This window comes from Delphinus delphis, chromosome 18, assembly GCF_949987515.2.
Source record: "Delphinus delphis chromosome 18, mDelDel1.2, whole genome shotgun sequence".
In the NCBI taxonomy this organism is placed as follows: Eukaryota; Metazoa; Chordata; class Mammalia; order Artiodactyla; family Delphinidae; genus Delphinus; species Delphinus delphis.
In genome coordinates, this window is record NC_082700.1 from 64,330,420 (window position 1) to 64,402,508 (window position 72,089).

At 42.3% G+C, this 72,089-nt stretch overlaps 1 protein-coding gene across 3 annotated transcripts; it reads right to left on the reverse strand.

The window, feature by feature from the left end:
- Positions 1-256: 256 nt before the first annotated feature.
- On the reverse strand, positions 257-54,399 carry DZIP1 (DAZ interacting zinc finger protein 1). Of its 3 annotated transcripts, none has more exons than XM_059996257.1 (23): positions 54,214-54,399; positions 53,153-53,250; positions 52,581-52,690; positions 51,817-52,049; positions 51,150-51,704; positions 45,328-45,412; positions 42,374-42,498; positions 39,850-40,011; positions 36,239-36,376; positions 34,467-34,529; positions 26,610-26,750; positions 26,114-26,162; positions 24,569-24,625; positions 22,174-22,230; positions 16,568-16,627; positions 11,763-11,902; positions 8,478-8,640; positions 8,058-8,187; positions 7,311-7,364; positions 5,523-5,716; positions 4,240-4,370; positions 2,855-3,029; positions 257-1,316 (listed from the first exon to the last, which is right to left on the reverse strand). In XM_059996257.1, the coding sequence occupies exons 4-23, from the start codon at positions 51,817-51,819 to the stop codon at positions 1,240-1,242; spliced, it is 2,559 nt and encodes an 852-aa protein (XP_059852240.1). In that variant the 5' UTR covers positions 51,820-52,049; positions 52,581-52,690; positions 53,153-53,250; positions 54,214-54,399; the 3' UTR covers positions 257-1,239. The 3 variants fall into 3 exon arrangements, with proteins under 3 accessions (XP_059852240.1, XP_059852237.1, XP_059852239.1); XM_059996254.1 differs by having other exon boundaries at positions 42,374-42,501; XM_059996256.1 differs by lacking the exon at positions 53,153-53,250 and having other exon boundaries at positions 42,374-42,501.
- Between the last annotated feature and the right edge of the window lie 17,690 nt (positions 54,400-72,089).

Sequence of the window (72,089 nt, forward strand, 5' to 3'; positions counted from 1 at the left end):
TTTTAGAAACATATGTAAAGTGAGTACATTTGCATAAAATTGGCCTTTGTGGGAAGTTTTTAAAAGGGTGAGAGTGGCCCACATGTATAAAGGACTCTGGTGGGGCAGAAACAGATAAAACATTGTTTTAACTTTTAGGTCAGTGTGTTTGCACGGCACAGCTACCAAGGCAAGCTTAAATCCTCTGACGAGATAAGCCTAACTCAGAAACCAGCTCTAATAACCCAGCCACAGTCACAAGGATGTAATGGAGGGCTTTACTTGAAAGGTTGGCAAAATGAAGAAAGATCCAAAATCCAAAAAACCATTTAGTTAAAATGTAACTTTTTTTCGGAAGCAGAGTACAGATAGTACCACAAAGTATAAAAAATGCAGAGAACAGTTTATATGAACTTTTTGAATGTTGACAATGTCATTGATAAGAATAAAATTAAGTTAGTTTTGAGGTACTTTAGGATACGGGTTGGGCATTTAAGAAAAGTGAAAAAAACTACAGACACATATGAATTCAGTATTGACTCGATCTATTCTGTTTATAGATACATTAACTGACATTTAAACTGGCTACATTTTATTCATAAAATATCCAAGGTAAAGATGATGCCACAGAAATGGTATTTAAAGTTCTAAAATAAAACGACATGCTTACAACGGCTCAAAGCTGCATATGGTAAAAGTACTTCTGGAAAATGGAGTTATCTAACGTGGGCCTAGCTCTATTTTTATAACTCTAAACTTCTATATGAAAAATAAGCAATCTACTCTTAAGATTTCACTGATTCCACTAATTCAATTTTAAGGATACTAACAGAACTTTATAATAAAACACTTCCAACGTGACAACATACATAAGAAAGATATAAAAAAAGGTTCTAAGTCAAACCAAAACCTGCTATAAGAAGTTTAAAAAAAAATTCACTTAAAGATTAGTTAAAAAAAATACACTTAAACACTAGAGTACCGTTCTGAAGAAAAAACTTTTTATGACTTCAACGACACATTATTTTTAAGCAGCAGTCTTCAACACCTTCATGTGCTTCAAGATACTGCTGAGTTTGTTTTGTAATAACTGCATTAGGTGCCACTAAAGGGACGCTGGTTCTTGGAGAGTCAGCTTCCTTGTTATTGTAGGAGATACTGCCAAGCAGGAGCATCAGAGTCGTGTAGGCAGCACTGAAATACTGTGATTCTGCAATACTGCTGGCGTCTGGAAGGGCCTCCTGATGCGTGGGGTGACAGTTACACATCTGAAGAGTCGCTCCAATCCGTCACGGTTACTAAGCTGCTTTTCAATGTGCTGGATTCATCCTGAGGTCCTGTGGAGGGAGAGAGGGCGGGAGGGGAGGCCCCAGTGATGAAACAAGCACACTGTCCAGGCTGTAAAAAATCCTCCACTTCAGACAGTAATTCATCACTCGTGTCTGAGTCTGCTCGCAACCCCACCCCTGGCTCCTACAAACTGTGAAGGAGGCTGCGGACAGTCCCACCACGTCTCTGGGGTAGCCTCACGGGGCCCTCGTAGGGAAGCTTCCGCCCGGCCTCCCCCTGCCAGGATTCAGCACAGGGCCTGGAGGCTGGCAGTGGTAAAGAGAGGAGAATAAAATTAACAAGCCAAGGAGGGATTAAATGGTAAAACGGTACCCCAGGTTTTCTAGGGTAGATGAGCTTAAACATGAAGCTAGTTCAAAAGTGCCTTGAGCCACTGAAACAGGAGAGGGCTGAGAATTCCACTTGCATGTGACTCCAGAAATGTTTCTTTAAGGGGTGTAGGGCCATGACATTGGGGCGGAGGGAGGAAATGTACTCAGGGCATCCTCTTGGCCCTGTGTCCTCACAGAGTCGCCACAGCATAAACATGTCTTTTGCTTTTTCAAAGATTAGGATGGATCTTGAGACAAAGCACAGAAAACTTATGACGGTGACAGAACAGAAGGTCAGTGTTATGACTGACACGTTGGTGGAGAAAAGAGGTCAAGTGAAGGTAGAGGCAGCGATGGCTCATCTTACAAAGGGCGGTGGGGGTGGGGTGGGGATAGGCAGGAGACCCTGCTACAGACAGACAGAGCAAGTAGAGATGTGCATGTATTTGTTAAAATTACAGATGTGGGAACAAAAGTCCTGAAGAGGGGACATGAGAGGTGCAGGGAGTGGGGAAGGAGTCAAATCCTCCTCTGTCTTAGCAGAACTTCCACAGTTCATGTCTAAAGTCAGTGAGCCTAGAAATAGGGGTCTGAGCCCGTTACTCAGAGGCACGGCTCATGGGACGCACAGATGAAGAAAGGCTGAGAGGTGGCGTGGAGAAGAATTGCTCTGATAGAAAAAAATACAAATTATATTTTCTGATTTTAAAAATTAAATGGGTTGAGAGGTAAGTTACTGGACTTATTACCCATACTCTAGCCTGGATGGATAGGAACAATAGCAGTGGACGGTTTCACGTGTCATTCATCCCACTGGCTACAGTGCTACAAGAAGAATCTTCCTTGGAAGAAAATAAAAATATTTATGATGATGAATGTATGTAGGATGATGAATACAGGAAGACAGAAAAAGTGGCCTCATTTAGGTATATGATCAGAAATTTAAATTTCCTGAGGCATCTGCACGAAGAGACTATATGGGCGTTTTCAAAAATAGATATTTTAGAAATTTAAAGACTAAGGATTAGACCTAAAATTAAACTTTAGAAAATTAGTAAATATATACAAATTAGTAAGTTGTTCACATTCAGTCCTTGTTAAAATAATGTAAGGAAAGCAAGATCGTTGTTATGCCAACAGTGTTTCTGTCTGATAATATATTAGCATAGCTTAGATATTTATAGAGGCTTCTGCTAGACACCAAAGCAGCGAACCTTCTCCCTTTGGCCCTTTCTGGTTAGTTGCACCCCAGGCACTTGGCACTTGAGTAGCATTTGATTCATTCTTCACAGGTGGAGGTTCCTTCTGTTCTCTTCCAATTCTTTTCCCCAAAGATTTCTCTTCCTCTAAGGATGATATGTCCCAGTCATTATCGTCCACATCTGCACACTGAAAAAGATACGTGGAGAATAATGAATGTTTCCTAAAGAAACTGTGCGTGTTAGAGCCCCCTGACCGCTTTGTTGGCCAGACTGAGCCGCAGACACTGAAGGATGAGAAGCTGGGAGCCTCAAAGGATCCCCCAATCTGGTCATTTGGTCATCTCTGGAGGGGAAATGAAACGGATTTGGAAATCTGTGCTTTGAAAGCAGAGGGAATCACCTCTTTTTCTGTTCCTTGCTGTGGAAATGAACGTTTCCTACTCAGCAATCATGAATTTAGCAAATTCCAGGAACACTACGTCGTAGAAGTCAAGTCAGGATGCTCCCCAAGGAGCAGCTAGGCTGGCTCTGGGGCTCTTACCTCTGTGATACTAAGACATTTAACTGCAGGAGTCATCACATGCGGGCCCTGCAGAAACGGCCCTGACCTAAAGGAGCGCGTGTTTCTCGGGCGCCCCTTCTAAGGAAGACGCGGTGGCTCTCTCTTGACCTTTTGTGACTTTTTGTCATTCTTGGCTGTGTAACACAAATGGCACTACCGTACGAATGTAGTTTGACGAAATGCTCTGGATTCCACACATGAGCAGGGGAGGAATGAAATCTAATTCAAGGGAAAAATTAAGAAAAGAGCAACTACTACTGGCAGACCCCATCAAAACAGACGAGCCTGCCCAGGTCTCTGTCCACAGAAGCACTTCTGGTGCCTGGTGTGGGACCTTGGAGTGTGTCAGGGCCTCTCCTCCACTCGGGGAGGGGAGCTTGGCTTTGCCCTGTGCTTGGGTCATGGACCTGAAGCATCTCTCCACCGACTCTGGCTCCCAACCCTGAAAGTCCCTATTTCACTTCCAGGTCTCGCCACGGTGGCAGAAAGGTTCCTAGACTCAGATCTGAAGTCCCCAGTTTCTAATCAGTCACAAGTTTCTGTGAACAAACTACCTAATATCTGCAAACGTCAAATAATACACGTGACAGGATTGTGAAAACCTGTAGAACTTGATAAGCATAGGACATGATTACCAGTTATCCTTTCACTATCTTTGATCCTCTATGGAATAGGAAGAAATACGATACTGAAAACAAGACAATGTAAAAATCTCAACCTCTACTATACTAAATAATTATATTTGTTTTACATTTCACTGTAAAAAATACAATTATTAAGGTATATTCATTAAAAGATGAATTTGTGTATGCTTAGCGAGTAAAAGTGATCTCACCTTTAGATCTTCTTTTTGTGCCTTTTTGATGAACGCCTCAGCAACATTAAGCCCACCAACTGGCTTATTCACACTTCTGTGATTTGAAACTGTCTTTTCAACTTTTCCAGTTAATGTTTTAATGGAGGTTCCTATAGGACCCACAGAAAATAGGTGAAGTTAAAAAAAATTATATTTATCTTCAGTTCCAAAATAGCCTTACAAACAATTTGAGAGAGTCTAAGCTTTGCAAATACTTCCTTTAAGGAAATCATGCTCCTCTAGACTAGAAGAATAAAATTTTTAAATCAGAGAAGGATGGTCTCATTCAAGTACATGGTCAGAAACTTTAATTTCAGTGAGGCAGCCTGCATGAATGGGATATTCATATATTGTTTTCAAAACCAGTTGTCTTTAAATGATTAGTTATATTTTACATAATTATATAAATACATGGTATATACAAATTATATACAATAATTATATATGATATGTTTAAAATATATAATTTTTACATTGCACTAAACAGAATTTCTTTTTTTAAAAAAAATGACCCTTCAGCGTCACTTCTCCTTAGCAAATTATCAGCAGTTACCGACTTGGACCTTATGTTCTTTTAGGATTGCCTCATATCCAAAAGGCAGCACAGTGTATTAGAACAGTTATTCTCAAGGTCACCCAGTGTTAGGGGTTGAATCATGTCCCAAATGCATATGTTGAAGTCCTTACCCCCATTACCTCAGAATGTGACCTTATTTGGAAGTAGGACCTTTAAAGAGAGAATCAAGTTAAGGTGAGGTCATTAGGGTGGACCCTAATCCAATACGACTGGTGCCCTTACAAAAGCAGAAAATTTGGACATAGATGCACGCCCAGAGAAAGTCAGTGTGACCAGACACAGGGAGGAGATAGCCATCCACAAGCCAAGGACAGAAGCACAGACTAGATCCTCTCCTCACAGCCCTCAAAAAGAACCAACCTTGCCACCTTGATTTTGGCCTTCCAGCTCCTGTCAGTAAGTTTCTGTAGTTTAAGCCACAGAGTATGTGGTAGTTTGTTTCAGCAGCCCTTATATTTGTTACGAATACATCCAGGCATCCCCAACCCCTTCCTCTCCTTCCACTTGAATATCAATTACCTGCTAAGCCCTGTCCATTTTCTTTAGGCGGCAGCAGCTTTTGGATTAGCCCCATCCTTTCCTCGGGCACTTTCTCAGCTCAGACTCCCCAGTGCTTGGTGCTCCCAGATGAGAACCACTGTCCTAAACAGAATTTCCAGAGGGATTTTCAATAACAAAAGCTTACCTGTGGGCTTGGGAGAAATAGCAGAGTCCTCAATTTCACTTCCCTCGGTCCAGTCAGTGTCGCTTTTGACGGTGTTCCTTCCAAAGCTACTCTTGTTGCTTTTAGATGACAGCACAGGAAGTAAGTCTGGCGAGACACAGGCCTGGAGGAGGTCCCCATCGTCCAGCTCTTCCTCTGAACTGAAGGGAGGGGTCCTAAACAAATCAAAACCCAAACAGGGGACGCTGTTTCCCTAAGCTTCAGGATTTACCATGTGTCCCTTAAAGCAGTGGGAATCTTCTCCAGAGAGCGTAATAGACACCCATGTGGCCACAGAACAAGATGGCAGCCAGGGCCACAAAGGGCCGAAGAGTCATTTCAAATCCAGACCTGCCAGCCACATGGCGTATCTACCAAAACGTGCTGAAGTTAGGACATTACTCCTTGAAGCCCAAATCTGTATATTCTTAATATTGGTTTTCACACACCTAGGAAAAATATTTCACAGTGGAAAAAAATATTTTTGCAATAAGACTACGTCATCTTTTAAAATAGTGTCACTACTTACGGCTTACCTTTACACGGCACCCTACAAAGGACTTTTACATAAATACGTAATCTCATTCGTATCATCACGTGAATTATCACCCCATTTTAAAGTGAAACAGAAATTCAGAGTGGTATTCACTCATTTAAAAAATATTCATTGAGGGCTTCCCTGGTGGCTCAGTGGTTGAGAGTCCGCCTGCCGATGCAGGGGACATGGGTTCGTGCCCCGGTCCGGGAAGATCCCACATGCCACGGAGCGGCTGGGCCCGTGAGCCATGGCCGCTGAGCCTGCGCGTCCGGAGCCTGTGCTCCGCAACGGGAGGGGCCACAACAGTGAGAGGCCCACGTACCGCAAAAAAAAAAAAAAAAAAAAAAAAATTCATTGAGCACCTAAATTCCATACAACGTTCAGTTACACTACATCCCATGAAATAAGGCTCTTCCCATGAGATTATGTACATGAAAAGTACTTCTGAAGGGTGAATTATTATTTACACTGTCTTTAATATATTTATTCTGTCTCTAGTATATATACAAAATGCCTTAATGAAGAAATAAAGCATCGATATTGCCAGAACAAGTCAATGATGATGAATTCAATTATTATAAAATTAGTTTTACTCAATTAATAACAATAATATACCTACAATTTATTGAGTACCCACATGTGCCAAGTACTGAGGCTGAGCCCTTTTCATATGTTCTCATTTAATTTGTAGAACTATCCTGGGAAAAAGGTAGCATCATCCCATATTACAGATAAGAAAACAGAGCCTTTTTAACAGGCAAGCCACTGAATCAGTGTCCCACAGTTAAGGAATGACTGAGCTAGGGTTCTTAGTATCATAAGAGAGCCTAAGAGAGTAAGTTCTAGGGCCATTATCAACTTCCACAAGGAGCTAGAACACTAAAACATCATCCGGCTACACTATCATGGATCCAGACATTAAAAAGCAACATCACGCATTTATCGAACATTACTAGACACCGGGCAGGAGGTGGGCAGTTGGGGGAAAAAAATAACAGAAATGACTCAGGTGTGGTCCCCCTTGTTAATGGAGGCCACACAGGATAAGTACTGTTGACCCAGGTAATATCTGATAAAGGAACAAAGATGTAACAAAGGAATCACAGATTAAATATGATGTGTACTAATTATGGCTCTAGTGAACCACAATGAATATACTAATTTACAATGAAAGAAATGTTCAGTGAAAAGAATTTTTAAACATCACCACCCCCTGCTCCCTCAGTACTCACGCAACAGTTGAAGACTTTCTGGGAAAATGATCTTCTGTGATATTTTTCTTAACTCTAAAAGCAAGAGAAAAATATTTCTGGTGTAGGTGAATAATGTAATTTAAAACAGATTTCGTGGGCTATGGCTGCTGAGCCTGCACGTCCGGGGCCTGTGCTCCGCGGCGGGAGAGGCCACAACAGTGAGAGGCCCGCGTACCAAAAAAAAAAAAAATATATATATATATATTTCTAAGGAATTGGTGATTTTTGCTTTATTAAAGGGTGAGCAGCAGCAACTCTCCCTGAGACAACGAGAGATGGGTAAGCATTCCAAGTGTGATTCTCTGTTGGGTCAAACATTGCTGTGGGCTGAATGTTTGTGACCCCCTAAAATTCATATTTTGAAGCCCTAACCCTCAGTGTGATGGTATCTGGAGATGGGGTGATTAGGTTTCGATGAGGTCATGAGGATGGGGCCCACATGAAGAAATTAGTGTCCTTGTAAGAAGACGAAGAGAGACCAGGGCTCTCTTGCTTTCCCTGGCATGTAAGGACACAGTGAGAGGGTGGCCATCTGTGGGTCCTGGAAGAGAAACCTCACCAGAACCTGACTGTGCCAGCACCCTGATCTCAAACTTCCAGCCTCCAGAAGTGTGAGAGAATAAATTTCTGTTGTTTAAGCCACCCAGTCTACGGTAGTTTGTTATGGTGGCCCGAGCTGACTGAGATGAACGTTAATAAAAAAATTTTAGGCTTGAAAATACTCACTTTGGAACAGATGTCCTATCGGTAAAAACAGGTTTTTGTCTAACCAACTGTCTGCTTTTGAGAGGAAGATGTATTGCTTTGGCTATTTCTCCAGTTGAAAGGGTGTCCACTTGAGAAGCACTGTACCTGTCTGGAATAGTGTCATTCGTGAGTCTCTATGATGTGAAAAGCAGAATAAAATACTACAATACTGTCTATGCTGGCACTGAAACGAACAAGCCTGTCTCAAGGGTCTAGACTGCACACTACAGGGGGTTTTTAATGTAAAAAACACAATCTAAGACCCAACATTTCATGGTTCAAACAATAATAGAGTTGCCAATTAAGTTCCAAGGTTTGTGAACAATCGAAAATTATGAAACGGTTGTTCTATTTTGCTCCCATCTGCAGAAATGAAATGGCAGTTGGTAGCAGGCTTACCTGTGGACAGTAGTGTTCTCTCCTCAGTTTTACGGCTGACCTGATTTTCAAGGAATTCACGAATTTGCTGAATGTTAGGTATTTGTCTTTCTCGCTCATGTCTTGCTGATTCTACGGTTCTTAGCACTCTATTCAAGTGGTCACTTGGAATTCCGCGTATATCCTGAAGGAATAAAATGTTAAGTTAATCAATTATCCTGGGATGTTTTTCATTTCATGGACATTTGTCAGCATTAACCATGCCAACCTTTCGTCCTTACTGCTGCATGTAAGGTGAGGGATGCCCTGACATATAACACACGGTCCCGGTCCCAAAAGGAGCTCACAGGGCAGTGGGACACATAACGTGTGTGTATGATTGTATGTGACTGGCTAAGGTACGGGGCTGTAGGGGCCAGGACCAAATGCATGGAAGGCGTGTGTGTGACTGATTAACCAACAGTGCAAGGTGTGTGACAAGGACTGAATGAGTCCACAAGGGCTAGAAGAATTCAGGGAGAGGGGCTGTCAGAGGCCCCACTGGGCCAAGAAGCCTTAAGGGAGAGGTTGGGCTGTGCCTGAAGGATGGGTGGAGTGAAACAAGTAAAAAGAGGGAGTGTTCCAGATGGGTGGGATCACCTTGTGGGAAAGGCACGCAATGGGACAGAAACAGTCAAGGCATGTCTAGTGGTTAATGCTACAGAGGAATGGGTGAGGAGAGCAGAAAAGGAGACTGATGCCAAAATGAAAAGCTTAAAGGTTGGTTATTGCACAGATAAGCGAAAATCCTCAGAGGTTTTCAATTAGGAAAATGCCATAATTTAAGAGGTGATTTGACAAAATTCTTCTGGATTTGAAGGGTATCTAGACAGAAGAAAACCAGTTAAAGAGCTATTTATTCATTTATTCAATATCAGTGTCACACACATACTCTCATCTCCTCCCAACCATTCCCCTCAGTCTTCCCCATCCCAGGAAGTGGCTCCAACACCCACCCAGTAGCCCAGGGGACAGAAATCTCCATCATCAGATCAACTGCTACCTCCAAGAAGAAGTTTTCTCTGACCTCAGTTATTCATTCCCCTCTACTTTTCCTTCATTTCACATCCTACAATCGACTGTCATTATGGATCTACCATCTGTTTGTGTGAGCAGGTGTTCAATATGTCTTCCTGTACCCTGCAGCTGGATGGAAAGACCCAATACTGTAAAAATGTCAGTTCTTCCTAAATAATACAGAAAATTTAAGGCATTTCCAATCAGAATCCCCACAGGGGTTATTCTGGAACTTCAGCAGCTGTTTCTAAAGTTCACTGGAAAACAAAATATGGAAGAACTGCCAAGAAACTTTTGAAATAAGACTAATGAAAAAGGCATGACCTATAACAGATACTAAGGTACAGGACAAAGTTACTAAAATTAAACCAGTATGGTGTTAGCAAAGGAATAGAAAAAATAGTTGAAAGGGCAGAACCGCTGAAAGTCCAAAAATAAGTCCAAATGTACATAAAAATGTCCTATATGATAAAACTGCTATTTCGAACAAACGAGGAAAGGGTGGATTACTCAACGAAAGATATTGAGACAACTGATCCAACTGGAAATAAGGTTAGATCTCTAACTCATTGTTTCCAAACTTAATTGTTAAAGTCCAGATAGACAAAATAAGTAAACAAACAAAAACACTATGTAAGCATTAGGAAAAAAATATAGCGTGTTTTTATAATCTTAGGATAAAAGGAAACGTTCCAAATAAAATATATAACCCAAAAACCATATGCAGACTGGAACTGGAACTCACACACTGATAGGGAAAGTGTAAACTTTTACACTTTGGAAAATTATTTGGCTACACCTATTAAAACTAAACGTGTATACTCTTACACTCAGCAATTTCATTCCTAAATACACAGCCAAGAGAAAGGAATGCCTATGTCCACCAAAAGACATGCACAAGAATGTAATGGCCAAAAAGAGCCCAAAACTGAAAATCCAAATGTCCATCAACAGGAGAATAGAGAAAATGTTGTATATTCATACAATGGAATACTATACCACAAACTACGGCTAAATGAAACAGTAAGTATGAATCGTACAGGAAAAATCATAAGCAAATGAAGTGACGGAAAATAAAACACAGTGTAGGATGCCACTCCTATGACGTTCAAGAACAAAAAAAAACTAAGTCAGAATAGCCATTACCTCTCGCTGGGGAGCACGGAGTTATATTGACTAAGGAAAGCAAAAGAGAGTCTTCTAGGGTATTAGCAATGATGGATCTCTTTCTTGATCTGGGTGGTGGTTCAGATCATACACACAACCCCCCCCCCACGTACATACAAATCTGTATACGCACGTATATGTGTATATACACACATACATTCAGATACATACAAATGCACGCACATGTGTATATACATGTATACATACACAGATTTGTGCACACACACACACGTATACACAATATCCACACACGTGAAAATACACACAGACCTGCATACACACAGCCACACATAAACATACATGCATTGCATGTACGTTATGCACACATGTACATGTGCACATACCTGTGCACATTCCATGCACATACATACGTTTGCATACACATACATATATGCACATGTGATGTATACACACACAGGTATATAAATTCAGGTTGTTCAATTAAGTTTGTGTATTTCATGTATGCGATGAAAAATGTAAAAAGCAAAGAGTATATATAACATGATGTACAGAACGACTCAATCTGGCAACAACGTGAAATACAATTCATTCATCCATTCATTTAATGAGGGTAACTTAAGTGCTGATTTTGTAACAGGCAGTAATTCGGAGTTAACATCAGAATGTAAGCCGCCCTGCAACTGCCTGGATGCAAACCCTGGCTCCTTTGTCACGAACATGTGACCTGAAGCAAGTTACTTCACCTCTCTGTAAAATACAGATGATATTGTCACCTACCTAAGAGATTAGTTTCTATATTTAAATGAGTTACTATCTGGAAAGCTCTCTGAAAGGTGCCAGGCACCCAGTGAATGCCAGCTGAAGTGTTTAATGCATCATGTCACATTAGCCTCCGATCTCCACATGTGACAGAACTGACATGCCTTCTTCTCTTCTCTGATCCTTTCTTATTTAGAAAACAAAATAGGGAATTCCCTGTCAGTCCACTGGTTAGGACTCCGCGCTTTCACTGCCATGGCCCGGGTTCGATCCCTGATCGGGGAACTAAGATCCCGCAAGCCACGCGGTGCAGCCGAACAGACAAAACAAAACAGCAAATATTCCCAAAGTGGGTGAACTTACTGCACTAATCCCCAAGGTTTCCAGTTTCTCCACCAAACTCTGCTCCAAGACTGTTCTTATTTCCTTAGTGAGGGAAGGGTTATTCTTCAAAGTTTTCCTTAAATGTATCTTGTTATTTAATTTCTGTTCATTTTCCTTTCCTGAAATAAGTTTTTATAACGTATTAAAAAGGAATTAAACAAACACATTAAACCTCTAAGCAGAAAATGGCAAAACACAACTTCAAAACAGCAAGCAAGCATTTATAATGTTTTAAAGTTTTTGAATAGTTTAGTCATTCAGCACAATATATAATGCTTAAGTACTGTAGCTTTTAAAACTACCTTATGGGGATATATGTATATGTATAGCTGATACACTTTGTTATATAGCAGAAACTAATACACCACTGTAAAGCAAATATACTCCAATAAAGATGTTAAAAAAATAAATAAAAATAAAGTCAAGTAATGCTATATATATATATATATATATATATATATATATATATATATATATATATATATATATATATATTTTTTTTTTTTTTTTTTTTTGCGGTACGAGGGCCTCTCACTGTTGTGGCCTCTCCCGTTGCAGAGCACAGGCTCCGGACGCGCAGGCTCAGCGGCCATGGCTCACGGGCCCAGCCGCTCTGAGGCATGTGGGATCTTCCTGGACCGGCGCACGAACCCATGTCCCCTGCATTGGCAGGCGGACTCTCAACCACTGCGCCACCAGGGAAGCCCCAAGTAATGCTATTTAAAAAAAAAAAAAAAACTACCTTAAGTCTGCTTCAAAACTTCAGTATCTTTAAAGACTTTCTTGATCACTTAATCAAATTATAGCTAGAAAATAATGTGAGAAATAGGTCTCTAGAGAAACAAAGTCGAAAAAACTTATTTGGAAGTTTAATGTTTAATCCTAAAATTATTCTTACTACTTCCTCAAGAATTCATTACTCCTAAATTCAGTTAGAGTTTAGGTATCATTTAATGAAGAAAAAGCCCTATGTCTTTTAAATAATTAAGTTTTTATATAATAAATTTATATAATAAATTTAGTGGAGGTTAAGTTCACATAAAATTTCAAAATGTGAAGATTATTATGCCTCTCAAAATACTTACCAAAATGAAAACGAAATTAAAAAAAGTCTTAGGAAAAGTATATTTTCCTTAAAACAACCTATAATTAAAAACAAAGAAAAATAACAGGCCAGATTCTCCTAATGTTCCTTTCCTTATTCCTTTTATTCCCTACCAAAAAAACGTCTAGTTTAAGAGGGTTTGGAGAAAGGGGCATGATTACAACGACCTTGAAGAACTGAGTCCTTATGTCAAAGGAAACTGAAGCCTCAAGGAAACAGGCTCAGTGCTGGGTAGTTGAGACCCTTCGTGAACATCCAAAGGCAGATCTGGGAGAATGTGACAATGGTACTATTATCATTTGAAGTCTATTCTCCTAACAAAAGAACTTCGCCCAAAGGAGGGCGCACCAGATGCCATTGCCTAGGTCTGGGGCTGCAGGCGGGTCCTCACAGATACTCCATTGTTCCGTGGTCTTACCCACCTCAGCAGATGGAATTTTTAGGTTCTGATGGCATGTGGATTTGCAGAAGATCTTGAAAATATGCCCTTTGGTTAAGATGTTTTCTAAATACTAGTCAAGTCCAGTAGTAAAGAATCTTTCTGTTCGTTAATTAACAGTTTTGCTGAAGGCAAAACTGGTCAAATTACTATCTGTACATTAAACAGGAGGGAAAATCCTGTATGAGGATGCTTTTCTATACTTTGCTTTGGTGGCTTGCTAAATGAAAATTATGAAATTTTATGTGACTCTATATGCATAAAAATCGGATGTAATCTTAAACTTTATACTGTCAGCATTCATGCTGTTGTTTTCCCAATGTTTTTCCACTATTCTGAAACCACACACACACACACACAAACACTTCTGTCCCAGGAACTGAATCCATCAGAATCTAGAGGGCTTAGCTGCAGCCACAGCTGTCACTGGCTGTGGCTGCTGGTTGGCCATCAAGTCTGCAACTGTCTGGGGCTAAAAGTAAAAGGACGTACCAGGAGAGAACCTGGAAGTCATGGAGCTACCATGGAAATAGGTGCGCCTCCCACCCCAATTAGGCAAAGAAAATTCTTTGGGCAGCATCTCAGATATAAGGAATGACACAGAAGCACAGCCTGAAGAGAGGCTCTGGGACATGGGGCCACATGCAGGGGTCAAGTGATGCCCAGATGGATTGGCCAGTCTAGAAGAGTTGCAAGGCCTTTGATGGCAGTAACTGAATTCATTTGCTGACTGGTCTGGGTTCACCCTCAACCCCCGAAGACAAGTTCATTTTGATGTCCAAGTTCCCCCAAATGATGGAAGATTAAACATTTCCCTCTGCCCTCAAATTCCCTTTACCTGTTTGTGCTCGCTTTGGAAAGCCATTTGTGAATAATTAGAAAACCCTCGATAGGAAGAACTCTCACAAGGCTGGGGCTGGCCGACAGAAGCGAGAGAAAGAAGGTAGAGTGGATAGGAAAAAATAATAATAAAGTTTTCATGTAAAGGTGAAATGAATTACTTGAAAGACAATCAGAGCTGAAGATTTTAAATAAAGCACGTACTGCTCACCAAGATCAATAAGACAAAATATTCTAGAGATCGGCATTTCCTCCAATTAAAAATTTTAAAGCATGCCCAAGCAGATGGCCAGACTAACGCACACGTGTGATCAGTTACATCAGACTTACAACACACCATTTATGGTAAGCAAATAATTGTAGCACAAAGCAAGTAGTAAAAAAACAAAACAAATGCACAAAAAGCAAAACGAAGCAAAACACAACAGAATTTCTGAGTTGGAGGGGACTTGATCATCTAGTACTTAATCTCCTCATTATTCACAAGAGGACTCTAAAACCAGAGGTAAAGAGACTTCCCCAAAGGCGACCCAGACAGTCCTGCAAAGGCCGGACCAGTTTGCCTTCCTCCATCTCTCTGTTCTTTGCATTAAACTACGGAAAACAGAAAACCTGGACTTTAGTTCCAGCACTGTCACTAATTAAACTCGATGACCTGGAGTAAGCTCCTAATCCCCCCATATTTCAAGTTTCTGAAAAATAAAATAGCCCCTAAGATCCCTCCTGGCCCTCACATTCTAACATCTTACAGAACGGCAAGATCAAGTCTGTCTCGACACAACTGTCAGAAAGTAAGGATGAAGAAACAGTCGCATGTGAGTTACTTCTTGGTAAAAAGTTGTACTGTTTTTGCAAACCATTGCTAAGATTTATCTGCACAGGCCTTTGTCTGCAAACGTTAGCACAAGCTGAGGAATTTATTGATGGCAATCAATCTGCTGCCAGCATGCTGGCTCCACGGAGGCACCAGAAAGATGCGGTCGCTGGTTTCTGTGACAGTGCGCTGGGACTTGGCTGTTCTCAGCGGTCCTCAGCACTTTCTCGTCCCTCACCAGAGCTGTGTCTGAACGCGTGGAGGGTGGCAAAGATTATTTTCTTTCCCAACTCAGCTCCCTAAATGTGGCAACAGCCGATGATGGTGTTTGCTGTCAACGATCCCTAACTCATGCCTTACATGGTCTAGGTAGACTTCTAAAAGAAACAAAGGCAGATTATGCAGTGGGTGAAACCTGGAACTGAAATGGGGATGACGGACAAATCAGGATTCCTCTTGGAAACCAGCTGACTCGTTTTTAAAGGAGTGTGAACTATATGACTTGCGATTCCAGTTTCAAAATTTTGGACCCTATCTATGAACCTCCTGATACGTTTCATAGATTCTTCTGAGAATAAGGGATTTTGGGTTTCAGACATCAATAAATGATACTTATGTAGGAGAGAGAAAGCATGTTACATGCAAGTAAAATGAAAATACACATCACGTAGATGTTATAGATATGCCTGATGTAGTCCCTTCTCAATTTGTAGCCTTGTACAAACAAACAAAAAAACTGGAAACTGTCTAGAGAACACATAAGCAGTTATAATATCAAGAATTTACATACTAGAACATATAATTTCACTTCTCTTCCTAACAAAAATGACAAAACCAGAGCCCACGTAAATATTAACAATTTGTTTTCTCCTAAAGAAGCAAAATATGGTAAAGCATTATTATTACTAAGGAGAAAATTATGATAAACTGATTCCAACATAATTTAGGATAAATCTAGCATTAGAAAATATTCTTAATAATGTAAATATTCATAAGCTTCAAAGATTAGTTGGTAGAAAATAAGTTTTATTATTACTACCAAATAAGATGAGGAAGCAGTCATAATCTTAATTACCTCCCCAAACCTGTAACAGCTCCCAAATTCTGCCATTAAGATATTCTGCGTGTAAATATTCCACATTCAGGGCTTAGACATTATGCCTTCCTTGTTATTAAAAACAATTTTTGAAATGGGCACCTCACCTATTCATTTCATAGATTCAGGGCATGAGAAATAACTACTGTGATATGAATATTTTTGTATAACCTGGCACACAACTGTGTCGACTTGTCATCTGATCAAAAAATCTCTGCATTGACATAAAGGCTTAAAATCTTTTTTCAAGTTCACTGACACAGGAAATTTCTTATTCACATGTTAAGAAACAGTAAAGTGGGGGAAAAATATAACAGCACATTGGGGGAATAGGATGACAGAATACTACATGTGGATTGAAAATGTAATCCAAACCTAAATGTCTTCCCTCATTTTGATACACTACCATAAAAACCACGGAACCATACTTCCGAGGCTTGGGTTTTAGCAACTAAATGTGATTGATGCAGATATAACCCCTCTTTGTTACCTTTTTCTTCCTCTGAAAGTTCTTCTATTGGTTCCAGTATGTGCGATGAGAATGCCTGTTCTATTAATGAGGAAAAATAAGAATAGTACAAATAGGACGACAGCAAAGTAAAATTAGTTCCTTTCAAACAACTTTGAAAGATATCGTTCCACAGTATTTTAACCATGCCTAAAATAGCAAGAATTTACTGGGAAAAAAATATTAAGGCAGCCAGTTAAAGCTGGTCTCCTTTCCATAGTATCTTCCCTTGCTACATATTTTCTGTTAACTCCACTCTCAGGAAATTACATTTTAAATAATAAAGTTAAAATTTATTGCTCATCAACTTAGTGCCAGACATGATTTTTTTAAGGCACAAGAACACAACTGCAAAAGATCTCCTTCACTTATCCCTAAAAATATTTTCCTTGTATCTTGACCAGGTGGCTAGATAGAAAATTATTGAAAATATTCAATTTCCAAAGATAAAAAATTCCCAGGGCCTTGGGATTCCCACTTCTTGCCAGCCCCAGGGTCTTTAAGTGGAAGGACCAGAATGGTAAAAGGGCAAGGAGAGGTATCCTGGGGTCAGCAGCAGGACCAAGACCCATTCTTATACACCTTCGTGTCCCTAAACCACGTTTCAAGACCTAGTTCTGCTCCCAGAGAGTCACCAGGGTGAAGGTGAGGAGATGAGAAACGAAGATGGGCTTTTCCCAATCCCACCCCCAGAACAGTGGCCGGCGGAGATGAGGCCTCTGGGTGACTTCCCAGGGAAATGTCACTGTGCCCACACAAGGAAACCCGCAGGCAGCACAGATAAAGCAAACCCCATCCGATCAACAGAGGGAAAGCTCCTTCTTGGTTCTCCAGGGTTTAGCTGAAGGTGTAACTAACCACAGCAGTCAGGCATTAGGCACAGAATGAAATGCAACCAAAAGTCTGACTTAGGAGGTGCCTGGGCCCCTCATCTTCAGCCTGGAGACTGCCATGGGGCACCTGCCCAGAGAGCTCTCCACCTGCTCCCACAATACGGGGGTCATTTCATCCTGCCACCAGACCCCAGGGTGGGCGAGTGGGGAGGCTAATGATAGCAACAATTCCTGCGTGCTCACCGGGCTGCCAGGCACAGACCTAAGAGCTTTGCACGTATCACCTCGGATTTACTACCTCCTACTTTGAAGGTCTGGCTTCTGATTTACTAAAGGGTGTTTCTGATACTCTATTTTAGGCATATACAAATATACACATACACACACATATAATAGGAATATACAAATAAATACGTATTATATTTAGGTGTTTAAAAACAGGCTCTTACAGCTTGTTCAGCAATCTACTCAACATATCTGACATTGACTGTACGGGAGAAATGCATTTTAAACTACTTTCAGATGAACTTTCGGAACACAGCCTATAGTAAATAGGAGTCCACTTTAATTTTGAAATGTAAACATGGCCCCACAAAGGAGCATGTAATTCCATGTAACATGTAACACGTAACACAACTGTTGAACACCAAAAAGGTGCTTTCATATTTGTTATTCAGCATCAAGATTTTAAAGTTATACAAATAAAGAAAAAAAATGTGTACCTATGTGTGGCAAGGGATGTTAACTAGACTTATTTTTTTGCGGTACGCGGGCCTCTCACTGCCGTGGCCTCTCCCGTTGTGGAGCACAGGCTCCGGACGTGCAGGCTCAGCGGCCATGGCTCATGGGCCCAGCCGCTCCGCGGCATGTGGGATCTTCCCGGACCGGGGCGCGAACCCACGTGCCCTGCATCGGCAGGTGGACTCTCAACCACTGCGCCACCAGGGAAGCCCTAGACTTATTGTGGTGATCATTTTGCAACATATACAAATGTCAAATCATTATATCGTACACCTGAAATTAATATGTTATATGTCAACTATACCTCAATAAAAAATTTAAAAATTTAAAAAATAAAGTTATACAAACAGACTATTCTACTAGTTTGAACTGCTGAAAACAGGTTTTAGGAGGATTAAGCTAATCTCATTTTTTTAATTCACATGGTTTATATTTTATTGTACTTTATGAAAATGACAAGAATAAAGTTATGAGGAAAAGTTTTATAGAATTTTACAAAATCATCATATGCATTTTATTATCATTATATTACAGGGATAATCCTATGACTTATCTCTCTTGAGTCAGGATTAATTGTCAAAATCTGACATTTCCTGCAGCGATGCAGAGGGCAGAGGAGGGGCAGATTCCCGAACCTGGGCTCCTATAATAATAAAGGCTGAGGAAGTGAGGTTGACCAGACCCCAGTTCCCAAAGCAGACTGATGTCCCAAATTGGGAGGGAAGGCCTGCCATTCTCATGCTTTATAAGCCACAGGTCCAGCCTCCAGTTCCTGCCCCGAGCTGAGATCTCCAGGGTGAGAGCTGAAACTCTTGGGGGCTTGAGTTTCCCCTCCGAACTTGCCAAAGGCCGCCAGAAAAATCCTTATGTCGGTCTCCCACCATTACCTCCAGAAGAAAAACTCCCAGACTTTCACCAAGCCCTCTCTCCACTGGCTGACTCTGTTGGACCTCATCACCCCCACCCTAGAAGCTAACGGTTAGCCAGTGCTTGCTCAGTGGCTTTTGCTCCAAAGGCCTTGCTTCATTCTGTGCGTACTGCAGCCCACTGAAGTAGCCAAGACTCTTCTCCCCATTTGGCAGGTAAGGTAAACCTAGGCCCCTACAGTTTCATTAGTCAACCGTGAAACCAGACTGTCTGCTTCCAAACTCCAGACTCTTGGCCACGAAGCCCCAGTGCTTCCCTACGGGTGCTGCTGGGTTTGTCTTCTGGAATTTTCTGAATGACACCACCGTCCACCCAGTACCTGAGCTCATCATGTTCTGAGCCTTCTCTCACCTTTGGCCCCCAATCACTTGCACAGCCTTTCCACCAATCCCATGGAACAGCTGTTACATCCACTTCCTTCTGTTTCATCACCACAACCCGATTCTTAGGTGAGGAATCTCTTAGACTATTTCTAACATACCCAAGTGATCTCCCAGCTCAGGTCCTTTGAACGCATCGGTCAGGCTAAGCTTCCTGCAGCCCAGCTCTCCAATCCTGCCATGCTCAGCCTCAGAACATTCAGCCGCTACAAAATGCCACAAGGACGACCCAAACAGCTTCAGCCCAGCACTCAGTGGCTGCCGTGAACAACCTGAACCAGCCTGTCCCTCAGATCTCTCTTTTTTGTGTGTGGTGCGCGGGCCGCTCACTGTTGTGGCCTCTCCCGTTGTGGAGCACAGGCTCCGGACGCGCAGGCTCAGCGGCCATGGCTCACGGGCCCAGCTGCTCCACAGCATGTGGGATCTTCCCGGACCGGGGCACGAACCCGCGTCCCCTGCATCGGCAGGCGGACTCTCAACCACTGCGCCACCAGGGAAGCCCCTCAAATCTCTTGCATACTCTATGCTCAGCCAAACAATTTGTCTGCACCAATAGCTCACATCCAGTGCTTTCCTGCCACCTTTTGCTCCTACTTTTTGCTTTGTCTCAGCTGAAAGGAGCGTGCCCCCTCCCAGGGGCAACCTATGTCTTATACCTGACGGCCTCAATCCAGGAAGATTTCAAAGTGCCCACCCCAGCTCTAAAGCTCCTGGTCAGACCTGCTGAGGCCTCCGCTGCAGCTGCGTCTGGGATCAACACCCCTTTAACGCCCAACTCTGCTTCTCTCACAGGTGTTGTCTGAGAGCACTGCCCAGATAGCACCCGCAAACCTCCAGCCCGGCGTCTGCGTCCCAGGGAACCCAACCTCAGCCGGTGAGGAATCATGAGATTTTTCATGGTAAAGGACCTCATCAAGCTTTGAGATAGAACAAAGGGAAAGACAGAGAGGAAGTTGGGCTAATTAATGCTGTGCGATACGTGACCAACCCTCCCTGTGCCCCTGCCCCCAGCACCCGGGGAAGCTGCCACAGCTGGGGGTGGCCAGGCAGTGGGCCACCACCAAGCCTCCTCCTCTGCCCCTGCCCATTGAGATGCTCACAAATCAGCTTTGATCCCAATCCAAGGGCTGTGGGCCTCGTGCCAGGTCTGGCTGGCATTTAAAACGAGCATTTCAATCCCAACAGATGCCAGCAAGGGGGCATGGCTGATTCAGGCCAGGGTCCACACAGGACACAGTGCTCTAGGACTGACAGAATCAGCCCCAGAGAGCATTACATGCCTACTGTATGCGTCCTTTATCGGGGACCAAAAATATAAAACGAAGAAAATATGGCCCTCGTGTAATGCCAGATAGGAGGCTCACAAGAACAAGGTGGGAAACAAAAGAAACGAAAACACGTGTTGAGGGACAAAAAAGAAGTAGCCAGCAATGCCTTGTAAAAATCAACCCTACTACTGAACAGCACAGGGAACTCTATTCAATACTCTGTAATGGACCTATATGGGAACAGAATCTCAAAAAGAGTGGAAAAAAATCAACCTTAAAAAAGGAGGCAACAGAGAGACTTTAGACCTGACCTAAATAAAATGAATAGAGAATAATTGCCGGAGATAATTTTCTCATATCTTCAATATTAAAGAAATTTCTACAGGTCAAACATACATTTTATCTCTGTTACTGGTTCAAAGGAAAAAACCCTGCATGTTCTAAACACTTGTAAATAATAACATCCAATATGTGAAGAATTTATGCAGTACGTATTATAAACACATGCCAAAGGGAACCGATCCACCTGAAATGATCTTAGGAAAAAAAATAAGGGGCAATAAACACTTCATGAGTCAGTCAGTGAGTAAAAACGATAATTACAAAAGGCCATGATATATGGACCAAAATATTTATGAAGACAAAAGAGTCCAACTCGACTGACCATGGATTTAAGTCCTAACTAACAGGCTAAAAAGAAAAGTGGAATGAAGTAATCATTAGATTCCAGAAGCATTTGTAGGTAAGACAGGAAAAAGGTGGTCCCCCTCCCATCCTAATTCATTTAATATACAGCAGACCTTAGGAAAACAATATATGAAAAAGATACTATAAAAACTGTTAGCACCTTAGCTGTATAAAAATAAAACATGTCTATAAATATTCACCCTGTCTACTGGATCATGTTAGTAACAATTACCAGTCTGTGGCCTGGGCCAAGAACTGGATCCTGGCGGCAGTTCCATCCAGTGGTTCCTACTTTTTTCTTTTGGTTTCCATCACATGTCTTTTCTAGCTTTTTTCCAACCAATCACTGAAACTGTTTGTTTAAAAGAGGTGACTTGCTGCCACATTGAAAGTTATAAAAACAGTCACATATGCCCTGTGGCATGTGCTGGTTGGCTGGTCTAGTAGAAAGTCATCCTCTTACCCAATACCTATGACTTTCCCCCAAATATCATAAATGATCCAAGTACTACCCAGAGCTAAAATCTGTACCTGTGAGCCCAGCAGTAGATACGTTTTATACTTTACGACTGGTGGGTATGATCAGTTCACAGTAACATTACGTAGGAAGACTGCAGTTTCATTAACCGTTTTGCATTCACCAAAATGTTTTCTTTGCATAATTACCCCACACAGAAGCACTTTCAGTTAATAAGTTACCTAACTCAGGGTGGAAACTGTACATAAAACGCTGAGGCGTTGCTGAAACTTACCATGTGCCATTGTTAGACTTGACTTAGCATCCAAAGTCTGTGGGGCTGGGGCATTCACTGAAAAAGCATAAAAAGAAAAAGCTCACAGCGTTCTGTAATTATAGCGTCAGCACCTGAACATGATGACAACCAAATATTCGTCAAATTAGTCAAGATATATACAGACGATGAGGGACAAAAGACAAAGATATTACCGACTAACCTAAACCAATTTCTAAATAACAGCCTATTGAAATATAATTCACCCTCTTAAAGTATACAATTCAGTGGGTTTTAACATAGTCAAAGAGGCAAACTATTATACATAGGATGGATAAACAACAAGGTCGTACTGTATAGCACAGGGAACTAACTATATCCAATACCCTGTGATAATCCGTAATGGAAAAGAATATGAAAAATATTTATGTATAACTGAGTAACTTTGCTGTACAGCAGAAATTAAACACAACATTGTAAGTCAACTATACTTCAACTAAATTTAAAAAAATACAGTCACAGAGTTGTACAACCGTAACCACTACCTAATTCTTGAACATTCTCACCACATGTACACCTCCCAAAAATACCCGTATCTATTAGCCCCATCTCTCCCTCCCCCCGGCCCCTGGCAACCACTGATCTACTTTCTGTCTCTACGGATTTGCCTGTTCTGGTCCTTTCAGAGAAACGGAATCATACAATTAGATATGTGGTCCTCTGTAATCGGCTCCTTTAACTTAGCATCATGTTTTCAAGGTTCATCCATGTTGTAGCATGTGTCAGCATCAGCGTGTACTTTTATGGCCAAATAATGTTCCACTGTATGGACAGATAACGTTTTATTTATCTTTTCATTAGTTGATGGACATTTGGCTTGTTTCCACTTTTTAGCTGTTATGAATAATGCTGCTATGAATATTCATGTACAATAAACCAATTAAAAAGACTACCCCCCAAAAAAAAAAAAAAAAAAAAAAAAAAAAGACTACCCCAATCACTGGGCTGGAAGACACCGTGAGAAGGCATTAATTCAGCCACAGCCTCCAGAGAGGAGTATACCTGATTCAAGTAAGACTGAACACCCTGTACTTCAAACTATCTCAGAAAATTAGATTCCACAGCCTCTCTTCCAATATTTGACAATTCCTATCTGAGGTTCCTCTCTCAACTATTTATTTATTTATCTATTAGTTTACTGACTCTTTCCCTAGCTTATTAGAATAGATCTTTAATTCTAATCCTATTCTAAAAAATACTGGCCACAAACTTCAGCTGCCCTATAGGCATACAATTTTGTCTTTACAATGGCTAGTGTGAAAGTGTTCAACTCCTAACTATGGGTAAACTGCTAACAGTTCTGGAAATATGGCCTTCAAACCCATTTACAACTTGCTAATCTAGATCCAGGTTTGGTAAACTACAGCCTGTGGGACATACCAGCTCCTACCTGTTTTTGTAAATAAAGTTTTATTGGAACACATTATTGTTCCAATATTGTGCTAAGTATAATTAAAGTATAAACAATAATAATTATTGAGTGTCTTTTAAATTTCCATACTTCTCTGAAATGCTTCTGTTCTCCCCTCAGCTCTACTCCTGGAACTTAAACTACCCTCTCCTCCTGAGCACCTCTCAACCTCTTCAGCTTCCAGAAGCAACATCAAGAGGCCTCAAGAAGCAGCTGAGCAGTTAATACAATTAGCCCTTTCCGGTCAATTGTGCCAAATTCCCAAACACGCTCATCAATGTCCTTTCATCATCACAAGTCCTGGGCCCATATGAATGGTTGTTCAGTGCCCGGCCTCGGTGCAGGCCCTCTCCCCCGTTATTCAGATCCTGTACACATACTTTCTTGAATGGAAACAAAAATATTTCAACTATTTATTATTAAGAAAACAATCTGTCCATTTTGAACTGTACAGATTATGTCTTTTTGGATTCTGGCCAGATCCTGACAGCTCCGGAAGACAGCTGTGCTGAGCTGACTTCAAGTGAGTGACTGGTGGGACCATCGCGTCAAACCCTGCAGCACTGGGTCTCAGTGATGCCAAAATGTGGTGGCCACCACACACAGTCACGTGGTCACAGTGTTATGACCTTGGGAAATCCAAGAGTACAAACTGCAGCGATGCCGAAGAACTTTTAGTTGTTCCTTTATTAGGCGAATAAGGTTAACAGGTAAGGTAATGAGGTAATAGTAAGGTAACAGGTATGGCTAACCCAAATCACACGGATATTTACAGTATTGGGTTGTAGAACTAGGTCAAATCTGGGAACCAAAATAGATCATTATATAATCTCCAAACACACTGATGTTCAAAGACATGTCTCTAAAAATAGTAAGTAGAAGTGATGTATGGGTTTAGCACTTTAAAACTATCTTTAGAACCCTGAGCCTATTATAGAAACTTACTAGGTACAGTTGGGGTAGTCGGCTTAGATTCAAAAGTCTGCCAGGTTAAAGGATTCCCTGAAATAACACGAAAAAGTAAATTAATAACAAAAATCACAAGTTATGGGCTATATTTTGCTAGTGCATAGCCTAATATTTCCCCCCCAAAAAAGCAATGAAATTTACCAACATATAGCGAGTTACCAAAAAAAGATGTTTAACATACATCTTTTAAAGCTAACTTTTTTCTAAAATTATTTTTCAAATGTGTATGCTGTCTAAGTAATTATACAGTTATTCCTCACTACTTGAACTCTTACTATTCCAAGAGAAGTTATAGGGAACCACCACCCTTCCCAAACCTTTATCTCAAAACGAGGAAAACAAGTGTGCAGGTCAATGTACAGGCATACCTCATCTTATTGCACTTTATTGTATTTCGAAGATGCTGCATTTTTAACCAATTGAAGGTTTGTGGCAACCCTGCGTTGTCAGGTGATGGTTAGCATTTTTAGCAATACAGTATTTTTTAATTAAGGTATGTGCATTTTTTTAGACATAATGCTATTGTATGCTTAATAGACTACAGAATAGTATAAACGTAACTTTTATTATGCACTGGGAAACCAAAAAAATTTGTGTGACTCACTTAATTGTGATTATTGGCTTAACTGCAGTGGTCTGGAACTGAACCTGCAATATTTCCGAGATATGCCCGTATCTCCCATGGCCCCCAGAAACAGGGAGGAAACCCAGCTCATAACACCCATTATCAATACCCAGTTGGCATCCCTCAAGTAAACAAAGATGCCTGAATAACCTGAGATGTACAGGAACCAAGACTGGGATCACTCGGAAGAAAACCGGGCAAAAGGCAAGCTTTACACTGTATTGGGAGACCCTGCACTTCTGGCTCCCAGCCCCCCTTCTAGACTAGCTCTTGAATGACACGGAGATGGACGGCTATCACTGCTACCATCAGTAGGTTGTATATCCCCCCACTATACTTAGAACAAACCCTTAACCCCAGCCTACCACAATGCAGAATCGTGCAGCAAGCCACTATAGCACTTTAGGATAATTAAGAGCTTAATATTAATAACGATAGCCAACACTCATGAATGTTTAACAGGTGCTCTTTATACATGTTCTCCCATGTCATCCTTGTAACAAGCCTATGATGTAATTACTACTGATATTCCAGCTTTAGAGCTGAGGAAACCGGGGCAGAGACTCACAAAGCTACATAGTGCCAGAGACGGGAGTTGAACCCGGTCTGCCCCCAGACTCTGTACTTATAATCATAAGGCGTCTTACTGCACATCCATCCAGAGGTACACTTACTAAGCATGTATTATGTGCACGACGATATTCTGATAAAAAGGATACGAGACCATTCTACGACCGTTTAGGTATTTAAAATTCTTCAACTCTCTGGGTTGCGGTTAGCACAGCTTAGCACATCTTAGCACTCATGAACCATCGCGGCCCAACATTCTTCTGAAGTCCAGCACACGGTTAGGGAGGCCAGCCTTGCCTCCAGCGCTGGGATCCTGGTCCACTTACCTCTGGGTTCACTGACACTGTTTAATGGTTTACTGGTAAACTCTTTAATCTGCAAAGAAGAACGGTCTTTCAGTGATCCATGTTTGAACTAGACGGGGACATACTGGATAATGGACAGACACTGTACTCAGTAAATGAACCTTTTCACTAAATCCTCCAAACACACAGGACATGTGGACTTTAATGACATGGAGGCAAATGTTTTATAAAAGCAGCATTTGGATTCAGCTGCTTCTTTTGGTAAGGAATTACCAAAAGAAATTTTAGCTACCTTCACATTTATTCTGAATTCTAACTGAATAAATCTGATTGCTCTATGGTATTTTAAAATACCTTTAAAAATTATTTTATTTACTTATACAAGCAACCACAGGGAAAAAAATATTCTATCTTCTTTATCTTATCCATCTTACAAGTGCTCTAAAATAAAAACACATGTTCTTAGATAAACTGCACTGTTTACATAAAAATGTTGCCAATATATACTCCAAAATACCTGTTGTCTCTGAGTGATGATCAGCTCCTTCTGCTCCTGGAGCCTCTGCCCTAGCTCTTCTATCCTTTTCTTGTAGAATACATTACTTGCATTTAGATCATCTATCATTGAGGTTCGAAGTTTCTCTATATGTGACAGGAGCTGGAAAAACCAATGAAGAAAGGCATTCATCTGCAAACTGCACGTAAATTTCTTCTTTTCACAGTTTGTATATACATGCCGTACCTTCTTGCTGACCTATGTTATCTACACACTGAATAACCCTCTGATCATCGTGTATGAAGGCCCCGGCCATACAAGGGGCTTCATCTCTGTTCCCAGGGAGCTCATGGCCCAAGAAAGCCAACACTGATGATGTGAACAGCGGAGCAAACCTGAGCTGTTACATGAAATCACACAGGGATGAGCAAGGATAAGGATCAAGGCTTCTCCCTCAGAGCAGCTCCAACCCCAAGCAGTACTGTTCTCACACATCCACATGCATCATCCCAGCTGGAAAGTGCACTCCCTGGGCCGGAGAGCCCACCTGAATTATTTTATATGCCCAGCAACTAGCACGGTCTCTGGATCTTAGCAGGTTCTCAATAAATATTTACTGAGAAATGGGAGGTGGAGGGCGTTGGGGGTAGAGGAAAAGAGGAAGGGAGGGAGGGGGAGGGAGAGGGGGAAGGGAGGGAGGGAGGGAACAGAAGGAAGAGAAGCAGAGAACAGATCCAAAGATGCACAGATTCATCTTTTGAGACTTAACCTCAGGGAAGATCAAATACTGGACAAGAATTCAAGAAGAATTTGTTTTCAATAATTTAAGGAAACATTCTTAAAACAACTTCGGAAGTTGCTTAAACAGAAGAGAAAATACCCTTGGTAAATGGCACTAAGGACATTCCAAGCCTACGGACTGAAAACAGAGACAGGGATGTGCAGGTCAAATAAAGGGGGGTAACTGTGTCTGAGAGAAGCACAGAGAGTGCCTGGAGCAGCATTTCCTAACTGGAGAGGTTTTTTTTAACAGACACTCAACACGTGTAGAGGCTGCGTTAAGCATTTCATCTTGTTGAATCCACACCACAGCCTCATGGATCCAAGTTTTGACCTCGTTGTTCAGATGGGGAAACTCAAGTCTAGAGAGGTAAGTAGCTGACCCAAACGCAGACAACTTGAGCGGGAAGAGCCCAGACTTGAACTTTCCTGTCTTCAAAGTCAACGCTTTCAAACTTAGTCTATGTCATGAAACGCATTAATGAATTGTACTTGCGGGCTTCCCTGGTGGTGCAGTGGTTGAGAATCCACCTGCCAATGCAGGGGACACGGGCTGGACCCCTGGTCTGGGAAGATCCCACATGCCATGGAGCAACTAAGCCCATGTGCCAAAACTACTGAGCTTGTGCTCTAGAGCCGGCGAGCCACAACTACTGAAGCCCGTGCGCCTAGACCCCGTGCTCCGCAACAAGAGAAGCCACTGCAGTGAGAAGCCCAGGCACCACATTGAAGAGTAGCCCCCACTCAGCGCAACTAGAGAAAGCCCGCACGCAGTAACCAAGACCCAACACAGCCAAAAATAAATAAATTTAAATAAATTAAAAAAAAAAAGGGCTTCCCTGGTGGCGCAGTGGTTGAGAGTCCGCCTGCTGATGCATGGGACACAGGTTCGTGCCCCGGTCCGGGAGGATCCCACGTGCCGCGGAGCGGCTGGGCCCGTGAGCCATGGCCGCTGAGCCTGCGCGTCCGGAGCCTGTGCTCCGCAACGGGAGAGGCCACAGCAGTGAGAGGCCCACGTGCCGCAAATAAAAAAAAAAAGAGAGAGAAAGAAAGAAATCACCAAATCAAAATGTAACAAAAATGTACCTATCAGAATGGCCAAAATCCAGAGCTTGCCCATATCAAATGCTGACAAGGATGCGGAGCAGCAAGAACTCTCATCCGTTGCTGGTGGGAATGCAGAGCGCTACGGCCACGTGGAAGGCAGTCTGGCAGTTTCTTACAAAACTAAACATATTTTTACCAAACGATCCAGCAACTGTACTCCTTGGCATTTACCCAAAGGAGCCAAAAACCTATGTCCACACGAAAACTGCACACGGATGTCTATAGCAGCTTTATTCATAATTGCCAAAACCTGGAAGCAACCATGGTGTCCTTCAGTAGGTGAAGAGATACATAAGCTGTGGTCCATACAAACAATGGAATGTTATTCAACATTATAAAGAAATGAGCTACCGAACCATGAAAAGACTTGGAGGAACCTTAAAGGCATACTGTTGAGTGAAAGAAGCCAATCTGAGAAGGCTACATACTGTATGATTCCAACTATATGACATTCTGAAAAAGGCAAAATTATGGAGACAGTAAAAAGAATCAGGGGTTGAGGGGAGGGAGGGAGGGATGAACAGGCAGAGCACAGAGGATTTTTAGGTCAGTGTCCTGTATGAGACCATAATGATGGCTGCATGTCACTATACATTTGTCAAAATCCATAGAATGTACAACTCAAGAGGGAACCCTAATGTAAACTGTGGACTTTGGGGGATAATGACATGTCAGTGTAGGTTCCTCGATTGTAACCAGTGTACCACTCCGGTGCAGAGTGTTGATAAGGGCGAAGGCTGTGCATACAGGGTGGGCAGGGGGTATCTGGGAACGCTGTGTATTTTCTCCTCAACGTTGCTGTGAACGTAAAATTACTCTAAAAATAATCCACTTACATTGAACAGAAAAACCATAAAATAACAACAAAAAGTTAAAGCTCTCAATCCATACACTGCAGGGTCTTCCCTCTGAAGCGCTCTGTGCTCACATGAGGCCGGACAAACAATAGGTTGAACCAAGTCAAAAGGGTTTCCTGAGTAAGGACTAAAAAGAACCCTACATATCCCAGCGGATGCTAAGAATCTCTCCCACTGTCAGGAACCTTCCCCACATTTTTACAGACTACTGGAAGAGTACCCCCAAAAGCAGTTTGGGAAATCTGGAGTTGGAAAACAGAAGGAAAAGCCAATAAAAATGTACAGGGCTCTGGGCGGAGGCTGAGAATCAGCAATATGGGGACTCACTGCAGGGCCCAAGCAGAAAGGGTACGTAAGAAAAACTACGGGATGGCATCATTTTGATACTGGAATTGAGAATTGACCAGAAAATGTGATAGTCTAAGAAAGAGATAGCCAGAAACTATTTCAAAAGGCCTGTGGCCCTGGAGCTCATTTCTTGTGACCTTCTACCATTTCAAGTTTTCCACTTTTTCTCTACCAGCCACATTACTCCATCCTCCTCTCCTTCCACTGCGTGACCATTCTACAACCTCCCAAGCTCTAAGAGTCTTCTGTTGGGTGGAAAAGGGCATGCCATCATTTATCTGTGGTTCCCTTTGAACTCCTACCAATGTTATTTAAAAACAAAACCAAAAAAAGACTGCCAAGAATCTAGGTAAAGCAATAAAAAGTTGGCAAACGCAACTTCCCTTAAACAGAGAAATACAATATGTGCATTGTAGGAACAGGAGGCACCAATCATGTGGAATAATTAATAGTTTGGTCTCAGGCACAGATTACTAAACCTTATTGAACCTGCCTCTCTGTTAGGGTTTAAGAGAAATGAAGGAAGAAGCACGCAGCTTCTGAACAAGCAAAACCAACAGACAAGGGAGCAGCGTAGCCTGGCGGTGGCACAAACCTCCACGCTCCCAGCACGTGGGGTGAGGGGCCTCACTCACAAGCAGGTCAGGCCTCTCCTTCCTCCAAACCACTGGCAGTCGGTCTTCCTCTCTATGACCACCCACAGTGGCCAAGTGTAAACCTCTACAACTTATACTGTACACTGTATTCCAGCCAGAAGGCGACTTACGTTCCCACAAGAGGCTTAAAGGAACGAGGACTAAAATCACCCCCAATTAAGAAGAAGGCCTGAATTCTGTCCCTAAACCCCAATGCTCTAAGAACACCCTGAAGAATAAAAATAGAACTTCAAACTGTAAGAGCCGTGGTTCAAACCATGGATCCAAAGCACAATCGTCGGGGGTTTGCTGGTGTTCTTACTGTTGTTTCCAAACTCTGCATGTCCCAGACTTACCTACTGAAGCAGGCCTTCAGCGGGGAGAGCTGGACACCTGTATTTTGGAAGAGCCTCGGGTCATTCTGAAGGATGTCCCTGGTTAGGAACTACTGCCTTACAGCATCTCGAAGGAAAGATTCAACATTCTTAGAGAAAAGCAACTCCTCTAAGTTGTCACTGGCCGTTCCCCTCCTCACCTGGCTAAGTGCCTGAAGCATGAAAGGTGAGTAAGGCAGCGAGGCAGAGGTTAAGAGGACCTGCTTCAAATATCACGTCACACCGACACACAGCTCTTTCCACCCTGGTCTTCTGATCTGTACAGTCAGCATCTCCCCATCCACACACAAAAAGCCTGTGTGATCCCCTTGGTGGCCACCTATCGACCTTCTGCATTCCTTCAGCAAATATTTAACAAGCACCAACCACGTTTTAGACACGTTATCGGATGCTGAGAATACAACGGAGGAGTAAACAGAGCCCTTCCCTCCCAGGGCTAGTGATCTGGTTGAAGAGACAGACAATAAACAAGTAAACAAAGTATTTAAAACAGTGCTGAGAGCCACACTTGTGAAGCGCTGAGGATAATAACGGGAGGGGACCACCTCCCTGGATGGAGTGGTCTTGGGGTGACTTCAGGTCTCTTGAAGGGGGAGAATGAAGGCAGGAGAGATGCTCTCCTACTGGCCTTGAAGACGTCACAGCCAGCCTGTGAACGGCGGAGACGGGGGTCTCCCCCCCATGGCTAACCGTAAGGAACTGCACATCGCCAATCATCTGAACGGGCTTGGGAGGGGCCCCGGAGCCCCAGATGAGACCACACGCAGCTGACACCTTGAATGCAGCTTGTGAGACCCCGAGCAGACAACCCAGCCAAGCCGTGCCTGGACTCCTATCCCATGGAAACTGGGAGATAATAAATCTGTGGTAATTTGCTACACAACAGAGAAAACCAAATCAGAGGGGAAGGAGACAGCCACATAAAGAACAAGCGGAAACAGTATGGAGGGTCCTTAAAAAACTAAAAATAGAATTACCGTATGATCCAGCAATCCCACTACCGGGCATATACCCTGAGAAAACCATAATTCAAAAAGACACATGCACCCCAATGTTCATTGCAGCACTATTTACAATAGCCAGGTCATGGAAGCAACCTAAATGCCCATCAACAGATGAATGGATAAAGAAGATGTGGTACATATATACAATGGAATATTACTCAGCCATAAAAAGGAACGAAATTGGGTCATTTGTAGACACGTGGATGCATCTAGAGACTGTCATACAGAGTAAAGTAAGTCAGAAAGAGAAAAACAAATACTGTATATTAACGCATATATGTGGAACCTAGAAAAATGGTACAGATGAACCGGTTTGCAGGGCAGAAATAGAGACACAGATGTAAAGAATAAACATATGGATACCAAGGGGGGAAAGAGGCAGGGGTGGTGGTGGTGTGATGAATTGGGTGATTGGGATTGACATGTATACACTGATGTGTATAAAATTGATGATTAATAAGAATCTGCTGTATAAAAAAAATTAAATTAAATTAAAAAAAATTAAATTAAATTAAAAAAAATTAAATTAAAAAAAAAAAAGTGGAAGGACCTCCCAGCAGCGAAAACAAATGTAAAAGGAGAAAAAGGCCACACGTTCTACAAATTACCAGAAGGCCACCGTAGCTAAAGAGAGTCGGTTCAGAGAGAGGTTCAGGATGAGGCCACGGTGGTGGCCGACAGCCAGATTATTTCGGCTGCTCTGCAGAGAGCAGATTACACGAGCAAAAGGCTGGAATTGGGAAGCCAGTTACTGGGCCCTTTTGGAAATGGTGGGAGCTCAGTGGAGGATGGAAGGAACAGAAATGTCCAGAAGAACATGGATATGAGATACTCGGCAGGACCTGCCGATAGCCTGGAACTGGGGGCTGAGGGAGTGCATCTGAGCGGACTAGGGTACCATCAGCCAAAAGCAAGACACCTCTGGGGACAAATCCAAGAGCTTCACTTTAGACACGTTACATGTAAGAAGCAGTGGAGATGTCGAGTGCAGAGCTGGCTACTTCGTCTGGAGCTCAGAAGGGAGGCTTAGACTGGAGAAAGAAACATGGGCGTTATATCTACACACAGCCCAGACACTACTCCCCTTTAACAAGCTCTCTGTCCAATTCCTGGAGCACCAGAACTATGAGAAATACATTTCTGTTGTTCATAAGCCACCCAGTCTACGTTGTTTGCCCAAAAGGGGATACAAAGGGCTACAAAATACATACAATTTAAAGAGAAAAAATCAACAGATGTTTTCCTGTCTTAAAGTCCCAAATAAATCTACTTTACATTTTTTACACTATTGTAAAAGCATTTTTTTTTTTTTTTTGCGGTACGCGGGCCTCTCACTGTTGTAGCCTCTCCCGCTGCGGAGCACAGGCTCTGGGCACGCAGCCTCAGCGGCCATGGCTCACGGGCCCAGCCGCTCCGCAGCATGTGGGATCTTCCCGAACCGGGGCACGAACCCGTGTCCCCTGCATCGGCAGGCGGACTCTCAACCACTGCGCCACCAGGGAAGCCCTGTAAAAAGCATTTTAACACTTAAATTTCTGATGTACTCAGCGGAAAAGGAATAGGTGTTACAATTCATTTTTGTTTTCATTAAAATGACTTTAATGTGAACAATCCTTCTTTTTATTGGCAGACCTCAGAGATACTGTGTGTTCAGTTCCAGATCACAGCAGTAAAGCGAATCACGTGAATTTTTTGGTTTCCTAGTGCATACAAAAGTTATGTTTACACTACACTGTGGTCTATTAAGTGTGCAATAGCGTTATGTCGTAAAATAAACAATGTATATGTCTTAATTTAAAATACTTTATTGCAGGCTTCCCTGGTGGCTCAGTAGTTAAGAATCCACCTGCCAATGCAGGGGACACGGGTTTGAGCCCTGGTCCGGGAAGATCCCACATGTCACGGAGCAACTAAGCCCACGCACCACAACTACTGAGCCTACACTCTAGAGCCCGCGAGCCACAACTACTGAGCCTGTGTGCCACAACTACTGAAGCCCATGTGCCTAGAGCTGGTGCTCACCAAGAGAAGCCACCGCAATGAGAAGCCTGCACACCGCAACCAAGAGTAGCCCCTGCTTGCCGCAACTAGAGAAAAGCCCACGTGCAGCAACAAAGACCCAACACAGCCAAAGAGAAAATAAATAAAAATTAAAAACAAAAAACTTTATTGCTAAAAAATGCATCATCTGACAATGCAGGGTTGCCACAAACCTTCAATTTGTAAAAAACGCAATTATCTGCAAAGTGCAATAAAATAAGGTATGCCTGTATTCAACACTTATTTAGACTGCCACTCTGTAATGTTTAAAAATTAGAAACATGCATTCAACAATGGAGAAATGATTAAATAACTGATGATACAGCCATAAGATCATCATGGAGCCATTAAAAAATCATGATTTTGAATAATATTTTAAAACATAGGAAACTGTTTATGATATATTAAATGAAAAATGTATAAAGTTATAGATATAAAGCAAAATTCAAAATCTGTGAGACATATTATATGCATGGGTTTCTATACTTACAGAAACGCAACATTTACAGCATAGGAAAAAGATTGAAAGAAATTATAACAAAGCAGTAACACTGGTTATCTATGGTATTGGAATGATGAGTAATTTTAATTTTTGTTATATATTTCTCCACAAATGTCTTAAGTGGATAAACATTACCTTTATTATAGAGAAAAGCAAATATTCTTTTCAGAAAGACCCACTTTTTATAGGTCGTTGGTTTCTTAATCTTACCCGGCTCTTCTCTTTCTTGTGTTCTTGATGAAGAGCCTGAACTCGAGCTGTCCACTTGCTTTCCTACAAAATTAGTAAAACAAGAGTAATTTAGTGTAATTGTAACAATGACATCTACTCAAAACAGAAGCTTCCTTTTTAGTGAGTACCTATAAAACCCAACCATCTATTTGGTAAAATTTTAGCAGGCATTTAAAAAAGTAAATAAATACAGTCAAAAATGTTTAAACACACTTGCACTTGGTTTTAATCTTATACTCTGAGGCAAGGTTCAGCAAACATTTTCTGTTAAGGGGCTAATAGGAAATATATTAGACTCTGGGGGCCAGATGACTCAGTCACTACTACTAGATAGGAGAACAGCCATAAGTAATATGTAAATGAAGTCATAGATGGTACATAATAGTATGGCTGTGTTCCAATAAAACTTAATTTAAAAAAACAGGTGCTAGTTTGTTAACCTCAGAAGCTAAAAGGAAACATCAAGGTTTCTGGGTCCATAGGTTCTGAACTGATAGAGCTCACAGGAAGGAGACAAAAGAAATTTAGGTGGGACCTGAGGATTTCATAACTGGGTCCTTCAACTACTGAGACAGCAGCCTGCTGGGAGCAAATGCCAACAGTTCAGTTCAGGACCCAATTCCTGGTCCCCTACCGCATACCAGGCACCTCGCTGGGCAGCCGCTGGCAGGCTGGGAGAGAACTAAGAGACAGGCCCTGCTTGCCCTGCCCGGAAGAACAGTGGACATACAATGGAGGGTTCCCACATAATGTGCACGTGATCAGGTCCAGCTTGGAGGACTGTGGCAGTGCAATAACCCAGAACTCCTGGAGGACTCTCCAGAAGAGATGCCATCCCAGCTGAATAAGTGTCAGGGCCTGAAAACTGGAAGGCGCATAACAAAGAAAGCTGAAAAAGCAAAATCAGATTGCCTCGTCCTGGGAACCAGGAGCTCTTTGGGGCTACTGGGGCGTCAAGGTAAAGGCAAGAATGGTGGGAGATGGCAGGACCAGATGCCCAGGGACTCTGAATGCTGGTTAAGGGTCCTAGACTTTGTTCTGTGAAAGATGGGGAGCCATTGAAGGATTTTAGACAGGATGGTGACATGATCACCCTGGCTATAACACGAAAGGTAGATTGAGGGGAGAGAGGCAAGACAAGAAGCAGTGGCAGTAGTCCATGTTCAAAAACACATTTACCTTTTAAAATGACATAATATTGCTTTCTGAAAAAATCCTCAATCCATAAGCTTTAATCTCTATGTTTCCTGGCTAAAAAAAAAAAAAGTTCCCCTCAATCAGTGTGATCAAAATAGCCAGGACAAAGGCTGTACTGATTACTGAGGTTCACTTCCAAATGACTGTAATTTATTTGATAAATGTAAAAGACCATCAGTTTGCCAAGGCGGCCATATATTTAAGCTCTAAAATGTCAGGGCTTCAATATGCCTTTCTATGCCTTTTGAAAGGGGGTCTACATCTGAAATATGAAAAATAACTACTAAGGTAATATGAACCAATTCAAATAGATATTAGTCAAGGAAAAACTAAACAACTTTGCCAACTGTTCTGTATCCACATCTATTAGTCAATCAGTAAGTATCGAATGAACACCTATTCTGAATTACACATGTGTTAGGAGATAAGGAGAAAAGAATCAGTCACCTTCATCGTCACTGAAAGAGGCACTTTTTTGTAGATGGTGCTTACTGTAAATTACCTCACCAAGAAAGACCAGGTCTCTGCTGAAGTAGTCACCCACTTTTACATACCTGACTATCAAGAAGTTGCATCACATTTTGGAAATCCTGGGGATGCTGAGGACGTTCTTCTTTAAGCTCATGTGCATCTTTTAATGTGCCTATGTTACACTTGATCTGCATATTGGACTTCTGGATTTCTGACAATTGCTATAAAATAAAATTCAGAATCACTGGTACAGATGTTCACACTTTTATACGACTGACACAGAGAACAAAATTGGGGAGCACCTGACTATCCTCCTGGACGTTCACCGGGCCTCTCCTGCTTCTCATTCCCAGTGGTTTTCCCGTTTCATTACCTCCAACAAAAGAACGTGCACTGGGAGAGAAAGGGAAAGGAAAACCTAAACTTTCTAATCTCAGATAATCGATCTTTAAAACTTTAATGGGCAGGCAACAGTGCCAGAAACAGAGGAACTGGGTGCAGCTGATTCTCAGGATGTGAGGAGGCCAGCATCTTCCAGGGACCACTAGGGACATAAGGTTTTAATGTTACCCTTTGCTTATAGGTTATTCCCAAAGTTACTGGCAGTAAATACCCTCAGAAGGTAATATGTTAACTTCAAACACAAAAGGATGGGGGAGCATTGTCCCCTACCGCTTAAGTCTGGGCTGCACAAGGTGACTTCCTTCCAAAGAGCACAGTATGGAATGGGGGGCAGTGGGGTGGGGAGAAACCTGACAAATACTACCTCAGCCAGGTGATCAAGGTCAACACCAACAGTCATAAACCATGTAGATGGTATGTACCCTTGAAATGACGTGATGAAAATTGTACTTTATCTCTGAGGACTTCTTCCCCAAAACCCATAAACCCTGTCTAACCATGAGAAGAATATCAGGTAAATTCCAACAGAGGGGCATCCTACAATATACCTGAAAAGTACACCTTAAAACTGTCAAGGTCATCAAAAACAAGCCTGAGCCTAGAGAAACAACTAAATGTACTTAGGTATCCTGGATAGGACCCTAGGGCAGAAAAAGGATGTTAAGTAAAAGCAAAAGAAATCTGAATGAAGTATGGACTTTAGTTAATACTAATGTACCAGTATTGGCTCATTAATTGTAACAAATGTATGATACCAATTTAAGACGTTAGTAATGTGGAAAACTGTGTACAGGGTTAGGAGAGGGGTATTTATATGGAAATTTCTGTACTATTTGCTCAGTAAACCTAAAACTATTCCAAAAAATAGTATATTATTAATAATAATTTTTAAAACGCTCTATAGCCAAAGTGGGCAAACAACCCAAATGTCCATCGAATAATGGATCAATAAAATATGGTGTATCGATACAATGAAATATCATTCGGCAATTAAAAAAATATATTGATACATACTACAGTGTGGATGAATCTTGAAAACATTATACTAAGTGAAAAGAAGCCACTCACAAAAGATCACATTTTATATGATTTAATTTATATGAAATGTCCAGCACAGGCAGATGCATAGAGACAGAAAGTAGACCTGTGGTTGCCAGGGGTGGGAGGGAGTGCCAGTGGGTACAAGGCTTCTCCTTTGGGTGATGAAATGTTCTAAAATGACTGTGATGATGGTTGCATAACTCTAACATAGTAAAAACCACTGAACTGTACAGTTTAAGTGGGTGAATTGTATGATAGGTAAACATCTCAAAAAAGCCGTTTGAAGAAAATAGATGGGGCTTCTCTAGCGGTACAGTGGTTAAGAATCTGCCTGCCAATGCAGGGGACACGGGTTCGAGCCCTGGTCCGGGAAGATCCCACATGCCGCAGAGCAACTAAGCCTGTGCGCCACAACTACTGAGCCTGCGCTCTAGAGCCTGCGAGCCACAACTACTGAAGCCCGCGCACCTAGAGCCCGTGCTCTGCAACACGAGAAGCCACCGCAATGAGAAGCCCGAGCACCACAACGAAGAGTAGCCCCCGCTCGCCGCAACTAGAAATAAATAAATAAATGTATTTATTAAAAAAAAATATATATCTATATGAATGGTAAAAAAAGTCCTAGGTAGGGAAAAGTCCAATTCCACAATGATCCTGGGGGCAGGGATAACCATGCAGGGAATCTCAGGCAAAAGAGCCATACTGGCAGCTTTATCGCAAGGAAAAAAAAAGTGTGGCCTCGATGGAGAAGACATAAAAAGCCAGTCTTAAATTGGTCACTATCAGAATCCACTATTGCAGGTAATACGGCATCCCACTTTGAGAAGATGCCAAGGGTCTGAGTTCGGGACAAGCCCCTGGAGTAGGGGTGGTAGAAGAATTACTCCTGCCCACAGGTTCTGATGCTTAGAACCAGGCGAGGTGATAGGGGACAGTTGAACCCACAGGGAGTTGACTGAAGAAAGCCCTATAGAAAAGACACAATGAGCCACCCTAAGTTAATTTCCCCTCAACTTTTTATTTGCAAATTACAACTTAGGAAAAAGTTGAAAGAAGCGTATAATGAACACCCATTTCCCCTTCACCAGTTGTTAACCTCGTGCCACATTTGCTTTGTAACGACGTGACAGCGGCTGGCAAACTTTTTCTGTAAAGAGCCAGATAGTATTTGACTTTGGGAGACACGTAAGATCTTGGTCATAACCTCTCAACTCCACGGCTCCAGCACAAAAGCTCCACAGACAAAGTGTGGAGGAAAGAGTATGGCTGTGTTCCAAAAAACCTTCACTTGTGGACACTGAAAGGTGAACTTCATATAATTTTCACGTGTCGTGAAATATTTCTTCTTTTGACTTTTTTCAACCACTTAAAAGTGTAAAAAGCTCTCTTAGCTTGAGAGCCATACAAAATCAGGTGGTTTGTCAGGTCTGGGTCACAGGTCATAGTTTGCCCATCCCTGTGAGAGGGTTCAGGCCGTTTTAGAGAAGGATCTTAGCAGTATTCCAAAACTATCCCTCTATTTTAGTTTATAAACATGTTGGCCCCTAGAGGGAGCTCCAGACTCTTCCCTTGCCTCCTTTGCTTCACTGTGACCTCGGCTGCTCCCACGGGGAAGTGGAGGTTGCCTTTAGCGACATCCAGCTCACTCAAACCTGCTAGGACTGGGGTGAGGAAGGGGCCTGGCAAAGGCTCTCCCTCTGTCTTTCTGGGTCAGCTTCCTTCTCCCACATTGGCAATCTCTGTCAGTCTTTCTGGAAAGTTCCTTTGGAAAGCTCTAAAACTCAGGGAGGGAGTTATTGTTTGGGGCTATCTAAACCTAACCAGCTAAGAAAGAGGGACCTTCTTCTCTGATCCATCTAAAATGTACCAAGTGTCCTGCATGGGGTTTGGGGTCAAAGCTCCCACTCTCAAGGAAACGACTCTTCTGACTTGCTGTCTCTTCCGTATGCCTTGAGCTCCCAAGACTCTCAGGGAGGAGCGGTGTCTGGGCCACGGCACAACAAAGGAAATTCTGGATCCATGGGCCACATTGCCACTCTAATGCCACCTCTCAAGGCCACAACTCTAACATTGCTAGGAAGACTCCGAGGTTTAATACTTAGCTATTTTCAACGTTTTTTGTGGGTATTTTCGGGTGGAGCCACGTGGCTTGTGGGATCTTAGTTCCCCAACCAGTGATCAAACCTGTGCCCCCAGCACTGGAAGCTCAGAGTCCTAACCACTGGACCACCAGGGGACTCCCAATACTTACATATTCTAACGCTGAATTCTTAGAAGTTAGTTCTTTAAACTCCTTCATAAACATTTCCTTGACTTTTTCCATTTCATCAGCTAGTTTCTCCTTTTCTTCTTCTTTCCATCTATCAAATAACTTCAGAAATTCTTCCTCTTTTGTTTTCTGCATTTCATATTCCTGAAATTGATTTAATACATGGCTTTCAAAGCTCTGGTATGAAGCAAGTATGCAGAAATGTAAATAAATAGACATAGTTTCACCTCAAATGGGTCAGCTAGACTTGCAAATTTCAGTTAGGCTTCTTCTGTTTGTTTTCGTTGCAAAAACACTGCATATAATGGCAGGTCTGTGCACAATGATTTTTCTAAACCAAAGGCAGCACACAGCATCCTTTTGTCCTTACATTCCTTAAAGCACAAACACAGAGGCCCAAAGTCTCAAAAGTTCTATGATCTGTGAACTTGTAGAGTAGGCATGCAATCATATGTAAAATGTAAACATACTTTAAAAGTCTATTGAGAAGAACCTTTCTTGATACCATACCAATTTGGGTAGCGTGGCCCCATCTCACCCTTAATAAACACAAATACATTTTTATATAAGCTAAATTCAAGGTCTGGTCCGATCAGCCTTTGATTTCCGGATGACCTTCTGTTGTGTATTTTTATTCTCCTAATTGGGGACCTGAACTACACTACAAATATACTCCACCTAACAAACATACAGAACACCGCACCCAACAACAGCAGAATATACATTCTTGTTAAATGCACATGGAAGATTCACCAGGATAGACTACATGTTAGGCCTTAAAATGATGTTCAGTTTTAAAAGGTTGATATCATGCAAAGTATCTCCTCCAACCACAACAGAATGAGGCCAGAAATCACTAACAAAAGGAAAACTGGAAAATTCACAAATGTATGAAAATTAAACAATATACTCTTAAACAGCCAATGGGTCAAAGAAAACCTCACTAGGGAAATTCAAAAATACTTTAGGATGAATGAAAATTAAAGCACAACGTACCAAAAAAGGGAAGCAGACAAATCAGTGCTCAGAGGGAAATTTATAACTGTAAGCATCTACATTAAAAAAGGAAGGGGCTTCCCTGGTGGCGCAGTGGTTGAGAGTCCGCCTGCTGATGCAGGGGACACGGGATCGTGCCCCGGTCCGGGAAGATCCCACGTGCCGCGGAGCGGCTGGGCCCGTGAGCCATGGCCGCTGAGCCTGTGCTCCGCAACGGGAGAGGCCACAACAGTGAGAAGCCCGCGTACCGCAAAAAAAAAAAAAAAAAAAAAAGGAAGTTCTCAAGTGACAAAAAAAGGTCATTACATAATGATAAAGAGGTCAATTCATCAAGAAACTATAACAACTGTAAATATATATGCATGAAGCATTGGAGCACCTAAAATATATAAAGCAAATACCAACAGAATGAGAAGGAGAAATAAACAACAATACAATAATAGTAGGGGGATTTTAATACCCCACTCTCAACAATGGGTAATCCAGACAGAAAATCAATAAGGAAACACAGGAGTTGAACAATACTATAGACGAAATGGACCTAAAAGAGATATGCAGAACATCCTACCCAATAACAGCAGAATACACATCCATCTCAAGTACATACAGAATATCCTCCAGGATAGATCATATATTAGGTCATAAAACAAGTATTAACAAATTCAGGAAGACTCACTTTATATCAAGTATTTTTTCTGACCACAATGTTATGAAACTAGAAAACAGTAACAGAAGGAAAAATTGAAATTCACAAATAACTGGAAATTAAACACACATTCCTGAACGACTAATGGATCAAAGGAAAAATCAAAAGGGGAATCAAAAACGTCTTAAGACAAATAAAATGGAAACACAACATACCGAAACTTATGGGATGCATTAAAAGCAGCTCTAAAAGGAAAGTTTATAGCTATAAACGTCTACATGAAGAACAAAGAAAGATCTCAAATAAGCAACCTAACATTATACCTCAAAGAACCAGAACAAAAGAACAAACTAAGTCCCAAGTTAGCAGAAGGAAGGAAATGATAAAGGTTAGAGCAGAAATAAATGAAACACAGGATAAGAAGACAATAGAAGAGATTTAAAAAACTAAGAGTTGATTTTTTGAAAAGATAAACAAAATTGACAAACCTTTAGCTAGACTAACAAAGAAAAGAAAGAGGACTCAAATAAATGAAAATTATACATGAAAGAGGAGACATTACAACTGATACTACAGAATTACAAAGGATCATGATAGCCTACTATGAACAATTGCATGCCAACCAATTGGACAATCTAGAAGAAATAAATTCCTAGAGACATGCAACCTACCAAGATTGAATCATGAAGAAAGAGAAAATCTGAACAGATGAATAATGAGTAAGGAGATTGAATCAGTAATCAAAAAACTCCCAAAAAAGAAAAGCTCAGGACCAGACGGTTTCAGTAGTGAATTCTACCAAACATTTACAAGGAATTAACCCCAATCCTTCCCAACATATAAGTGTTTCTGAATTTAGCATACCTTAGAGAATCTGACTACATGGGCATGCTGTGCAGCCTCTAGCTGAGACCTGGTGAGCTGCAGCTGCTCCTTCAACATGTCGATCTCATTCTGGAGCTTGTCAGTCTGTGCCCTTGTCTTATACTCTGCTGCAACAGAAATACCTCGTTAAAATACCATCTCTTAGAAAACCTATCTGAAAACTTTTGGGGTACATCCTACTGATAAGACAAAGACAAAGGAAACTGCTTTTTCTTGGGATATTACTTTTTTCATGCCGCATGAGCCAACTTTTACTCTCTACTATTCAATATTTATTTTCAGTTCTTCATATTATTGAGTGCTGAATTATTTTTAGCAGATTCTTTCAGCCACTAGATTGAGGTTGGATTATCCTACATAGATAGGGTGAGAGCCCGTTCAGGGAGCAAAAACGGTACAAGGAATAATCCTGGGCTCTTCTTCAAGATGCCTGTCTCAGTCAGAGAAGGGAAGCAATAGCTTCCACGGCAGGTACCACAGTATTGAAATCTCTACGGTCACCATCCTTCTGGCTCCCACCGAACTCTCCTGAGAACCTCATCTGTGCTAAGATAAGCAGAGGCTGGCATTCAAAATGCAAACTTGGGCCATAACCCATCCATGGGGCAAAAACGAACTACTGAAAAGTCGTTAAAGGGAGCAACAAGTGAAGGGAAGAATACTTATGTACATGTACTTACATGCAGATGTACACATGACTGAATGGATATACATGTGTCTGTGAGTGTAGACATGAAAGGTATGGAAACCAAGGTAGAAAGTCAGAATCTCAAAGATGACCTGAAGAAATAATACTCATTTCAGAGTCTGAAATACTCTCTGAAACGAGTATGCGATAGAATAAGATACTGAAACAGAAGAGAAAGAAGGTCAGTTTCACACTGAAGAATGGTAGGTTAATTAAAATACTTAATCTTCCCAATTTCTCCAATACATTGCTAAATTGTATCAGCGGTCCATGGCTTATAAGTGGAATTTTATGCTGTTCGTATTGTTTATGCAAAGTTTAGCTGTTTCCTGAATAAATCTATTTATCTGAAATAGGCAGGAATGGAAACAAACTGGCCCAAAAGGGAGGGGAAAGCAGGCACTGAGTAACAAGCTAGAAGTACACACGTCTAGATACCGAGAACATTTAAGATTGTAATGAGAACTTCTGTGGATTACTGTGGCAATCAGCAGAATGCTTTGATCTGCTCATGGAGAAACAGACCTTGCATTCTTTGCTCCTGAGAACATTTAAATTAGTAGGAAACCTGGTTCCATGGTAAGCCTCCCATCTCCTGCTTCTTCAATTTCCCCCTCGATACACTGGTTAATTCACACTGGCACCCAAACACATCTTAGTATCTCCCACCTCAAACAAGACAAAAATTTCCCCTTGGTCTCATATTTCCCTCCAGGCACTGCCTCCTGTCCCAGCTTTCCTTCCCAGCAAACGTTACTGAAATAAATGTCTGTAATGGACATGACCACTTCCTTGCCTGATTCCCAGCTCACTCCAATCCAGCTTTCATCCCCAATAATTCACTGAATTATGTCACATGTCAAGGTCACCAACAGTCACTGTGACAATAATGGTCAATTCTAGGTCTTCCTCTTCCTCTGTGCACAAGATCATTCGGTGTAACTGTCTCCTTCTTGAAACACTCATGCCCCTTGGTTTCCATGACAACACACTTCCCAGACTCCCTCCTGCCTCCATCACTGTGATTTCTCACTCCCTCAGGGGCTCCTCCTGAACTCCTAGTGTGGGGCTGGCCCTAGCCATCTTCTCTTCTCTAAGTGATCTCATCCAGCCCAGTTCTGCTAACGACTCCCAGGTTTTATCTCCAGCCTGGGCCTTCGCTTTGACCTCCAGACCCTCAGCATCTCCACTTGCATGGCAACTGTACGTGTGACTTAGTTGTACCCGCGGCCAACACAGATTCTCCATTCTCCTTCCTCCCTCAATCTATCTGCTCCACTCCTGGTCTGTCCCTCAGGAAACGTGACAGCCATTCACCCAAATGTATAGGACAAAAGCCCAGGATCATCTTTGCTTCATCTCTTGCTCTCATGTTGAGTCACATCTCTGTGGCCTCTGCGTTCAGAATAAACCTTCTCCGTCTCCACTTCTCCCACCTTCCCTGGTGCCGCCCTGGTCCAGTTGCCACCTTCTCTCACCTGGGCTATCATGCAGCCTCCTCACCTTCCCAGCTGCTTCCACCTCTGCCCCTACAGTCTGTTCCCCAACTGCAGCTAGAGGGGTCATTTTAAGGTACAGATCAGATCATGTCCCCGCAACTTAAAATCCTCCAGTGGCTTCCCATTACGCTTATTAAGTCACCCACATGCCCACCCAGGGCGTTCAAGGCCCTATGTGACCTAGTCCCTTCCTAACCCACCACTGCCTGGCTCACCCTGCTCCACCAACCTTCTATCTGTTCCCCAAACATGCCGTGCCCTGCCTTTTCCTCACACACCCTCACAGAGCGAGTTCCCCTTGCCCGGGATATACATTTCCCAAATTTCCTGCAGGCTGGAAATTTCCTGCAGGGACCCCAGCACCATTCTGGTTTCTGATCAAATAGCGCCTCCTTAATGAAGAGTCACTAGGAGTCACTCTCCATCCCATTCTCCTACTTTATGTTCTTCATTGCACTTGCCACCATTTGAAAAGAATCACTCATTCATTTGTTTAAATGTGAATCCTCCATCCCTCCCATTAGGGTGTAAGAGAGCCAGACAGGGTCTGTCTTGCTTATGACGGTATCCCCGACCCCTAAGGCAGTGCATGGCACACAGTAGGGGCTCAATACTAACTAAATGAGTGAACAAGGACTATGACGCTTTCTTTTAAAAGGACTGAGAGATGCTTTGGACCATGTCTCACTGAAAAAAGAAAAAGGCACCAGAAAGAACAGATCTTTGAGGTAGCGCTCACGACTTACCAAGATGAGAATCTTCAGGGTGGCGGCGCTGAATATGACTTTGTAGAAAAGCTTGGTTCATAAAGGCCTTGTCACAAAAACGGCACTGAAAAGGAGAGAGCAACAAATCCAAGTGTCTGTAACAAGTGCCCTTCCACCTAATTTGAATTAAAATTTGGGTCCCTGAAGCATTATCTCTTGGGGGATTTCCCCCAAATGTTACCACCCTGGCAGGTGATACTGAAAGCATAACCAAAAAGACATACAAGACCAGGGTGTTCTTCCCAAACTGAACACAGGACAGTGAAAGCCATCTCTTGACAGTTAAAGTAGCCCATCTTGGTGGTTTTGGGAACCCCTGATGCTGCCCCTGTTAAAACTGGTGGTTCACAGCCCGCCAGCATCAACTTGTTCATGACACTCCAGTCATGCCAGCCTCTTCCTGTCCCTCAAGCAAGCCAGCTTCAGACCCTTTGCATTGGCTGGTTCCCTGCCTGAATCTTCCCCAGACCTTCCCATTCAAGGTGTCATTTACAGAGCATCTTCCACGCTCGGGCTGAGCTGCACGTCCTCAGCAAATCTTCCTGCATGAGCCTCCTGACAGGCACTGTCCCATCACACTGTCTTGTTTTCATCATTGTACATCTCACCAGTTAATATTTTCAGGTTTATTTACTTCACTTGTTTATTGTCTCCTGCCTAATCCCTCTAGGTTCTAGCATGTCAGCTTCCTGAGAGCATGAACTCTTTTCTCTCTTATTCATAGCTTTATCTCTACAGACCAGCATTAAAAAATCATTGAGCACATGCTTAGAAATATTTGGCCTCCTAAAATGAATTTACTGGGGAAAAAAAAAAATCAATCCTACCTGTATCTCTATTCTCTACTTTAACACAATTTTTAAGCAAAAAATTCAACTTGTTTCATCTATATCCTCCCCCCTGGATTACTCTGAAGTAAGTCCTGGATACTGTATATTTCATTTGTCAATATTTCAGAATCTATCTCCAAAAGGACTTTCTTTTAACACAATCATAATATTATCCCACCTTTTAAAATGTGAAAATTTCTTATTTATCAACAAATATCCAACCATTTGTTTATTTTTTCCCCAATAATTCACACATTGTCTTAGAAAACATTTTTGCAGTTTGTTGTGAATCAGGATACAAATAAGGTCATATCCTGCAACTGGTTGTTTTGTCTCTTAATTCTGTTTTTGTCTATAGGCTGAGCCTCCAAGCTCCTTTTCCTTATAATTCTTTTGCTGAAGACACTGAACATTTGTCCTGCAGAGTTACTCAGTCTGGATTTTGCTGTTTCATCTCTATTGTGCTATTTACATGTTCTCCTATTCAGCTTCAGCTTTTGCCTTACTCTTAATCAGTATAATTGCATCAGAAAACTTTAGGTTCTAACTTCCCAGAAAATTAACATGATGGCATATTTCTCAGCATTACATTTCAGAGGATCTTTACAGCATCTTTTACGACTTCTCTGCTCATGAGGACTGTTCTGGTTTCCCCACAACAGTTTAGGGACTGCCCACACTGGCTCGGGTGTAAGTGTGGCACTTGGGCTACACACAGCACTGGAGAAAGGAAAGGAAGAGGAAACACGGAAGTGTAACTTTTAATTTCTCAAAATAGAAAATACGTATTTTAACTACTGCAATACAGAAGACTCATGAGCTCAGGGTAAGAAGGGGCTCATACTCCAAAAAGAAAAGACTGACATTTTGACTACATCAACATGAGAAACTTCTATGACAAAAATACCAAAACAAAGTTAATAGACTTCTGGTTTCTGGATCTGCATGTAAGGAGCTTGAAAATCGCCACTCCATCCTAACAACAAGGAAAAAGCCGAACAGGCTGAAAAATCCACAACTCTTCTTGGATCTGTAAGAGAGGGGAGGATACAGGGCAAACCACTGCCCCTGAGTGTGCTTTTCAACACTGCACTTTAAGTCCTTGCTAATGTAATAAGGCAAGAAAAAAATTAAAAGATATACAGACTGGGAAGGAAGACACAGAACTGTCTTTGTTTGCAGATGACATAATCGTCTGTGTAAAAAATCCAAAAGGACTGCCAAAAAACTCCTGGAACTAATAACCAGGTATAGCAAAGTTGCAGGATACGAGGTTAATATACAAAAGTCAACTGCTTTCCTATATACCAGTAATGAACAAGTGGAATCTGAAATTAAAAATGTAATAACATTTACATTAGCACCCCCCAAAATGAAATACTTAGGTCTGTTGATAATGGGGCAAGCTATGCATGTGTAGGGGCAGGAGATATATGGAAACTTTTTGTACCTTCCCCTCAATGAAACTAAAATTGCTCTAAAAGAAAAAACTTAAGTTCACACAAAAACCTGCAAGTGAATGTTTATAGCAGCATTATTCATAAGAGCCAGATACGGGTTCCAGGCAAGATATTCTACAAAAGTAAAAGGTTAACAGACTCTGATTCATGTACACCATGGAATACTAGTCAGTTTTTAAAAAATGAATGGATTAGTGAAACCTGAAACAACTGGTCTATCAGGCCCCAAAGCCAAAACTATCTGATCTACCATCACTGGGATTAAAACATACTTTATAATAGATCTTACAGTAATTAGAAACTTAATAAAAGATCATTCTTTACAATGAAAAACAGCAGGAGGTTCAGGAATCCTACTTATTGCACAAAGATTTTGCCTTAGAAATAATAAAGTTCCCTTTCAGGGTAAGAAGGTGGGAAGGAATTCTACATCACGTAGAATCAAATTTCTCCGTTAATAAGATAATTATAAAACTTTAAAAAATGCTGTAAAAACTTTATCCTATAACCCTTTGCATTTTCTTAAAAAAATTAGTTTTAAATATATGATAAATATGTTTGATATACAGATGAATGATATAAACTGCTTTTTCAAAGGAGTTCCCTTAAAGCATCTTTAGGACAGAAAGTGACATAATGAATTAAGAAAAATTAGGTACTATGAACTATTCATAGAAAGGAATCTGATACTCTTTCCATGACAACCCCAGGGATATAATATGTCAAATTATGTTCAGTGTACTTGGTTTCAGAATGTTGGCTACATGTAGGTTGTATGCTATGTAAAACATGTAAATGTCTTAATACCACTTCTATCCAAAATCATTAAAAATTTAAAAATACTTAGTGTAATGGAATTAACACAAGAACTCAGGGTTCCTTTACCTAAATGAGTAGGATAGAGGTTTTTGATTCCTCCAGATGTTTTTTAAGACCTCTCAAAGACAATGACGGAGAATAGGAGATAAAGATTTTCACTATGCCCACTAAGAGCTAGGCCCTGTTACATCACTATCTTTAAAAATTTCCACGGCAACCACTTTATCCATGAAGAAATCAAAGCTCAGGAAAGTTAAGTTGCAGCCTTATTGGTTGCACAGTTTGACCCATGTCTCTCTGACAGCAAAATGCATGCTTTTTCTACTCCCCAACACTCATCTCCAACTCCAAGGGGCTCAAAAATTGGAACAAGGGACAGAAATTCACTGACAGATTCCAAAATCTATCTGTGTTGCTGAAGTGTGGGGAGGGATCTGAGTCTTCCAGCTGTGAAAATGAAAGGTCTTCTTAGAGTCTAAGTCCTATTATAATCCACTGGAATTTTTTAATTTTTAAAGTTTTAAAAATAATTTGATAGCCAGATCACTGGTACACACTGGCCTTTACACATGGCCATCAAACTTCCCCGGCTGTTGGAGGTTTCTATTTAAATAAAAATTCACACTGCAGACTAAAGTCAAATAACTATTTAAACAAAATCAATTGACTTCCCATAAATTTTACTATAGGCCGAATATCCCTAGCTTACAAATCTGTAACAAAGGTTATAACACCGTGGAATCCCTGCTAGCTTACATGCCAACTATTCTTAGCAGCAGTCTTTGACTACCCCTCCCTGAAACACTGATTCTCACAGCAGCTCAGCACTGTGACCTCTGGCCTTCTGGTCTGAGGGTTCATAAAGAGATAGGTCACAGGTAGCCACAGCTCACTACAGGGAAGCCACTGCAGAAATCAACATCCACTTGTTGCAAGCTATTTACTGAGCTTTCCTCGTGCTATACCTGCATTATCTCACGGGATTCTCAGAGCAACCCTACTACTAATGTTCTCATTTTCCAGATGAGGAAACTGAGGTTTAGAAGTTAAAAGACTTGCACAGAGGAATAGGTGGAATTCAAACCCAGGTAGTCTAACTCCGGAGTTGTCACCCTAAAAGCTCTCACTGCTCAAGAACTCCATAAAGAGACAATGGCAAGTCACTTAATAGAGGGCAGAGTATACGTGTACTACACTAAGTAGGAAAAGGTGGTGTGGTCATTCCTATCTCTTCTTGGCCACACCTGGGCACACCGTACAGCTACCACCGCCATTCAGAGTCTGAGTGGCCAAGAGTTGGCAGGTGTCACTCATTTGATAAAAGTGAGCCATTACTTTTTTAATCCTCATATTATCATTCGCATTTGAAAATCTTTACTTACGAACAGCTATTTTTATGATAACCAAAAGAACGCAAACAAAGTTTATAAACATACAATTTTTATGTTACAGGTTTTAATGTTTCACTGAATAATACCAAAGCCAGGTAAGCTTTCTTTAATGTTTTAAACAGAACCTATTCTATCCATTTTACGATAATGACATTTAAAGAGCCATCTCAGCACTATTTATAAATATTTAGTTTTTAAATAGCATTTATGAAACACATAGGCAATTAGCAACATCAGGTATCATTGGATGACTATACCTAAAGGTTGTATACCCAAGGCTAAACATTAAGACTTTCTAACAGCATTCTTTCCCAACTGTTCACCTAGTTTAAGTACACTTCTCTCAAGGCTCCTGTTGGGTCAGTCTTAAGCACTATTAACCTCACTGTTTTCTGAGCCCTACACCCAGTTCTCCACATTCACTCCTGCTTTGGCTCCACCATTACCTAAATCCACTGAGGCCTTTTAAGTCCTATTTAGTCAAAATGACTGGAATGTAGGGGTGTGAAATCAATCTTGCCAGTCTATTGCTTACTTTGATATCTTCATCAAACATCCTTTGCTTCTTCTACCTAACCAATAAAAAAGATAAATATGCTGATTTCTGTTACACACAAAAATGACAATATTTATCTTGGGTTCAATGTCTAACCCCTAACAGTTGGGAGATTAAGAACAAAAAGGCAAAATTTAAAACATTTTTAAGTAGCATTGTTATATCAGCAAGTATTCTCCTGCTTAGGAAATAGACACATTGAAATACTTAAGAGTCTGCGACTCACTGCCAAATGGTTCAAAGGTAATAGTATGAAACAGAGACAGAGAAAATAAAGCCAATGTGGCAAATGTTAATAATTGGTGTAAGGAAGTTTTTGCACTGATTTGTAATCTTTCTGTAAATTTAAAAATATTTCAAAATTTAAAAATGAGGAAAAAAATCCACAAATTTAAGCATTCCATATCATTTGGGGCCGCAGCTCAACAGCAATTTGTACCTGGTTTATTTTTCATTACACCGATTAGGAGGAAGAAACAGTTTCTTAAACAACCAGCTTTTACATAATTCAATAAAGCACCGCAGTCAACGTTACTTAATTATTAACCCTATGTTAGTCTACACAAGGTAATGAACCACGTTATCTGTTGGTTAAAATTACTCTTCCGCTTAAATATATGCTGTTTCTTCTAATTTAGAGTACAAATCAAAAAAAAAAAAAGGCAGTGCTGTAGGAAAGGACTCTCAATATCCCAGCCAGTAGGAATTGAGGGTTTTATTGGGTAATCACAAGGCAGCTTCTCACCTGGTAATAGCTGGCTTTGGCCTCAATCATCAGCTGCTGGGTGGAGATCAACTTTTTCCTGCGTTTACACTCTTCCTTGAGTAACTTGATCTCGCCGGCCTGCTTGGTGAGGAGCTTCTTGCTCTGCTCGCACTCGGCCAGGCTCAGGCGCAGCCGCTCCTCCAGGTTGTGCAGCTGCGAGGTGAGGAACTCCTGCGAGTGCAGCAGGTACTCGATGGTGAGCTGCGCCAGGCGGATGAGCTTCAGCAGCACCGGGTCCACCCCAGACTGGCAGTGCGGGCACTTCTCGTCCTCCAGCTTGCAGAAGGTGATGTTCATGATGTTCTCCTGCAGCGTGAGCACGTCCACGGCGCCTGCCACCTTGTCCACGTCGATGGCGCTCAGCCGCCGCCAGTCCACGTTCTCCAGCCGCGGGCGGAACTGGAAGAAGGGCAGGGGGCCCGAAGCCGCGCTGGCGGGGCCGCAGGCCATGGCGGCCCCGCCCGCCGCGGCGGCTTCGGAGGCGGGTCTCTCCAGGCTGTTGGCGAGCGGGTAGTAGACGTGCTTCTGAAAGGGCTGCGGGAAGGAGAGAGAATGGGGGAGGCGGAGGGGGCTGGGAGTTCCGTGGAGTCCCCGCCGCCCCAGCCCGGCATCGGCAGGCGGGCATCCCCGGCTTGCCGCCTCTTACCATGCTTGGAAGCAAATCCGCCGCCTCTGCCGGCTTCGGAGGAGGGGGTAGTCCCGTCTACCCGGCCCGGGCCGCCGCCGCCCCACCCCTCGGAGCGGGGAGAAGGCCGGGTCCCGGCGGCGGCGGCGGCCTAAGGGCCTGGGCGTCTAGGCCGTTGTTATGGCAGCGCCACGGGCGTGGACCTGGAGCAAAGTGCGAGCCGGCCAGCGCGCGGTCAGCGTGCGCCCAGGGCCCTGCGGGGCCAAAGAAGAACTCGTCGTGAGCCAGCCGAGGACACACCGGTCCACCTCGAGAGGGCACACTTCCTGAGCGCCGGCTCGCGGGGCACCACCTTGCAAGTCTAGGCGCGGGGAGCCACATCCTAGCTGCCAGCCTCTGATCCTCGCCTTAGGCTTTTGAGATTAGAAAGAACCATTCATCCTCCTCTTTCACGCACAACTCAGAAAACGTGAAGCAACAAATCTATGTAAAATTAAATGGGATGGAGGGGGGCCTACTGCAAAAGGGCACGAAGACACTTTGGGGTATAATAAAAAAATGTTCTCTATTTTGATTGTCTTGTTGATTACCCGGGCATATACATTTTTCCAAACTCACTGAATGGGTTGGCCACCTAGATATAACATTCGGATAGAATTTCAAACCAAAGAACTTCCCCAAATATGTAATACCTTACTTGTCTTTCCAAAAGGATACTTTTTTTCAAAATGTGAAGATAAAGACAATTATATGGAGGGGGAACTTTACAGGGCCCTGGTATTTACCTTACAAACTTGTGTGGCAGCTGCATTCAGTTTTCTGGAGAGGCTGAACTATTTCTAGCAGCAACTCGTAGACCTCAGGCCTCTCATTCTCGAGGTCTTCTGGGAGCTGCCTGTGGTTACCATAGAGATGGATGAACTGAGGAAAAGCCAGCCATTCCTCAGTCCACCGGGGAGTCCCTGCTTGGACCAACCATCAGGAAAATTTTTGTCTCTCCTAACACCCAAAGAACAGAAGAAACGAAAATACAGTTCAGAGTAACTGGAAGCAAACTTGTAATGTCAAACATTTCTAGCCCTTTCTAGACACTGAGAACTAGAAATAAGCCCACAGGAAAGCATACAGAAACTAAGCACACACTTCATTAGACTTCATAGAAGCCGTGCATCCAAATAATTTTGAACGGGATTTTGAAAGAAAAAGAGCTATTATCGATTAACTACAGCCAGCATGACAGTCTTAAAGATCTAGCTTCAAAGTCTGATTCTTCCATTTACTTGCTGCCTGACCTACAAGTTACGGCAGCCCTAGGCTTCAGTTTCCCAGTCTGTGAAATAGACGTCAGGATACCGACCTGGCAGGTCTATGTACCCTGGACTCCATCCACTGGGCTGCAGGATCAGCGGGAACAAGGGCCGTGGTCTCTCTTGCTCACCGTTATATCCCCAGCACCTGGCATAGATCAGGCACGGAGAGGCGCGTTAAGAATTTGCCAAAACGACAAGTGGATAAAGAATGATCCAAATGAGGGGCTTCCCCCGTGTTTCAGTGGTTAAGAATCCACCTGCCAATGCAGGGGACACGGGTTCGAGCCCTGGTCCGGGAAGATCCCACGTGCCCGTGCGCCACAACTACTGAGCCTGTGCTCTAGAGCCCGTGGGCCACAATTACTGGGCCTGCATGCTGCAACTATTGAAGCCTGAGTGCCTAGAGCCCGTGCTCCCCAACAAGAGAAGCCACCGCAATGAGAAGCCCGCGCACCACAAGGAAGACTAGCCCCTGCGGGCCGCAACTAGAGAAAGCCCAGGGGCAGCAACAAAGACCCAGACAAAAATAAATTAATTAAATAAATTAAAAAAAAAAAAACGATCCGAATGAATTAGGCGCTTACGTCAGCTCCTGACCCCTGTTCCCTCACATTTCCTGTGCCCCCGGGCTCTGGGTCCAAGCCCTTGAAACTTGGGGGTCTATCCGCGCGCTCCCACTGCATTCTGGGCAGGAGGCGCGCTGGGCTCGAGGCGCCCATCTCCGTTCGCCGCCACCACTCCGCCCGGCCGCGAGCGCCGCGCCGCTGGCCACCCTCGCCCCTCCGCTGAATCTGAGTCGCAAGATGGCCGGAACAGGAAAGAAGGGGCACGCTTTCCCGTTCCCTCTGCAGGGCCCCCAGCCGGGCGCAGCGCCTCCCGCCCCAGGCGCACCATGGGGACGACCGCCGAACCCACAAAGACAAAGGCCGGGGAACGCAGGCTCCAGTGGGGTCCCGGCGCCGCCCCTTAGAAGGCAAGCAAACGGGGGAGTGGGGGGCTGCAGCGCCTCGGCTCGCAGCGGGAAAAGAGGAAGGAGGGCCCGGCTTCGCGGGCACCCAGAGGCCCCGGCCTCTCCTGGGCGCCTGGCGCATCCCTGACCTCGACTCACCCCAGCTGCGCGCTTCTGGGCGGACGCCGGGCGCTGCAGGCGGACAGGGGCGAAGCTGCGGACGCAGGCTCCAGGGGCGCTGCTAGCGCGGGCGGGCCTGTGGAGGCCGAGGAGCAGCCGGGAGGGAAGCGGCGGGCCAGCTCCTTCTTCCAGGACGCAGAGTGAGGCCTGTCTGTTCTGGGCAAGTTGTGGCGAGGCTAACCGCCTGGCGCCTCTCCAGGCCCTCCCAGATTCCCGGCCACGGGCGCCTCGGGATCCCCCACCCCCCTCCCGCCCCCTCCCATCTGCGATCTCCCTCCGGCCTCTTCTCTCTGCTTCCCGGCTCCTCCGGCAGCTGGGCGGGCCCGTGCGCGTCTAGACCGCCGCGCGAAAATGCGCTCCGCCAATCCCGCTGTTGGTGCAGACACGTGGTGCCTGGGCGCGCTCTGTTGCTGGCGTGGGATGCTCGCCGCAGGAAGACTTTTCAAAGAGAAACCAGGTTTACTCCTACCCTGCGGTTAGCCTAACGCCCAGCTATCTAATTTCCCATAGAGGCAGGGGCGTTTTGTGAATTCCTTCTAAGAGATGCATTTTAATCGCAGAAGTCTGCAGATGCAAGAGACCTTATAGGGCTATCTCATGCAGCCTTGCGCTTGAGTGACGGGGAAAACAGGATTAAAGACCATGTGCCGAAGCACACAAGGATTTAAATCCATCTAGATTCCGTGTCTCTTTTGGTTATGCCCATTTTAGGACGAAAGTCGTGGATCTCTGTTGGCAGAAAGTTTGTCGGTGGGGGAGAGGGGACGTCCGGGGTCAAGAGTAAGGTAACTGTTTTTTAACCTAAAACTGGAACACACGGTCTAACAATGGGGCAAAATTCCATATAATGCGTAATCCAGAAAGTATGCACATATTTTAACAACCACGAGGTTGACCCAAATTGAGAAATTCGAGTGCATCTTTTGCAAAATCATACTGTCTGTTGTAGCAAAATAGTTCTTCACTTAGAAAGGAGTAACTTCAGAATTTTTGTTGGATGACAACGTGTTACTGTAAAATGCCTTTCCTTGTGTTTCTGTTTGACTGAATTAACTTTATCGGCTACTTTATTTAGCACAAGGCATCAAAAATAGTAATAGCTCAAAAAGTATTTATGTTGAATTCCTTTCTTGTTTTAGTTTTTAATTAAAATCATAAGACCTAGGACAACCTTAACAGGTTTTTAAAAATTTGTCCAATTTCAATTTAATGCTTAAATTGGAAAGATCCAGGATCCCATAAAAATGCTCTAAAGTAGTATGGGTAGATTTCTAGATAGAAATTTCAGGCAATGTGAGGGAGATGTGGCCACTGCTTTGCAAAATCTATATACTCTGTAGCCCTTTGTGGTGTGTGTGTGCGTGCCTTAGAGGATAATTGCTTAATTAACATTATTTGATAATACACCATTTGTGTTACCAGTATGCCACATATGCAGAATTGGAAGAAATAAGATGAACCAGTTGACCTTGGCATTGGCATAGCAGCAATCATACATTCTTTTTTTTTTTTTTAATTTTATTTATTTATTTATTTATTTTTGGCTGTGTTGGGTCTTCGTTGCGGTGCACGGGCTTTCTCCAGTTGCGGTGAGCGGGGGCTACTCTGTTGCAGTGCATGGGCTTCTCATTGTCGAGGCTTCTCTTGTTGCGGAGCACGGGCTCTAGGCACTCGGGCTTCATAGCTGTGGCATGTGGGCTCAGTAGTTGTGGCTTGCGGGCTCTAGAGCACAGGCTCTGTAGTTGTGGAGCACAAGCTTAGTTGCTCCGCGGCATGTGGGATCTTCCCGGACCAGGGCTCGAACCTGTGTCCCTTGCATTGGTAGGCAGATTCTTAACCACTGGGCCACCAGGGAAGCCCAATCATACATTCTCGATCCTTTCAAACCTCTTATACCAGTTATCACAGCTGAGCAGGGTGTTGCTGTGGTAATTAAATAATTAAAAAATTTAAAGGTATTTAGGTATCTGTCTCCTGCATCAGACTATGAGAACCTGATGTTCTAGCAGACTGAGCACATAGTAAGTGCTCAAATAAGTATGTGGTTTTGAAGACAGAAACGATCCTAAAAAAGGAAACTAGAAATATTGGTTACTATTGATCATTTTGTGTAGTTAGTAAATTAAAGTGTTATGTCTGAATTTATTTCAAATTTTTGTTTTCATTTCTCCTGTTTGAAAACAGCAAGTGTGACAAAATGAAAATTACATTGAGGCAGGCAGTTGGGGATGGTGGCTAGCATGGTATCTATTTATTATTAAACATTACCAGGTCTTATAGGAGTAAAACAAAGATTAGATATTCAAAGTGGACTTTGAATCAAAGTAATTAAAAGGTATCAAATCAGACAATACATGTTGTTTCTGCCCTTCGTTTTTGATCACCTGGCTAATGTCTTTTAGTTATAATTATAATATCATATATAGTATACAGAAAACTGTGTAAGAGATATATGTACAGTTTAAAGAATAATCAAGTGAACATTTGTATACCCATCCCCCCAGTTTAAACCATTCCTAGCATTTTGGAAACTCCTCTTTGTACCTCCCCAATCATATCCCTTTCCATCCTCCTACTTAACAGTTGTCCTAACTTTTGGGTTAAATCATTCCCTTTTTCATACAGTTGGCACATTATATTGTTTACATATTATATAGACAGTATATTATTTACTTTTGAAAAATTGAGTAGCAAGCACAAATTGTGTAAAGATGAGTCAGATGAGTGTCAGGGTCCATACTGCCTTTTAAGGCAAGAGGGCTTCCACTCTGGCCTGGCCCTTTAGAAAAGCCCAAGAAGCTAATGGACCTGGTCCTCCCATAGCCTGTGCTCTCCCATTCTAGACCATACTTCATAGAACCTTGGAACTTCCTGCACAAACCGTCCACGCCAACTTTCAGAGCCTGTATGGGCTGCTTCTCCAAGTCTGTCTTCTCAAAGACGGACTGTATTGCTCATGGTTAGCTACATGGGGTGGCCGCAGTCAGCAGACTATTTAGAAGTACTGAATAGCGCAGGTATATGGATCGGCAAATAGAACCCTTAGGCACACAAGGCCTCTCTCTGGTCGGGATGGTGCCAGGATACAAAAGAGAAGTGTTGCTGCCTGGGAGCTTGGCTGAGTGCAAGAATTCTAAATTCAAACCTGGCTTCTCAGCCTCAGCTTCCTTTGAGTAACTTAAAATAGGATGCTGCTGGCAGGCGGCTGTAAATGTATATTGCAAACTCTAGGGCAACCATTAAAAAATTAAAAAGAGGAGTATGATTAATATGTTAAGAGAGGAGATAAATGGAATGTTATAAACTGCTCCATTTAAACCAGAAAAGGCAGGAAAAGAGGGTGAAAAGAAAAGAAAGGAAGGAAGGAAGAAAGAATGAATAGAAAACAGTTACAAACATGGAAGCCATTAGCCCAATTATATCAATAATCATTTTAGATGTGAATGGTCTAAATAAACCGATTAAAAGATTGTCAGAGTGGATTAAAAAAAATTAGACCCAACAGTATGTTACATATAAGAAACTCACTTCAAATATAAAGACTTAGATGGTTTAAAAGGGATAGAAAAAGATACATCACTAATCAAAGGAAATCTGGAGCAGCTGTATTAGTTTCGGACAAAGCAGACCTCAGAACAAGGAAAATGATTAGGAACTAAGAGGAATACTGTATAACGTTGAAGGGGTCAGTGTTCCAAGAAGACATAATCCTTAACATGTATGTACTCAAGAAAGGAGTATGAAAATAAATGAGGCAAAACAGAACTGGAAAGAGAAATAGACAAATCCACAATTATACTTGGACACTTCAACGTCCCTCTTTAACAATTAATAGATCAGTTAGGACAAAATTCACCCAAATAGTACTATCAATCAACCTGATCTAATTGGCAATTATAGAATACTCCATCCAACAACAGGAGAATACACGTTCTTCTCAAATTTGCATGGAACGTTCAGAAAGATAGACTACATTCTGGGCCATCAAACGTATCTTAACAAATGTAAAAGAATAGAAATCATACAACATATGTTCTCAGACCACAGTAAAATTAAACTAGAAATCAGTAGCAGAAAGATAGCTGGAAAATCCCCAAATATTTGGAGATTAACCAACACACTTCTTCAGAGAAGAACTCTCAAGAGAAATTTTAGAATATTTGGAACTAAATAATAATACAACTTATTAAAATTTGTGGGATGCAGTGAAAATGGGGCTTAGAGGGAAATTTGCTCATTAGAAGTGAGTCCCTAAGTTTGACCGACACCCAAGGGGAGGGGAATCAGGTTTGCCTTTTGAAGGCAGGATGCATCAAAGGTTTTGAGGCCGTATTTTGAAACTACACCGCAACCAATACCAAAACCTCCCTTTCTTTGATTGTTCCCTGGTGGCTTAAGTAGAGAAAATGACTTGATGACAGTTTCAATTTACAATTCAATTGAACCATTTACGTGTTGCCTTGAACTGACTAGGGTCGGAAAGATGGGTTCAAAAACCAAAACCCAAACCCAAACCTAACTCTCATGGAAGGTGGCTCAGTCCTGGTGTTTGTAGTAGGATGGGAGGGGCCCTACAAACCAGATAAGAACTTGTGGTTTGATGAAATGCCACACTTTGAAGCCCCTGATTAATTTATGGGGGAGAGTCAGACTGTTTTTATCAGAATCTGATTGATATGACCATGGTGGGATTACCAAGCTGGCTTTACCTCTGGTAGTTAACAGCCTCTACATGGGCCCAAGCATCTTGGGCTCCTCCCGTCCCCCCTGAGATCTGGGAGTCCATTTCAATGCCAGCTCTTGCACCCAGCGTTCCAAGTCTAGAGAGGGCTTTTTGTAAAGAGCAGTCACTTCCCTTAGGAGATGGATACAGAATTGTAGTTCACTGCACTTTCAAGCCCTCTTCCTTTAATGTGTCTTCCTGCCCTGAGAAGCGAGGAAGCTAACAACCGTGCTGACCAGACTACTTTCCAGCTCATATTCTGGAAGCAGTTGGTTTCTGCCAATTAGACACACTTTTTAAAAAAAAATAAATTTATTTATTTTTGGCTGCGTTGGGTCTTTGTTGCTGCGCGCGGGCTTTCTCTAGTTCTGGCGAGCAGGGGCTGCTCTTCGTTGGGGTGCGCGGGCTTCTCATTGCGGTGGCTTCTCTTTGTCGCGCAGCACGGGCTCTAGGCGTACGGGCTTCAGTAGTTGTGGCACGCGGGCTCAGTAGTTGTGGCTCACGGACTCTAGAGTGCAGGCTCAGTAGTTGTGGTGCACGGGCTTAGTTGTTCCACGGCATGTGGGATCTTCCCCGACCAGGGCTCGAACCTGTGTCCCCTGCATTGGCAGGCAGATTCCTAACCACTGCACCACCAGGGAAGTCCAAGACACACTCTTGAATGATTTGAACGACAGAAAAGAGACAGAAGAGATTTTCCTGCTGTAATTTTTGCCGGCTAGCAAGGTCATGAGCATCAGAGTGTCAATGGGTAAAGGCAGCAGCTGAATTCCATGTCTCATCACCTTCAACATGTCAAGTGGCTGTTGAAACAGCAGTGACTGCGCTGCCTTTTTTATCAGAGGATCAAACTCCTGAGCTTCACAGTCCCAGTGGTGCCACTCCCCACCCCACACTGCTCTAGCCCTTTGCATGATTTTGCAAGTATCTAATTGGGTGCAAATACCTTGCAGCTTTAACTACCTAGAGAGGCTTCGACTTCCTACAGTAAAACCATTACTGATACCCTTTTTATTATTAAAATAAACATTTATATCAAAGATGTGGTGAGGAGGTGCCTGGACTAGATGAGCATAAACTATCCAATCCTTTATTCCCTTTTCCTGGAAGTCTTTCAATTCCTTCCTCTACTTGTTAAGGGATTTCTGACTTTGAGAATGTAATGGATTGTTGGACAAAGTTCAGTGAACATTTACGTTGACGTCTTTCCCCCAACTTGTCATACACTGCGTACACAACCTCTGGGAAGAGTCCATATCTACCTATACATTCATCCTGATCCAAAATAGGGACCGTGCTCCTTGATCTAGAAACCTCAAAATCTATTCCCACAGGACTTGCCTGGTGGCGCAGTGGTTAAGAATCCGCCTACCAATGCAGGGGACACGGGTTCAAGCCCTGGTCTAGGAAGATCCCACATGTCGCAGAGCGGCTAAGCCCGTGCGCCACAACTACTGAGCCCACGCTCTACAGCCTGCGAGCCACAACTACTGAGCCCATGTGCCACAACTACGGAAGCCTGCGCTCCTAGAGCCCGTGCTCCACAACAAGAGAAGCCACTGCAATGAGAAGCCCACGCACCGCAACAAAGGCGCAACACAGACAAAAATAAATAAATAAAATAAATAAATTTATTTAAAAAAATCTATTCCCACACATATTCTCTCAATTTGGGGCAGATATACATTAGCAAATTCCTACAATGTCTAGGTTTCTAACTCTTCCATACCGATGTTTGGGATTGTCTCACCCATGCTCCCCACCCCCCAGGCCATGCAAAGTTTGTTGTATTCTAGTTGCCATAGCAATAGTGTGGCTTGGCTCCTGAGAGGGGACTAATCAGTTCTCACCTACAAAGGTGGTAAAACTTCCTTGGCCAAAGAAAGCAGAGTGAGGAGTTATTTCAGGCTGGTTTGAGGACTTCAAATCCTCCACCCCAGTTGCTCTCAAACTTTCATCAGAGTCTGCTGGAAGATAGAACACAGATAGCTGTGCCCACTCCTAGAGTTTCTGATTTAGTAGGTCTGGGCTGAAGCTAGAAATTTTGCATCTCTAACAAGTTCCCAGTTGATGCCACTAGTCTGGGGACCCCACTTTGAGAACCACTGCATTCAGTCTTACATATCCTCTTACCTGTTACCCTTTCCATTTGTCAGGATCCACTGTCTTCTGATCAGTTCTCCAACCTTCACAGGAAAAGACTTAGGACAACTGTGAACCCAACTCATAAAATCCGTTTCTGGGTTTGGTTTTGTGTGTCCACAGTCTTACAGCTTTAGATAAAAATTGATTCTTTTCATCAAAGTCACAGAAAGAACTGGAATATTGCCAAGGTGAAGTTTTGAGATTTGATCTTTTTCTCTTGTTTTAAGTTATACATAAGATGAAAAAAGTTCAGTATGCCTAGTTGTCCAGCATTCTTCATCCCTTTAAATTGGTCAGTGGCAACCACTACTTAGCCTCAACCTTAGTGGACAAACTGTTCCAGTGAATGTTAATGGGAGTCTCAGATTCTTTTACCTCATATTAGCCAAATAAGTAATTCCAAACATGCCACATTTTCCCAAGAGCACTTGTTCTCAGGCACCCATTTCCGTATTAGTTAAGTTTCTTCGCTTGTCAGCAACAGAAAATGATTCTGTTAACTGAAAGGGATGGGGTTATTGACAGAATATTGGATAGCTCATAATATCAAAGGAGAAAGTGAACAATCAGCCCTCATGAAAGACAGTGACCAGCTGAGCTCCAGGATTCTATGTAACTCAGCCATGGGGTAACCCCGGACCAGGGTTCTACGTAACTCAGGGCAATCTCACTGCCACAAAGAAAATTCAGCCCCATCTACCTTGAGCCCTTTGAAATTCTGCTCAAGATTCAAATTCCTGTGAGAGAGAATGTGATGAACCTACTTAGCTTAGGTCATGTTTCTGATGGGTCCCTCTGGTGGAGGTGGCAGCAAAAGGAGCTGTGATGGAGAAACCCACCAGTGGTACAAAACTGCCGGGAGCGGGGAGTGTCAATTCCCAAAAGGAAGCTATTCCGAGAGGAAGAGTGAAAGATACACGTATCTAGTATGAAGAACATCAACTCTCCCCCCTTTATTACCTACTCTCTGATCCAGCCTTTAGGAAGGGCATCCTGATGCTTTCTTCAAAATGTTCTCTCTCCCTAAAGATTCAAGATTTGAAGATACGTACAAGGCAGAACAAAAGACAGCACCTTTAGAGCCCTTTGAATAATCTGGATTTCTCTCTCCCAGGGAGGTACTTTGCCCCTCACCTATAGTTTCTCCATCTGGATTCTGGGATCTTAGCTTTCTTCATTCAGATTCTAGGATCCTAACCAGCTCCATAAGACAGGACAGTCATTGTTGCTTAGAACAGGATAGAAAACCAAACACTTTCACAGGACTTTCTCTGTCCTTAAAGGGATACATGCCATTGCTCACTCTTACCTCCTCTCTTTTCCTCCTGCCTTCTAATCTTATCTTCACTTGGAACGGTAAGGGGAAGCAGGATTCAAGAACTGCTTCTGATCCTTAGCCCTGATCCCTTTAAAAGACTCTCCCTTTCTCAGGCATACACATCAAATCTTTTTTCCAAGTGGGCACGATGGATCTCAGGAACCAATATACGGTCTAGTAATTCCAGAGTGGCTGGCGAGCAGAAATGGTATCAGCTGGCTTTCACCAGATTACGCTGAAGAAAGAAACAACCCCAAAATATCATATTCATGATAGAAAGGTCTACGGTTTATGTTTCGTATGAGTTGTATGTTTGTTGTGGTTTTGCTCCGTGTGGCCTCCTTACAGGACCCACGTCCCTAGCTGGGACGTGCTTTTCTTTTGCCAGAATAGCCAAGTCATACATTGGCTCTTGAAATCTCTGCTGGGAAGCACGTCACTTTTACTCACATTCAATTAGCCGAAGCAAATCACATTATAAAACGCAATGAGAATAGGGCAGGGAAGTATACTGTGCTCAAAGAAGGTCACAAAGTCACAGGGCTACAGGCAGGAATGTAAATCCTTTTATAGGAAAGCAAATAATGGGAACAATAATCCAATTTACTATAGAACTATAAGGTTAACCAGGGATGGGAAGAGCTACTCGGGACCTACAAAGAAGGATAAAATTTTAAATTTTGCATAGGAGCGGCTTGATGCGGCAACTCATCCATCATAGCACTAAGGCAAAGAGAAGGGACACAGCTGTTTGATGGATAACTTCTATCATCCAGACCAATCTATGGCTATACTTCAATTATGCAAGAATGAGATTGCTCAAAATATTTCAGCATGTCTAGGTTGATGTATTTTCTGTCTTTTGGGGGGAAATGTTTGCTTTTCTTCCTAGCTTTCCAAGAAAGAGCCTTTGTAACAAATTCAGTGTTTTTTAGCTGACGTAACTGGGTAAAAATTTTGCCCACACCCAAGCTAAGATGTATGGTCATGTCAGGCTGCCCTTTGAGCTCAATGATAGAGATGACAGTAATAGATCCAATAGACCATCAGGGGAAGAGGTGATAAAAAACAAAGCAACACTAATCAGAACACCCTGAAGAAGGCCAAGGATAGCCTGGACGAGATAAGATTACCTGAATTTTTGGTAGGACATGGAACAACCTGTCCGAGAAGGCATTCTGTGTTGCTGTTCTGAAAGGATCTAGTAATTAAGTGTGTCCCAATGTGTTAAAATATCCTTTTAAGTTCATTAAGAAAATGAAAATGTCCCTCTTTTATGGAAGATCAAGTACAAAAAAAAATTGCTGTAAGTGATTTGCAAACCCAAATTGAGGGACGTTCTGCAAAATAGCTGGCCTGTACTCGTAAAAAGTGACAAGGTCAAAAAAGACAAGGAAAGATTGAGGTATTGTTCCAAATTAAGGGAATTTAAAAGATATGACAACTGAATATAATTCATGATCTAGGATTTTCCTTTTCTATTAAGGATATTATTAGGGAAAATGGCAAAATTTTGATAGAATCTGTTACCAAAAGTATTGAATATTGTATCAATATTATTTTCCCAGTTTTTTTCTTTTTCTGCGGTATGAGGGCCTCTCACTGTTGTGGCCTCTCCCGTTGCGGAGCACAGGCTCCGGACGCGCAGGCTCAGCGGCCATGGCTCACAGGCCCAGCTGCTCCGCGGCATGCGGGATCCTCCTGGACCGGGGCACGAACCTGTGTCCCCTGCATCGGCAGGTGGACTCTCAACCACTGCGCCACCAGGGAAGCCCCCTATTTTCCCAGTTTTGATAGCTGTATTGTGTTATGTAAGAGAATGTTTTTGTTTTTAGGAAATACACACTTAAGTATTTAGGGAAACGGCATCATGCCTGCAACTTCCAGATAGATCAGAAGAGAGAGAGACACAGAAAGACAGAGAGAGAATGGGAGAATGATGAAGCAAATATACAAGTTGGGGACCCTGGGTGAAGCGTCTATGAGGATATTTTGTACTAGCTTTGTAACTTTTTAAAAAATAGAATATAAATTTGTCTTATTTAAAGGAAATCCAGAGAGAGGCAGTGTGGGTCTGTTTTGGTGGGCCCACAAAGTCATCAAGCACCAGCTTCTTCCCGCTCAACTACCTCCTTATTGTGGAAGTTGGGTGCTGCAGTTCCCAGAACCAGGTCTCATTAAATGAATTTAAAATAATTCTAGAGACTGTGGAGGAAGGGGAAAATAGCCTTGTAACATTTAAGTGTTAATGTATGTTAAAATAAAAAGTTAGAAAAAACAAATATGTTTAAAAACATTTCTTTTTAAATGAAATTTTGATCATTGTACTGGGGCCCTGACAGTCATGAATCCACCCAGATCTGGTAGAGGGTTTGAAATTTAGGATTGTGACAAAGTGGGTGGGCAAAGATTTAATTATAAGCGCAGCCCCCATGAGACTATTTTTCTTGGAGGCAAATATAATGATATATGAATCCAGAAAAAAACTTCTTCAGAAATGACTAATAGGAACAATATTCTTGCATATCTAAAACTGCTGATCTGTGGCCTTTATTCTTAAGTAAGTTTTGCTCAATTGTCTTATGGCATTGAACGTTTAGAAATGACTGACCCATTCTAAATGTTTATTAAAATAAGGATTGGCAGAAAAAGACTTGACGTGAAGGACAGGCAAAAATATGCAATTCATATACACATTTCAGAGTTCCCATGGTAGAAAATGAAAATAAGGGAAAAGAATAAATGAATCAGCATATAAGAAAATTTTCCAAGAATAAAAGAGGACTTGAAACTGTATATTAAAAGAATGCTCCTCGTATCAGAAAAAGTTGCCCATAGTATACAATGTGTTTGCATTTTAAAAATCATTAACTCGATATGAATGAATTTATCACAGCTTTTTTTTAATCCACTGTCCTTTTGATGGAGGAGGTATTTTCAATTTGTGGCTATTATAAGTAAAGTTGCAATGAACATTATTGTACAAGGCTTTTTGTGGACATATGTTTTCATTTCTCTAAGATCAATACCTAGGAGTAGAATTGCTAGCTCATCAAGTAGATACAGGTTTAGCTTTTTAACACATTACCAGTTTTCAAAGTGGTTGTACCATTTCATAGTCCCACCAGCAATGTATGAGAGTTTCAGTTGTTCCAAATGCTTGCGACACTCGGTATTGTCAATCGTTTTTCATTGTTAAGCCCTTCTGGTGGGTATGTAGTGGGATCTCATTATAGTTTTAATCTGCATTTCCCTGATGACCAGTCGTGTTGAGTATCTTTTCTGGTGCTTATTGGCTATTTGATTCCGTTGTTTTTGATTACAGTTGACCTTTGAACAATGAAGAGAGTTAATCTGAGTACAACTTACAGTTGGCCTTGCATATGCACAGTTCCTCCACTTCTGCAGATTCAACCGACCACGGGTCAAGTAGTACTGTAGTATTTATTATTGAAAAATACCAAAGTATATGAGGACCCAGGCAGTTTAAACTCACGTTGTTCAAGGGTTAACTGTACTTACTTTTGAATAAGGTGATGTTTTTCTAAAACTGCTTTTGTAGAAAGTTTGTACAGAGGAGGAGATTGGGCTGTGCTCCCTATTAGTCATAATTTTTCTTATGATCCAAGTTTTTGTATAAATTAATCTAGCTTTTATTTCTTCTCTGCAAATGGAGACGGGTAGCCACAAAGCTGCTCATCATGTCAAGTTTCTCTCTTCTTCTGCCATGGGGTAAATGGCTTCCTGGAGATGATAATTGATAAATAAGTGAATCATCTTTCAGACCCATACTTTGTGCTTCTTGGAACCAAAGTGTGTCCTAAGTAGATTCTGTCCCTAACCAGTGCATCACATTCTTCTTGTTGCAAATAAGATATTCGGGTTTTTCACTACAAAGCATGCCTCTAACTTTTTGAGACAGGCTGGGATCTGGGACCTGGGAACCTTTACTGGAATGCTTGCACCTGGACAAACGTCTTATCGGGCAACAGAATACAAAGAAACTCTAAGGGACTAAAAATAACTGCATGCATGGTACAGTTAGGGTAAAGTATGAACAGTAAGATACAAAAAGGCCAAAACCCAGCAGCCACTTGTGAGGTACCAGGAGCAAAAGCAGGGTACCACGCATGACCCCTGCATACAGTGCCACCAAGGGGGTGGGCAGACCACCTACGTCACCCCTCCCTCGACCCAACCCCCTGATCCACCTTCACCCTCACCCTATCTGCCCCTGCTCCACTCCACTTGGGGAGTGGAGCAGGGGCACCTGTTACTTGCTTTCACTCTCTCATGCTGCAGCCCAAGTCCCAATAAAGCCTCACCTGAATTCCTAGTCTGGCCTTTTATCAATTTTTATTGATTAAAGAGTCCAATAACCCAGGTTGGTAACACTTGGAGAAGTATCTTGCTGTCTTTTTTTGAGATGAACATTAGCAGGCATCCTCTCTCTGATTCCTCTCCTGTGTGGCATCTCTCCCACTTACTTTGGGAACTGGAGTTTCAACAGTCTCCTACATTTTGTTGACGTTGTAACTTGCTTTTCTGTTTCTTGTTTGTTGTTGTGGCTTTGGGTGATTTCCAAGAGGGAAAGAAGGAGATACTGATCTGACACTATGATTCTCAAAATAGAAGTTTTGATAAATGCCAATTACCAAGTTAAAGCAGTTTGCTTCCTTTTTTTTTTTTTTGCTGAGATTTTTCCTTTTAAACCTGAATGAGTGCTATATTTTATCTAAGAATTGAATCTGTTCAAATGATTTTTCATCCACCTGTTAATTTGATGTATTTCATTAAAAGATGTTTCAGTGTTGATCTAGTTTTGTATCTCTGGATAACTTCTTCTTGGTTATCTTTTTTTTAAAGTGATGAATTGGATTTGGGAATATTCCATTTAAGATTGCTTTATCTACCCTCATAATTAACTTCATGGTTTTCTTTTCTCTCCAGGTTTAGCATCAAGCCTTTTAAACTGAGTTGGAGAGATTTTAATGAAAAAAAATATACTCTGAAATATTTTGTATAAGATAGGGATTACAGATCTGTGAGGGCCAGGTAGCTGTTCTTAGGTTGGGATGCACAATTACTAATTTATTTTCTTTACTAGCTCTTGGCTTATTCAGGCATCCTGTTTTTCTTTTCATCTCTATTTTCAAATTTATTGGCATAAAGACACTCAATGTTTTATTTTACACATTAAAACATCTCTACCATATTTGTAGTTGTGTGCCCCCTTTTAAATGCTAATATACATCTTTTCTCTTTTTTTAAGCTTGCTCTATTTTTGTCCATTTTTTAATGTCTTTCAATATCTAGCTTTTTGGTTTGGATCCTTCATATTTCTTCACCACTCCCATCACAGAAATTTCTGCTCATTTTTTCATTAGTTCTTTCTTTCTGTTTCTTAATTATTGTTCTGTAGTGTTTCTAGCATCCTGAGCTAAGTACAACTCCTCTTTTCTCCTTTTTTTTTTTTTTTTTTTGGGTTTTTAACTGAAAGCATTTAAGGCTCTGAATTTCCCTCTAAATATTGGGTTGGCCAGAAAGTTCGTTTGGGTTTTTCCATAACATCGTCTGAAAACCCGAATGAACTTTTTGGCCACCCCAATATTTGCTTTAGCAGTATTCCACAAATTATGATAATGTAGCATTTTCATTATCATGTAGTTTTTCGTAATGATTTTTTTTTTTTTTTTTACCATGAGTAATTTATGGATACATTTTTTGTTTCCAGGACTTGGAAAAATCGGTTTATTGTTGACTTTCAATTTAATTGCATTGTGGTCAGAGAACTTAAAACGTATAATAATGATTCTTAGGAATTTGTAAAACTGCCTCTGTGGACGAGTATTTGGTAGATTTTTGAAAATGTTTCATGAGTCCTCGTAAAAAAATTTCCTATTTACTAGACAGATCATCATCTCCATATATAGAGCTGTTAGATACAGAGTTAGATAAAGCTTGTTAAATTTTTGCTCAGATTTTCTAATATTTTTCTAAGGGTTTCCAGTCCTTACTAAGGGTTGTGTGTGTGCTTGGTCTAAGAGTTTCTGATAGTGATATGTTTTTAAATGTCTTCTAATATTAATTCTCTCACTTTGTGTTCTAGAGCTTATTCCATCTATTAGGCTGTGTGTGTGTGTGTGTGTGTGTGTGTGTGTGTGTGTACATATGGTGTATTAAGCTTTTTTTAATTTTACGGACTGCTTTTAATTTCAAAGATTATTTATTAATTATTGTTGTGGGTTAAATCATGCTCATCACTCCAAAATTCATGTCCACTCAGATCTCACACTGTGCCCTATTTGGAAAGAGGGTCTTTGCAGATGTAATTTGTCAAGAAGAAAAGGAGAGGACACACAGAAGAATGCTGTGCAAAGATGGAAGCAGAGAGTAGAATGCTGCAACTACAAGCTAAGGAACGCCAGGGAGTGCTGGTAGCCATCAGAAATGAGGAAAAAGCAATGAAGGATTCTTTTCTAGAGCCTTCAGAGAGAGAGTGTGGTCCTGTCAACACCTTGATTTTGGTCTTCTAGTTTCCAGAGCTCTGAGAGAATAAATTTGTTTTTAAGTGAAGCCACGGGTGAAATCCATTACACCTGTAACCTGCCTTCGTTGACCAAGGCCATCTTAATTGTTGCTACAAAAACCTTGCATGCCCTCCAAGCAGCACGTAGCCTAAACAAGGTGTTTGCCTGAGTTGTTGTTCAGGAACTTGGAGTCAGCTGTGTCTAGTTCTAGCTCCAGCTGGTTAAGACTGGTTAGGACCACCCACTCTCCAGCAGGGCATGTGCCAGTGTCCGCTAGGTGAAATTTTTAAAAATTATTTATTTATTTATTTTTGGCTGCGTTGGGTCTTCGTTGCTGTGTGCGGGCTTTCTCTAGTTGTGGTGAGTGGGGGCTACTCTTGGTGAGCGGGGGGCTACTCTTCATTGTGGTGTGCGGGCTTCTCATTGCTGTGGCTTCTCTTGTTGGGGAGCACGGGCTCTAGGTGCTCAGGCTTCAATAGTTGTGGCACGTGGGCTCAGTAGTTGTGGCTTGGGGGGCTCTAGAGCGCAGGCTCAGTAGTTGTGGCACATGCGCTTAGTTGCTCTGCAGCATGTGGGATCTTCCCCGACCAGGGCTCGAACCCGTGTTCCCTGCATTGGCAGGCGGATTCTTAACCACTGCGCCACCAGGGAAGTCCCTGCTAGGTGAACTTTTGACGTCACAGGGCCTAAAACTCCACCCTCAGAACATGCACACGCCGCCATTTTCTGAAAATGCGTCCCAGTGAAGAAGCCTATAGCTTAGTTACACCTGTGCAAAATGATGATTACCTTACCTTTTTCTTATTTCCAATCACCTTTCCCTACGATCCCCGTGCCTCTGACCACTCTACTTCTTTATCCCCAAAATACCTCAGCTCCTTGCCTTTGGGGAGGCAGGTCTGAGACTCGTTCTCTCACTCCTCACTTGGTTGCTTGCGAACAAATGCATTATTTGTGGCAAACCTAGTAGTGTCAGCGCTTTGGCTTTCTGTGAGTGGGCAAACCAACCTGGTTCGTAATAGAGCCACCCAGTGTGTGGTAATTTATTATGGCAGCCCTAGGCAATTAATACAATGACTTTTTACAACCACCTGTTCCATTTATGCCATTTTTATTCCATTCTTTTTTTTTATTAATTTATTTTTTTGGCTACGTTTGGTCTTCATTGCTGAGCGCAGGCTTTCTCTAGCTTCAGCGAGCGGGGGCTACTCTTCATTGCAGTGTGCAGGCTTCTCATTGCGGTGGCTTCTCTTTGCGGAGCACGGGCTCTAGGCCTACAGGCTTAAGTAGTTGTGGCTCACAGGCTCTAGAACGCAGGCTTCAGTAGTTGTGGCACATGGGCTTAGTTGCACTGAGGCATGTGGGATCTTCCTAAACCAGGGATTGAACCCGTGTCCCCTGCATTGGCAGGTGGATTCTTAATCACTGCACCACCAGGGAAGTCCTCCGTTCTTTCTTGTAAGTATGGATGTGATTTCTTTATGTATGTCTGTAAGCCTCCTTAGTCTATTCAATTAACTTCCTCTTAAGTGAGTTCAATTTCAGTTGATTTGTTGCCTGTCTTTTTTAGCATTAGAATTCTGGATATGTTTGGCAGTTGTAGTTTGCAGTTCCATTTGGAAAAGTCAGGTTTTGTTTGTTTGCTTCCTTGTGTGTCCCTTTTTCTTTCTCTATGCTTACTCCGTCCTATACTGGCAGTTCCAGACTGAAATTGCAGAGCCAGCCAGGAGCAGCTTGATTCCCCATTCTAGGTTTCTACAATTCCATGTAAACAAGCGGCTGTAACAGAGCTGCTGCTGGTGGTGTCAAGCACCCAGGAGAACAAGGAGACTATCTCTGGATTACTTTTGGTCCCTTCCTAGATCAAAAACAGTGGCTAGCATTCCCCTGGCTTCTGCTTACACATGATTTTGTGGTGTTTCTAGTCCATGGAAATACTTATCTTTGCTTAGGCTCCAGCAAGTTTCTTTTGTTTGCTTGTTTTCTCATTTTAGTTTCCACATAATTGCTATGAATTTGTAAACAGAGGTTCAACAAGTGAACAGTTTGCATCTGATTGCCAGTTGGTCTTTCCAGAGACTAAATAGCTATCGAAAATATTTTGGCTATACTTTGGTATTGCAATTAAGCAGTAATTAACTGAATGAAGGTAACCTGATTACTCACTTGGTCCTACTCCGATCTATCCCATTTATTACCACCAAAATACATGCCAAATTTGTTTGCTTCTCTCCATCTCCATCTCTTGTTACCATAGTTCAAGCTACCGTCATCTTTCACCTGGCCTACAGCAACAGCCTCCTACCTGGCTCACAGCTTATCCCTCTAAGATCCTTTTGTTCATACAGGAGCTGGCATGATTGCTTTTAAATCTAAATCTAATATTGTCAGCCCTTTGTTTAAAATCCTCCAGTGACTTCCTATCTACAATGGAATAGGATAAGAAACTCCCTTAACAGCCTAAATGGCACTCTATGATCTGGTTCCTGCCTACCTCCTGACCTCATGTCATACTACTGTCCCCTAAGTTTATTACATTTCAACATTCTATTCCTAAAACACCATAAGATTGTTTCCATTTCAAAGCCTTTGCTCTTGCTGTTTCCTCTGTCGGGCTCCTAAAGTGACTTACTCGTTTTCATAAATTAGGCCTCCTTCCTGCCTTCCCCCCTTCTTACACCCCGACATCTATCAAGGCTCTTCCTCCAAAATATATTCCAAATCCTACCACTTCCTTCCACCTTTGCCATTACTGCCCTGGTCCATGTAACCTTGTTAGTCCTGCTCACGTAATGGATATACTAGGACTCATTGATTAGCTGGGTGCCCCAACAAACTTCGGCATCCCTTTCAAGTTATGTGGAGTCATGTCACTAGCTGTAGCCAATGGAGATGTAAATAACACGTCACGTCTGGATTCAAGGTCTTTCTTTCCATCCCTGGGCAAACACAAGACCTGGTATGCTATGGCAAGTTACAACAGCTTGGATACGTTGCTCACTACTTGTAGAAAGCTGTACAGGACCTGCACTGGACCTTGTGTGCTTTACCTGTTACCCAGAAAGTTTGGTATGTTGTATTTTCATTCTTCTTTGAGTCAAAATCTTTTCTAGTATCCCTTGAGACTTCCTTTTGGACC

Excerpts from the sequence above, each read along its gene's own strand:
- DZIP1 (XM_059996256.1), bottom strand. Across the intron at positions 36,377-39,849 it reads AGAATTCAGCGTTAGAATAT|CAATTGTCAGAAATCCAGAA; the intron begins GTAAGTATTGGG and ends TTTATTTTATAG. Across the intron at positions 8,641-11,762 it reads AAACCTTGGGGATTAGTGCA|GATATACGCGGAATTCCAAG; the intron begins GTAAGTTCACCC and ends TTATTCCTTCAG.